Raw genomic sequence first — 51,376 nt, 5'->3', positions numbered from 1 at the left:
ATAAATAACCAAAATATAATTTAACCTCTTAATAATCAACGAGGCCAATTACACATGTATTTGACTACTTTTTAAAGTTTTTAACTTGTTATCACTTTATTCTGTTAAAACAAAATTTAATCACTTTATTTTAGCTATTTTTATCCCCTTTTTCATATCCACACTCTTTAAAATTCTGTCATAGTTGATAGTGCCACCGCTTAATTATCACATTTATTATGAAGGGATGTATATTCTAAATAATTAATAAGCATTAATTCAAGGGATCGATATAAAGTGATGCGGTCACCAAAAAATTGAAAATAGCTGAAAATGACAATTCTTCAAGTAATGGATACGGTTGTCCGTCATGGTAAACGAAAAAACATACCTCCCCAAAAAACACGCTTATACATACACACAGATGCATATCACAAAATCAATGAAGACGAGGGGGAAAAAGATAAGATACAAATTTGGATATAAAAGTAACTTTTTTATTTTAATGTCTCTGCTAAGAAAAAGGTAGAGTTCGTGTACATGTATGTAAATTAAGGTCACATCATTCAGCTGGTTCAAATACAGCCAATGGGAACTCGTTGTCTGCACTATGGATAGCAGATGAAAAAGGACAATACGCAGGTGAAAATGACTTGTAAAAAGAAACCGCCTCACAGAAAAGATAACAAAAGTAAAGATACCACTCCAATTCACATCACAAACTTGGACCACAATCTCAAACTCTCAAGTTCATCCAATGAAGATTAAATCATAATAACAAATTGATGCTACAGTGTTCAAAATTCCTTTATAATAGCCCCCACCATGGAACCTATTCTTTATCCCAATCTCATCAGTTCCATTCTCTTTGCCTATAGTTCGCTAGTTTCTGTACGTCCCATTCCCTAAACCAAACCACCCACAGGCAATGGCCACTACTCCCAATAATAGACTCTCTCTTGCCATGGAGAGAACTGGCCAATGGTACACAACACACTCAACTAATTCCATTTTCAAATCCATGCACCATGCATGCATGCACATGCTTACTATACTCTCCAATCAATCTCTATAATAACCAATTTCTTGCATTTTTTTGCAGGGTTTTCTCTCAAGACATACCAAGTGATGTTATAGTTGAAGTTGGAGAAGCCACTTTTTCCCTCCACAAGGTGAGTATTATGAATCAAGTGGCATGTTGTAATTATTTGTTACTCCTACCTAATATGTGGTTACTAGCTCATGCATGTGACTGAAAAAGGGTTTTGTTTTGAATATGGTGGGTGCAGTTCATGCTCGTGGCGAAGAGCAACTACATAAGAAAACTGATACTGGAATCAGAAGAGAGCGATCTCACCAGAATCGACCTCTCCAACATACCAGGAGGCCCCACAATCTTCGAGAAAACCGCGAAATTCTGTTATGGCGTCAACTTCGAGATAACGGTCCACAACGTCGCCGTTTTGCGTTGCGCCGCGGAGTTCCTCCAGATGACCGACCAGTACTGCGAAAACAACCTCGCCGGCAGGACGGAGGAGTTTCTCACGCAGGTCGCGTTCTTCACGCTCACCGGCGCCGTCACCGTCCTCAAGTCGTGCCGCCACCACCTCCCCTACTCCGACGACATCAACCTCTTGAAACGCTGCGTCGAGGCCGTCAGCGCCAAGGCCTGCAGCGAGGCGAATTTCCCCAGCCGCTCGCCGCCGAACTGGTGGACGGAGGAGCTCGCCGTCCTCGACATCGATTTCTTTTCGAGAGTCATCGCCGCCATGATGCAGCGCGGCGCGAAGGCTCTCACCGTCGCAGCCGCGCTCATCGCCTACACGGAGCGAGCGCTCCGTGACCTAGTCCGCGACCACACCGGAAACGGAATCCGGTCGTCAGATCCCGGCGACTCCGATTCCAGATCCAAACAAAAAAAGCTTCTGGAGTCGATCGTAGACCTCTTCCCGGCGGAGAAAGCCGCGTTCCCGATCCACTTCCTCTGCTGCCTCCTCCGCTGCGCGATCTACCTCCGCGCCTCCGCCGCCTGCAAGAGCGAACTCGAGAAGCGAATCTCCGCCATCCTCGAGCACGTGACCGTGGACAACCTCCTCGTGCTCTCGTTCACCTACGACGGCGAGAGACTCTTCGATCTGGAAAGCGTCCGAAGAATCATCTCAGGATTCGTGGAGAAAGAGAAAAGCAACGCGGTCTTCGTCCCCGGCGAAACCTCACCGAGCTCGACCGCGATGCAGCGCGTGGCGAAAACCGTCGACGCTTACCTCGCCGAGATCGCCGCGTACGGCGATCTCGGCATCTCGAAGTTCAACGGCATCGCCATCTTGATTCCTAAAAACGCGCGTAAGGTCGACGACGATATATATCGTGCCGTGGATATCTATCTGAAGGTAATGGTTACTCCTGGACTTGAAATTGAAATGGATAAAACGACAGCGTTTAATCAGCGTTTACCGTGTTTGTTTTTTGCAGGCGCATCCGAATCTTGACGAGATAGAGAGAGAGAAGGTGTGCAGCGTGATGGAGCCGTTGAAGCTGTCGTACGAGGCGCGTGTGCACGCGTCGCAGAACAAGCGATTGCCGGTGCAGATTGTGCTGCACGCGCTTTACTACGACCAGCTGCGGCTGAGGAGCGGGGCGGAGGAGCGTGAGGCGGCGCCGGAGAAGAATGAGCTTCAGATGGACGTGTCGTTGGTGAGGGAGAACGAGGAGCTGAGGACCGAGTTGATGAAGATGAAGTTGTTCATTTCGGATTTGCAGAAGAATAACGGTACAAGTGCGAATGCGAATCCTCAGGGGAATGGAACGACGTCGTCTGGTGCAGCCGCTAAGAAGACCACGTTCTTCTCTTCCGTGTCCAAGACGCTGGGGAAGTTGAACCCATTTAGAAACGGCTCCAAGGATACGACCCATTTGGAAGATGGGCACGTGGATTTGACCAAGCCCAGAAGGAGAAGGTTCTCTGTGTCTTAGATTTTACTCAAACTTGCTATGCACTGTTCTTTGTGATTTTTCTTTTCTTGTTCTTTTAGTGTTTGCGATTTATGTTTTCTACGATTAGAATTCATATGGTTTCCGAGGGTACGTTTCTTCAGGAATCATGCATCATGGTCCATGGATCATGGATCATGGATCATGGATCATGGATCATGCCAATATTCATGACAAGTCCTACCTTGTTTCTCTTCTCTATTCTAAATCTCGCCAACTTCTCATCATATTGTCTTAATTAATTAATTGTTTAATATACTATGTATATAATATTAAGGAAAATTACAATTTGCAGTCGTTTTATACCGTTTTTTTTCTTTCTATATTACTTGTATTCTGGTACTTTGGAGGAAATATGAAAGAAAGAGATTTAACGAGTATAGAAGAAATTAATGTTTTGTTCGAGGGTACGTGATACTAATATTCAAAGTATATACTATATATAGTGCAAAAAAATTTGTACATCCTACCTTTTAGGACACCTAATTAAGAGCTATCTCACCTAAATTTTTCCTTCTTCTAACACTCATATTCGTTGTTAAATATAAGCTTTTAGTGTTCAAATCATTTTAATATTATATTTATTTTGATCTAGAAAACATATAAGAGATATCTTAGCAATTGTCTAAATGTAAAACATTCCAAAGATGTATTTTATGTGTTTTTTTTCTTGTCATAGAGTGAAAGCTTTATACTCAATTATTACGCATTCATGTGTCGCGAGATTTCTGAAATTTTGTGGGAAGTTGCTTTAATGGTAGATACCATATTTTAGTGCTCAATCAGAGTCATAAATGTCTAGAATTTGCATTAGATATAGGTTTATAGTTGGGTTGACACTAAGCGTATGTTTGCATTCGTGTTTGAAACGTGAAAAATCAAGTTTAACTGAAAGTAATGAATAATAACTTTCACGTTAAACGTGATTTTTCACGTTTTAGATGCGAATGCAAGCATACGCTAAGACCCCTGTAGGTGAGGGTGTGATGTCGAGTGACTTGATGAAACGTTAGGTCGTTGGCGAGATATCCCCTACAAGTGGAGCGTGATATAATGTGACTCGATGAAATCATAAAAGGTGTAGATACTAAACTTAATAAACTCATGTGACTCGATGAATCATAAAAGGTGTAGATACTAAGCTTAATAAACTCTTAAAAAAATGTTGGGAAGATATATATACTTTTCCACCAACCCCAAACATAAAAAGTCATAAGGGTTGAGTTTAAACATACTCTTGACAAAATGCTAGGAGGTACTTAAGAGAAATAAGTCATACAAATTAACTTTGTAAGAGCCACCTACCAATTTTTATTATATGAATATTTATCATTTTTTTTCTCTAAATCTATTTTCAATGTGGATGTATTTATCTGTTAAGGATGTTGAATAACTCTTGAAGGTAACATTGATATATAGACACTTCAAAATTGTAAACACTTATTTGAAATTTATCACTTTTTCTTATCTCTCTTTCTCACCACATCATATCACAAACACAAAGGTTTCCAAACTAAAATTAATTATTATGTTTCACAAAACTTATCCTAACATAATCAAATAATTTAACTCCAAATCTGTCTTTTAAGATGGAGAAAAGATATTTTTATGTTTATGTCTCCTAACAAGAGGACCATGTGTTTTTAACTTCAAATATATTATATACATATAATAATTTGTACAATATCAATTAATATATATATTATATATATATATATATATATATATATATATATATATATTATTGCTCTCTCTTAGTTGTGCAAATTGTTCATTAATTGTTGGATAAGTATTATTTCTTTTATTTTTTCGTTTAGACTACAAGTATCTTTCATTAAAGACAATCTTGTTTGAGTTAGATAAGACCATTATAGACATTAAAGTTCTCCTTCTAAATATTTAACTTAATTGCATATCCAAAACTCAAATTCGAGACTATTAATTAAGTTACTCCTTTACCATATGATTACATACTTGTCGATCTCTTTTTATTTATTACTAAAAAAAAAGTGACATTGAATTTTCATAAATCAAACATGTGTAGTTTTAATTTTAATGTATGTTGTTACTTTTGGGTGGATTTTAGAGAAAATACATTTATATTTTTCTCTTATTTTCTTCGTATTGCATATGATACTCTTACCTTAACAAAAAGAACTTTTACTCATATTCATTATACATGGGCATGAAGAAGATTATAAGTTAGAAAAACCTATACTATGAAACTCTGAATATACTGCGTGGTGCTTACACAGACTCCATGTAAGCTATTTATAGAAAAAGTTATCAATCCCTTGAAAAAAACTACGAGTATCATTTAAATATTACAAAAACGTCATTAAATCATGCTAATTACTCCCTAAAATTTCAGATGCATCTTAGCCTATCGCACAAAAGTGCCTTTTATCCACGTTAAGCATTCTCAAAATTTGCTCTATAAACTACGTAGGTTAAGCGTGCACCCTAAATCAACAACTCCTTGATTAATCTTCTAAACTAGTGTTCATCCTTTAAACTCATAAAAGCCAAATAGGACTCTAGATGCAAAAAAGAAAGACAATTTGCCTTATTAAATTCATAAAATTAAGTAAAAATTGGCCATCTCATTACTTTTACACAGAAATCTTTCTTGAAAACCTAACCGAATTGTAGTTCACCTTCTTAATTTAATCAACTATTAGGGATATCCACCGTAGGTTATCATAGGAAAACCAACCCTATAAGCCTAAGTGAAACTGATCATTGATAACCTAACTAGTAATTAAAAACCTTTTCCTAAACCCACCAAAGGAGAGTCAACCTTGGATTTCCAATAAAAACGATTAACCATTCTCAATGGTGGAGGTAGCAAAAATTGAAACACACTAATGACTCCTCACTAGATACTAGCTCAACAAAATGACCTCAACCTAATTTTTTTGTCTCGTTCCACAATATAATCAAGTATCAAACCTTAAAATATATGATTAAAAAAATAATTAAATGTTTAATTAAGTTAAGCAAAGTTATTTTAAAAATGTAAAATTCAGTGATTAGACAAAATAAACAAAACTTTCAATATTTTCAAATATTACGTTTTAAGGGATAAACATTTCCTTCTTTGTAAAAAATAATTCTTTTGTAATGGAGTTAGTTGTTTGAGATAAAATTATGTCTAAAAATTAATTATTTCATTTCAAACTCAATTCTTCTTCGCAGGAATTGGTTCCAAGCTATTGGAATTAATTACCTCACCTTAGTATAAAGATACAATTTAAACTTTTTTATTTGAAAAATATATCATTTTTTTAATCTAACTTCCCTTCATTTGTCTTCTACAAAATAATTTTTATTTTCATTTATATCTTATCTACTTCTTTTCTTTTTTCTTTATTTCTTTCCTCTATGTTAAACACTCCTTAAACCAAGGGCAAACCTTCTTTGGAGTGAGTAGGGCCATGACTCTCCCAAAAGTTTGCAAAACTTTTACTTATTATATATATATATATATATATATTATACATATCCTATTGGTCCTACAAACTACAACTAATTGACAAAACATGAAATTATGCTTTTATAGAATACAGTGGGTCGTGGCCCATGCCTATCATTTCAATTTTAAAAGTTAAAAGATTTTTTTTTTATATATATAAAGCAAATGACACATAAGTGAGAAGAAGAAACTTATTCAAGAAGAAATTCTCAACTTCTCCTTTCACAGTTTTATGAGGAAAAAGAGATAGTTAAAACTTTTAACTAACTCTGATTCAATTATTCATTACTTCAAATCTTTAAAGGAACAAAGAGAAACATTTTAAATACAAGTACACTTAATTTGTTTATATTTATTGCTACTTCATATGAATATATTATTTTGAGACTTTATACAAGAAATATAAATTTTAATTAAATCACCTGATTAATATTCATGATTTCCCTTGAATTTTTAGTCAACATCCACCACTGCCTTAAAACAAAAAAGCAGTAAAAATATAGAGAAGGAAGAGATGAGGAAAAAAGAAAATGTTACAAGACTTGCGAGTTTGTTTATCTTTCTTTACATTTTTGTGAGTCGAAAACAAGCAATGCAGATCGTACTGTGAAGGCCCAACTGACATAAAGTCCATGAATCCAAGAATTTCTTCGCGAACACGCAAAAAGGTCATTTTCGTCATTCCACTCTTTCTCACAAACTAACATCAAAATCCAAAAAAAGAAAAAACTCTGAATTCGATTCCCACTCCACAACCCAAGCAAACCCTATTCCCCCAAATTCCCCACACTCATGGGATCCTCAGCGATGGTGTTGGATCCAAAACCCTCATCGGAACCACCGCCGTTCCTCCCCTCCACGAAATCCGACTACCTCCAAGGAGGCTTCGGCGGCGGCGACGCGGCCTCCGACGAGGACGACCTCTACAGCCGCCTGAAGTCGCTCCAGCGGCAGCTCGAGTTCATCGACATCCAGGAGGAGTACGTGAAGGACGAGCAGAAGAACCTGAAGCGCGAGCTCCTCCGCGCGCAGGAGGAGGTCAAGCGGATCCAGTCGGTGCCGCTCGTCATTGGCCAGTTCATGGAGATGGTCGACCAGAACAACGGCATCGTCGGATCCACCACCGGATCCAACTACTACGTCAGAATCCTCAGCACCATCAACCGCGAGCTTCTCAAGCCTTCCGCCTCCGTCGCGCTCCACCGCCACTCCAACGCCCTCGTCGACGTTCTGCCGCCGGAGGCCGACTCCAGCATCTCGCTCCTCAGCCAGTCTGAGAAGCCTGACGTCACTTATAATGTTAGTTTCGTTGTGTTTTGTTGTTTTCCCTATCGACATTAGGTTATGGTGGCGAAATGCGATAGCTAGGGTTTTCGGTGTAGTGCTTGTTTTATTTCTTTTAGTTTTGATTTTGGATTACGGTTTGGTTAGGGTTTGTTGTGGCTCTATTGCTGAGTAGCTTGATTTCAATTATGTTGTCAGTTTTGTAGCCTTATACCTATTGACCTTAGGTTATGATGGTGAAAAACGACTCCTAGGGTTTTCGGTCTAGTGTTGGTTTGTTTATTTTATTTTTTAGTAATTGTTGATTGCGGTTTGGTTAGGGTGTTTTTGTGGCTAGAATGAGAGTTTGCCTTGATTGGAATTTCTTTGAGTCGGTTTAGTATTAGTTTGGTAGGGCTTTGTTGCGGTAAAATGAAAATTTAGGTTTCGTGTTTGTGGTTAGAACTGTTTCGATGAAATTAGGGTGGAGAGAGAAGTGATTTTACTTTGAGGGTAATGTTGTGTTGCGAGGTGGATGATTTGGTGATGAGAATAGGAGTTAGATTCGTGCTTTTTTTTTTTGTCGTTTGGGGAGGTTGATTATTGTCTTTTGGTGCTGTTTTGGATTGAATGTGATTTAAAATGGTATAGCTGGAGCGTGAGGTTTAACTTTCAACTGTTACTACTCAGTGTCCTAGACATATTGGTCACAAGGTGATGGAGTATCCTTGGTGTCTGGGTGTGCGTTGCTCTATTGTTAAACCTCTTGAAAACATACTTGGTCTCTTGTAGCATGTCGAAGGATGTTTAAATGGATATTTGTGAAGTTGATATTGCCCCAGGTCTTTAGCCTTAACGCATGGCAGTGAAAAGTGTTGATTTTGCTTAGAAGAATTGAAGTGTATTGGTTTAGTAGTTGCAATTTTAAATTTAAATTATGTCCTTACATCAAGAGAGTGAGACCCATGGATAATCTTGGAGGAGTTTCTTTTAGTTCATTATATGCAGCTTGGAAATCCAGGATTTGGTGCTAGATGTTGCAAATAAAGATGATTTGATGTTAATCAAATTATGTACTAAACTGTATTGAGTTTATGAGGTTGCAAGGTGATAACAATGACACTGAAATTTTAGGTCCATCTTTCTGTACGGGCAAGACTATGGACCTTCCCAGGATTGAGACGTTTTCTGATGAGGAAGATGAGTGTTGATGATATATGAAACATTATAGGCACATTATTTCAGTAGTATAATTTATTTTGGTTAAGCCAATGGCATTGATACTAACAAGCAGTAGCAATTGATTTTTTGTGGTATATTTGTTTGGGCTATGTTTAGTATGTATCGTTTTCAAACTCCTCATCTTGAGGGTTTTTTAATTGTGGCATATCCTTATCTCTTGTCCTATATTTAATCTTTTCTTTAGGACATTGGAGGATGTGATATTCAGAAACAGGAAATTCGTGAGGCTGTGGAGCTACCCCTTACGCATCATGAACTATACAAGCAAATTGGTATCGATCCTCCTCGCGGAGTTTTACTATATGGACCCCCTGGCACCGGCAAAACTATGCTTGCCAAAGCTGTTGCTAATCATACCACTGCCGCCTTTATCAGGGTTGTTGGATCTGAGTTTGTGCAGAAGTATCTTGGTGAGGTATGATTTCTAGTCATCTGCATTTGGAGTGATTTTGGCAATGCTGTAACTTACTCTGCTATCTAAGTTTCCTTTTGAAGATTATGGGTTTCCAATTCGTAATTAATGAATCTGTTGTGCTGTATTTGTATTTATTAATTTTGTTTCTATTTTGGGATTGTATATTTTATTGGGATTTCACTGGTGTTTTGTTTCAAGTCATTGATTATAACTATGTTGTTCCTATAGTTTTCTGGGAGTTTCAAATTTTTGGATTCTATATGTTTTTATCAATGGTTTACTGCAATATCTTCAAATCTTCCCTGCTATATATTTTTCAGGGTCCAAGAATGGTTCGTGATGTGTTTCGTCTTGCAAAAGAGAATGCCCCTGCAATTATTTTTATTGATGAGGTTGATGCCATTGCCACTGCTAGATTTGATGCCCAAACTGGAGCTGATAGAGAAGTACAGCGTATCCTTATGGAACTTTTGAATCAGGTATCATCTATCAAAATGATATTTCTTTTAGGTGCTGTCAGTATGTTGTGAACTGCTATTCGTAGTTACTAAGATCTGCTGAGCTGCAGTGAATTTATTTTCATTTATCTCTTGTCCTCTGGCCTTTTGGTTTGACTACATTTACCTTTTATTTTAGCCTGAAGTTTTGGTTTAATTACCTGTTATTTTCTTCAGATGGATGGTTTTGACCAAACAGTGAATGTTAAGGTCATAATGGCAACTAACAGAGCTGACACGTTGGATCCTGCTCTGTTGCGTCCTGGAAGGCTTGATCGTAAAATTGAGTTCCCTTTGCCTGATAGACGCCAAAAGAGGCTTGTATTTCAGGCAAGTTTTTGGCTATTTATATGCTTTAATTTTATACCATATCAGTATTCCATGTTTGTTGGGCATTTTATATTTTTAGTGACCAATTTCAGTTTGTTTTGCAGACTTTCAATGGTTTTTATAATAGCTTTTTTCTCAGTTGCTTGCTAACCTATTATTCAATGGTTTGATCAGGTTTGCACAGCCAAGATGAACTTGAGTGATGAAGTAGACCTGGAGGATTACGTATCTCGTCCTGACAAAATTAGTGCTGCTGAGGTTTGTTTATATCTTGTCCTGTGCTCTTTGTGCTAATAATTTCATTATGTGGTAATGCTTCTTATTAGTTTATGATAGTTTATCTAACTAATGGAATTTTTTAAAGTTTATTGTTTTTACATCTATCATTTTGGTTAGAAGGCTTGAAGCAATGTTGAAAAACACGTAGTGGTTGGCAGCTTCTTTGAAAATCTTTTCTGTTAAAACATTTATGGGGAAAATGAGTTGCTTCTTTTTAGTCTTTACTGCTTCAATTGAACTGAAAACTGAAGTTTAAAAGAAAATGTCATGTTTATTTTATGTTATTTACATTAATTGATTAGCATGATGACGTTACTCCAAGGGGATAGCGTGGGATAGAGTTGAAGCTTTTAACTTGGCAATGTGTTTAAAATAAAATGCATGTAAATAAGTGGAACTATCAACTATTAGAGGAAGAATTGTTATTATTGTGAGAAAGGTTGTCCTGTGGACGACCTCTTCTTCTAAAGCTTAAAAGGTCAGATAGCTAATGAAATTTTTTGAGATTGCTTCATAGAAAGGAAATGTTGGAATTTAGAATTTTAGATTATATCGATATATTTTTGTTGGCTGCACTCGATAAAAAAGTGGGTGGTATCCAAGGAGCATTGTTGCATGGTTGAGGTATACACTGAAGATTCTAGAATAAACATAGTAGATGTGGGTAAATAAAATGAAAGGTATAACTTTTTATTGTAGAAAAAGCCTGTTATATATAATGTTGGTATACTGCGTCTCACTTCCATAAATGAGGTTTTATATGATAACAAAAAGGGTCAACCTTCCTCCTTTTTCAATTTTGTGCTTTCGTATACACAAATCTAAGTTCCGGGTTTTTTACTTGGATAGCTGCTGTAAGAAATACAGTTTAGAAAGTAGGATAGAACATTTTACTAATTTCACAGGTATTTGTAATATATAAACAGTTGTGTTTTTTTTAAAATTTGATGATTGTTGGTGCCTGCAGATAGCAGCCATTTGTCAAGAAGCAGGAATGCATGCTGTTCGTAAGAATAGATATGTCATATTGCCGAAGGACTTCGAGAAGGGTTATAGGACAAATGTGAAGAAGCCTGATACTGACTTTGAATTTTACAAGTGATGATGAGGGTTTTTGAATAGCTTTTAGATTTGTGTGGTTCGAGTTCATAATACAGTGAAGGGTACATTTCTAGAGGAATCATGAATCATATCAATATTCTTGAGAAATGATGCAATGTTTCTGTTTCTTGTTGACCTTTCATCTTATTATGTAATTTAGATTATTTAATTTACTAAATATATTAATTGTGGCAACTTGTGAGTTAGTACTGCATGTCTGATTATTAAGCACCCATATGATGGTTAAAAACAAAGTCAGCACGATTTTCTAAATATATATGGGTGACGTGTTTCTGCCTTCAATTTGCCTTGATGTCCTCTGATTGCTTGAAGCGCAAATGATTCTGACAAGAACAGGAAAAAATATTCACTCGGGTAGTATGTCTGAGTTATACAACTACTTGGTTTATTTCAAATGTTTCTCGGTAATTCAATCTTGAATGTGTTTATTTTGGTGATGCAGTCATGTATGGAAGATAATGGGTTTATTTGTTTAATTTTTCTTCTTCTATAAAATGGTTTCTTTTTAATAAAATAAACTATTATTTGACATGTTTGTTTAATTTTTTATTTATTAAATGAGTAGTTTTATTTTTTATTTTTTTAGTAAGTAATTCTTTTATGTTTCTTAAAGAATTGCTTCTTTTAGAAGTACTTCTGTAAAACATTTGTTTTTTAAGTCTAAAATGACTATTTTACTTAAATGTTGAGATTAGTTTCCGTGATGCTCACCTCTCCCTTGCCCTTGCAATGTTTATATTCATCGAATAGGATGGGATGATGATGGGGATTGAAAGAGGACGGAGAAAGGAACGTGGTTACCCGATAGCCTATGTTGCTGTTTTATACAACTCTTCCTCATGAAAAGAAATATCCCCGTGATCTTTTCACTATGTATGTGTTATTTTAAGGGCACCAATTGTGTTACGAATTACAGGATGTTTGGAAGGATATGCAAGAGTCCGAAACTCCCAATGTGCTGGCCTCACGTGAACTTTCTTGGACCAAATTATGTTGACACTGCTGTTCATTTTCAATGTTTGGTCCCAAACCCCAACAGGGGAAGAATCAAACAGAGTCTACTATGTCTATAGTCCTTCCTCTCCAAACAAACTTATAGCATTAAGCAGTGATGAATGTACGGTAATCGTTTAATGGACTTGGATGACCATGTCCTTCCCTATCGGTAAACAATGAGCTGAACTCGTGAATTTAACTTTTTATCACGAGAGACTCCTTAAAATTTCCATCAGGCCTTAGAAAACAAATGCATGCGAATTATCATTCTTTTCTTTGTTGGTAGCAGTGCTTGGAATTGAAATGGACACCACTATGCAGCTACGTTTGGACGATTAAATTTTGGAAGCAGAGCAGATTCAATTCAAGTAGGAAAGAATTGGTCGTTGAGTGGTCATTCGCTACTAGGGATCATTTTGCCAGCTGGCTAGGTCCTCTATTAAATCATTGTGAAGTGTGAACCTCTGGATTGGAGGTTTAGAATACTGGAAGTTGATGATTCATCATTGACACCATCATTATTAGTCCAAAGCAGTTTTTTACTAGGTGGTTGATTACAGCTAGAGACATTGAATTAATATATCATTTTACGAAACATTTGCTTGCAGATTAAGGGAGTATAATCTGACAAACATATAGTACAATTTGAGTAACCCAAGATAGAGTGTGCCCGATAAAATAAAATGGACTCTTCCTCTAATTTGGTGGAGGTCGAACTTGGAAGTTCAGTTTCCTACCACCCACAGGACAACATGAATAAATTTATCAACATTAAGATAAGAAAATATAAAGAAAAAATTAAATATCTTTTTTTTTTCTTAAAAAAATTTAAATAAATTAATTTGTAGAAATTCTTTTTATATTAATTTCTTTAAATATATTTTTAACACATTTTAATTTTAACTTTCGAGAAACTTATTTTCACTTTTTTCTAGAAGTGCTTGAACAGATTTCAAGTTTAATTCTCTTTTTTTATTTACTTGATTATGCATTATTTGAAAAATTTACTATTCTTTATCTTTAAATGAAGAAAATTTTGTTCTTTCTATTGTTTCTTTAATTTAAAGCTCTCCAATTATATTTTTTTTAGTCAAAATACTAGATATAAAATCAATTATAATATTTCAAACTTTTCTCTACTTAAAATCTACTAAAATACAAATTTTCACTCAAAATAATCAACTCTTATATATTTAACACGAACCAGTATTTATCATGAGAATATTTTCAGGAATTTTTCTATGACGTGAGAGTTTGTAAGAATTTTTTTATCTAATTCAGTTTTTATTTATCACAATTATTTATGAATTGAGTATTAATATTTAAAATAATTTATTAATAAATAAAAATAAGTTACATTATAAATTATTCATTATAAATCTAAAATATAATTTATATATTTAAAAATGTCTATTTATAAAAATTTTAAATATAATTTATATATTCAAATATAGTTATTAATATATATAATTTATTATAAATTTTAATTATATAATAAATAAACTTGTACATTGTACACTAAAATACTAGTCATAAAAAAACTTGAATTTACTCTCATCAAATCCTAATATCACATATTAAAATCATCTATTTTATCAGGTTTTTGTTGAATTTTTAACTTCTAACTTGAAAAATTATTCCATATTTCAAATCTGTCATAAACTGTCAAATATTCAATTAGAAAACGAAAATTTGAGAAATTATAAACTATCAAACAAAATCTTCAATTATAATGAAGGTTCATTATACTTACAATTCATTCCAAATTAAAAAACAAAAATTTATAACTTGAGAAACACCTATCTTCTTATTATTAATTATGATTTTATAATAAAAAGGAAAGTTACTTAGAGAAAATAAGCAATACTATCAATTCTTCGTTTAACTGTGTTTTATAATGATTTTGTTTTTGGTACAATAGGAAGAAACAATAAGATTTAAAGTTTTAAACAAAGTTTATACATCTGTTAGAAGAATTGCTCATTTTTAATATTCAATTGTGTATCAATTAGGATTATCTTCAAAAGAGGATATATGAAACTAAAAAAAAAAAAAAAATGACCAAATCTAAATAGATTGAAGTCTTATAATATCTGCCTCGAGTATGGAAAGAATATCAGCAAAATCAGAGTTATGTGACGCTTCCTCCTTGACAAGAAAATCAGCATAAAAGTTCTCCTCAATTAATAAAAATATATGAGCAAAATGAACAACTCAATCACCAATAAATATGGCATGGTTAATAGATATTTCCCCCCTTAAATATGGGATCAAAAGTTCAATCCTTAGTCACAATGTTTTACCGATTAAATTGCAGTTGACATAATATTTGAATCATAGTTGTCCTCAACTAGAAGTCTAGCACATGCATATATGCTTTTTAGTGTACTTGCTATCACATAAATATTTTATTTTCAATGGACATTTTAAATAAGTTGAAAGCATTTAGGCATGGCAACGGGGCGGGGCGAGTTTTACGTTCCCCGCTCCGGCAAATTTAAACCGCCCCCGCCCCCGCCCTCGATACCTGTCGGGATAAAATTTGGGTCCCATCCCGCGCCCTCGGCGGGGTTCGGGTTTCTCTGCCCCGCCCCCGCCCCCGCTCCTATTTTTTTTCTTCTTTTTTTTTTTAAATAAATATTAACAATTTAAAAAAAAATAAAAGAAAAGTATAATAATATAAATTTTTACATATAAATATTTATAATTTTGGTTTATATATATATAAAAATAAATTTTTAATTATATAATTAAGCGGGGCGGGGGCGTGGGCGGGTATGGGGACGGGGGCGGGGTGAGTATTAACGTCCCCGCCCCCACCCCCGCCCCTGATTTTATCAATCGGGGAAAACCCGAACCAAAACTCGAACCCGATAAACACGGGTTTCCCCATCCAAATCGGGGCGGGTTCGGGCGAGTACCCACGAGAACGGGTTAGATTGTCATGCCTAAAAGCATTATACGATTAACTGTAATATCCGAACAACATATATATTATCAATTTATCAAAATCAGAATGTTCAATTCTTCAGTAGGACTTCAAAATATTTTTATCAACTCCTTGAATTTTCTTCTATAAATTTAATTAATCCAACTTAGTTGCATTGCATCTCATGAGTATGGATAATCTCTGAGCTAATTAAACAGCCTAAACTCGTGGATTTATTGAGATCCTGTCCATGTAGCCAACAAAGGATAATATCATCTCATAACAATTATTTAATAACATATTTTGTTTGTAGTGTAGCAAATATTTAAATTATCCTTTCAAGTAGGTTGAGTCCCTGTTGTTATGTATGGACAAAAAATAAGGGAATGAAAATTGAATTGTTAATTAGGAGTTGCAAAGTGTAATATTCTTTGTGGTTTAAGGACAACAAAAACTTGCTGCCATAAGAATATGATTTATAATCTGTTCACTGTCTTCCATACACGTTGTTTCTTGTAATCAGCACCTGTCTATTCTTTTTCTCTCCATGCGAGGACCTCCTACACGATAGTTTGTGTAACAGTATAAGATTCCTTTAATAATTCTTTCAAGGAGAGAACTTAAAAGATAGTTTCTTACGTTTCAATTAGTGTTGGAATTTTATATGTGTTCTACATTTGTATTTAATATAAACTTTCTTAATATATATTTTTTGTTCTATTATAATAAAACTTGGAAAACAATAGACGTATTTAAGAATTTGTACTTAAGTTATATTATGTGCTTTTAAACTACAATATTATTTAAAGAATTTATACTTTTAAAAATTATGTTAAATACATTAAAAATAAAATAACAAAATAATTTTTTATAATTAATATAGTGTGCCACAGTTGAAAGATAATGTGTCGTAGTTGATTATTTCAATATCTAAGCTTATCCCTATAGAAGGAAAAAAAATGTTTACACTTTACAGAAGTTAATTCCTTAAAAAAAAATCTTAATATTTAAAGAAATTATTATTTAGCTTTAGATAAGGAGATCATTGAGTTCTTAAAAAGAGATAGTACTTTTATATATATATATATATATATATATATATATATATATATATATATATATATATACTACTCTAAGAATTGATATCTTAAAAATATATATTAATACTTTTTAATAAATTAAATTTTATTTATTTATTAATTAAAAAAACAATTACAATGTAAATTGAAATACTTTTTAAAATTTTTTTTAACAATAGAATGAGTAAGATAAGGTTTTCTCCATAAACAAATAAAATATGTAACACTATAAATTGTAGAATGATGTAATTATTTTAAGTTTGTATTGTTAAGTTGAGTTGTTGTTTGATGATTAAGGAACTCCAGGATCTAAAAATTTCTTATGAGTTTCAGTAGTGTTAGAGGTTTCTCTAGATAAAGATATAATTTGATCTCAAGAAAAGAAATATATAAGATTTCTATTTTGAATAGAGTCTCACAAAATCTATTCATCAAAAACTTAGAAAGTGGAAATTCTAATGAGATAGACTTTGGTCTATGGACTCTTTTTCCCTTGAATATACTTTTCTCCTAGATTTTTCTCTTGCTTGACTGATTTCAGATTTTTTGTTGTGATTCAAATTATCGAAATCTTGAATCAAATCTGTGAAGTAGAACCTCGTCTTCCCCTCCTCTACGTCGGTTCCGTGCTACTCTGAGGTAAGGGAAGTTATATTCTTGCTCTTAGTTGGGTTGCTAAGTTGTTGAATGATATGTGGGTTCTATTTTGTATGAATTCTTTTGAAATATGTGGCTATATTGATCAAATCGGAGTGGGTGGTAATGAGAATTGGGGTTTTTGGGTTCATGAGGAAGAATATGATAATTTGCTATGAATTGTTGTTGCATGTTGGATTTTGAGTTGGATTTAAGTGGCTTTTGTTCAATAGATCATTATTTTGTGTTGCATGTGTGGTTTTGGCTAAGTTTCAAGTGGAATAAGTGATTTTCACGATTTGCATATAAGTGTAGAACTTGCGTCATGCCAGGTGTGTCTTCAAGGCACTAGGCGTTGTTCTAACATGAGGTTTTTTGTCTTGTCATGTCGAGCATATGAGTGGTGGCATTAAGCGTGAAGGGAGAGACTTGTCTCGGATTGGATTGGTGTTGGACATGGTTTGAATAGCGTCGAACGTGAGGACATTAAGAGGTCTTTGATTTGGTGATGTTGGGCCTAAGGTTGAGCGGTGCCAAGCGTGGCCAAACTAGGGCTCTTTATCTAGAAGATGTTGGGCGCTAGTACGATAATGTCATTTGTAAGTCAAGCAGAGACTCCCTACCTAAAATGAAGTTGGGTGTGGGGCTTTTCCACGCCAGGCATGAGGTCTTAGGGGCATCTATCTTTTCCATGTTGGGCGCAAGTTGAGTAGTGCTAGGCATGGGCAAAGCAAAGAGTTCCCTACTTGGGTGGCTTTAAGCATTGAGTATATGGTGTTGAGAGTTGATTTTTGAATGAAAATATTTTATTTGATTGATGAATTATTGAATATGAGTATAGTAGATTATCCTATAATATATTTTAAGTTGCTTAATGTTGACATATCATAGTAATTAAGGATGATGAATGGTTGAGAGTTGAAAATAAATTGAGTTGCATGTTGTGAGTTGTATGTTGTATGTTGGTGGTGTAGAGTTGGAAATGCTATATGCGAGATGTTGTAGTGTTGTTGAGATAATGAATGCTGATAATGCTTTAGGCATTTAGGTATGGTGTTGTTGAGTTGTGTTGATCAATCTAGGATTAGAGAAAAAGTTGTTCTAAAATTTGCATATCTCATCGTGTGGATATTGTGTAGTGTTTTAAGAGTTCAATTTGTTGAAAAACTCCTCTTGAGAAGTTAACCCTTGAAGTAGACAATTGAGTCTCCTCTAAGATCTTAGTTGGTACTGTATCTGAATAAGGTCGATGCACACATGTATAAAGAGACCACAATATATTGAACTATACTGATTATAAGTGACCAACCGAGTAAATTACGAAGTCAAAAACTTAGTTCCTAACCAAGTATTAGAAAGATGTAATATTTGGAGGATAATCGGTGAATTAATTCTATAGAAGGTTCAATTAAGTTAGCTAATGTCGTGGTATGCTCATACCCTATTCTGATAGTGGTACTAAACTTCTTAATTTATTTATGTGGCGATATTCGAGAAACCAAGTTATTATGTTGTGAATTGATATCTAATTTTTTGTTGATATAGCAAACCAAAAAAATTACCATGTGTTATTAGTTTGATAGGGTCAATCCTATTTATATGTCCATCTATGCAAAAGTTAGGGAAATAACGACCCTCCATTACGTAATACATGAATTCATTTCTTCACCTGAAAATATTGTATTAATCTACTTTTGATTTTTCAAATGTTGCATTACTTTGTTCTTTAATTTGGTGGCCACTTTAATAAAGAATAAAATATCCAGTAGCAGACACTTATCTGCACAATTTTGCTATATCGTGACAACGATAATAATTTTATTAATTTATGAAAAGCAAGTATATAGTAGTTCAGTATTTTACATATCGTTATTGTTGCTGCAAGTAAGAGATTAGAATGAGATAACAGGCACTAAATGAAAAATGATATTGTTGTTAACATTTAGCATATAATTATGTAATGCAACTTATTAACCAAAAGGTCATTCATAGACGCATGCGAATGGTTCATATGGCATTCAAATTTATCATGATGATATCTGATGCCATTCTGCACCATATTCAAATTCATCATCATGATGTGTGACACAAGATGTGGATATGAACAAATAAATTCTCCCACCATATTCCAAGTTTGTCCTTGCTTTATTTAGGCTTTGAAACACTTCAATATATAGGATCGATTATGTTTGTTGTTTTGGCACAACTCAATGCATATCGTACTTAAGGGTATTGATCATAAACAAACAAAAAAAATAGTTAATAATATCTTGGAAATTAATAATAACCTTATTATTTGTTGCACATAATAATATTATTTTCTGTCAATAAAGCAATCATTTTAATTTTAGTGTTATATAATTTTTGAGTATTAAATTAACAATTCTATTGCAGAATGTTGACTATAGAAATCTAATTGCATTATTTAGGGGATTTATTTTAGTAAAGTAAAAAATATTACATCAATAATAATATTTTGTTTCACTTACTAAAGTATCCATAGGAAAAAAATAAAGAATAAAATAACAGTTTCATAAAAGAATAAATTATCTAATACAGAAGGATTCAGTTATAATTAAAATGTATAGTATTAAAAAATACAAGTTAGCATTTATTTGGTTTTATAATATTTTAATATTTATGTAACAGTAATAAATATATAGAAAACAAATTGGGTCCATAGCTCAGTGGTAGAGCATTTGACTGCAGATCAAGAGGTCACCGGTTCGAACCCGGTTGGGCCCTTTTAAAATGCGACTTAAAGTTTATTTTTTTTCCCCATATATGGGTTCAATATATAAATTTCACGTTTTATAACTTATTGAGAACAATAAATATATATTTTTAAAAACTGCGTCATGGTGCACTTGTTCAACAACTTTAGAGACTAGAGAGTTTTCTTCTTTATTTGATTAAAATTAAAAATTATTTTCTTCATAATAAACACTTAAAATCTCCATAATAATATTTTTAAGGACTTGTAATAATTTGTTAAGATATTCTAATTAAAAAAATAAATGTATACGATAGGAAACTCAACAAACATTTACTAATTAATTATATTTTGTTTTTTAGTGGGAGAATATTAAAAAATTAAACCACAAATATATTTTAGGATAATCCTATAATTTTCGTGAAAGCTAATCCTAATTATAACTTACTTACCACAAATTAAAAAAAAAAACTAGCAATTGTACATTAACAAATCTATATTTAAATTATTTTAGTTAAGACATAACTATTTTATTGTTAAATTATTAACACCTTATTATATACTTTGAGAAAAAGACATTTCGTGTCTTTGTTGAAATAAATAACAAATCTCTCCTAATAGTTTATAGAGTTAATAAAAATTGTTATAATTATTAAGAGTAAAACAAGAAAGGTAAAAGTGGATACTAAGTAAAATAATCTCTTCTATTATCATTATAGATAGAGTTAATTGTATGTAAAAATGAAATACAAATATTAATTAAAAATAAAGAAAACATAAATGTTGCTTAGTTAATTATAATTATTTTTATATGCATGATAACTTCGAAAGATGTTTACCCGAGAGGAAAGAAAATAGAGAAAAACAAAAGTAAAACAATATGTATTTTCTTTTTATTTGGGAGAAAAGTGAAAGAAGATAATAAAAAAACCAAAGTTTGATTTATTTTCAATTAATTTTTATTAAAAAAATATATGTAAAAATTAAATTTTAATTTTAAATACATTGACTCTAAATCGATCTACTATCATCTAACTATTGTATATTTACTTTTTGATTTTTATAACAATTATTATAAAAAAAAGGTTTAAAATTATTTTAATTAATCAAATTTTTAACTAAATAGTTGTAAGATCTATTTTAAAATATCGAGAAATTAAACTGATGTTCACGTAGTTAATGTCTACTAATGTTATAATAATATTTGATTAATATAAATTAAATTTCATAAACATAAATTAATTTTAATTATGAATTTTATGGTATTGTATATATATTTTTTTATAGATATATAAAAAGAATTATTATGCAATGAAGAATGATTGGGTGGTGGTTCCCCTCCCTCGAGGCACTATGAACTATGAAGGGGTGAATTGACCTGCATGTGCCCAACCTACTTCAACCCTTTCTCCACGTGATTTCAGGTTAACTCTTTCAAACTTTGACTTAATATTTCTATTTTTTTAACTATGAGATCTCTGAAAATTTGGATTCTTCACATAGATCGCCAACTAGCATGTAATTAATAATCATAATCATAAACATAATCATGTTCTACCTTGTTTATAACGCTAACTGTCATGAATAATACTTACTATATACTATATAATATTATTTCATATCCCTATACATTCTATAAAGTATGCATTAACCAATATGGTTTTATAAAATTTACCCATTTTTAATCTTTTCATATTGCTACAAAAATTCTACTTCTCTGCCAACCTGACAACTGACAGTACCAACATATATATATTTTCTTAATAAAATCAATACAGATCACTTTAAAGAGATACCACGTTGTAATCAATTACACGATGGGTATGATTCATGTTTAAATGAGAATTCTTTTAGTTCTTTTGTTTTATTCAAAACCCTTACTCCTTCTTACCCTATGTAATGGTCATTACTCTTTATTATTTTAATTCACTATCATACTTTAACAACATTTTAGTACTAATGTTTAGTATTTTAGTATTACTGTAAAAAAATAGTCATTTTTTATACTATGAAAACTATTTTTTTTTAATAATGAAGATTCGTTTTGAAATTAGCATACATATGTTTGCAATGAGTACAGTCGCTACAACAAATGAAGAATGCTTGGAAAGGACAGATTTTAAGTCGTGCAACAAATGAGGTGCTCAAAGGAAAAATAAATACTGCTGCATGGTTTAACGTTTTTTTAATTTCAAATTACTTGTCATTTTTAATATTAAGAAAATATTTGTTCCTTTTTCTAATTTTATCTCTCTCTCTACACTTTTTTTTAAAAGTATTTTATGTTGGTAATTATAAAATTAAGTTATTATTTCTTTTCAACGATGAAATATTAACAAATATATTTTTTTTAAGTATATAAACATGATATATACAGTATTTTAAAATTAAAAAATTAAATATTAATATGTATTTATTAAACATGACTTATTTTATCACAAACAAAAATTTACATGTGTTATGTTACGTCAATCATATTGGTTCATTTATAAATTGTTTGACTTACTTATAAATTTGTGTAATAAAAGATAAAAATGATAACCTAATAATTACTTTTACCAAACATGTTTTATATTCACTTAATAATTTTAAAGTTCCAGATTAAAAATGGGTTTTCAGTTTTTAATTACCTAACTTATTAACTTTTTCTATCAAATAGACCTATAATTTCAAGAAAATGGTAGTTTATTCCCAAGGTAGATTTTGACAAAATTAACTAGTATTTTCATCGTATATCCAAAATTTAGGTTTTAGTTTGATCTTTAATTTAACTTATTATCTTTTGTTAAATTTATGATATTTATCTTTTCTAGCAAATTTACTCGTAACGGTGTTATAATTTTGCCAGAATTAACGTTACCTTACCAAAATTTTCCATGAACAATTGTTTCAAGTTTTGAAAACTTGATTTCTCAAGTAGTTCAACATCTAAAATCAAAATTTTCATGCGAGTTTTTAATAGAAAACAAAGACACGTACAAAACCTTGGATGTTGTTTTGGTTTCAATGAATAATAACTTGTATATATTTTTTTCAATAACTTGTATACGTAATTCGCTCAAAAACATCTAAGAAGCATGATGATGTTAATTCATGAATATATCAAAACTAATAAACAAATTCGATTTGATATATATCATGGTTTTGGAAAACCCTATAATATATATAGTAAAAATGTAAAGCTAAAATTTTCTTCCATTGTGACATGATTCAATGCAATCTCAATGTTACAATATTTATTTTGTAACATTGCCATTTTAAGTTGTTTATTTCAATTGTATGATTAAGTGATAAGTTTTAATAGAGTTAAGTTGGGACAACTTAGAAAGATTATATAAGGTTCTCTTAAAATTAAGACTACATAAATTCAAGTTTCAGACAAACGTTAGAGAGAAGCTAGCAAAAAGTTCTCTGAGAACCTAAACCTCTTTCTTCTCTTGTTTCTTTTGAAAATCATTTCTTTTCTTCCTTTTTGTAGCTGATACACTTAGCTTATAATTAAAGAATCCAAGCTTCGAGGGTTGGAACTTCAAGTCGACATTGTGCAAAGTATATGGTTCTTCTCTTGTCCTCTTGTTGATTCGATTCTTCAAGAAGTAAGATAAGCTTGTGTTGTCAATGTTGGATCACATGTAGATAATTTTGTTGTTTGATTACACTATTGTTGGCTAATATGATTAATTTAGATGAAGAAGAGTAGTGGATTTTGTGTTTTGGTGTTATTTGAAGTGGTGCATGAGTTGAGTACAAGATTCTTAATTGTGATGTGTGCATGTTGTTTTTTATGATAAAATTGTGTTGTACATGTTGTTTATAAGTTGTGTAATGCAATGCATGTTGTTGGGTTTCTGAATTTCGGGTGGATTGGCCTGAAATCGGGTTTTGCATAAGTACAAAACAGATGTCGTGTCAGGCACGCCTTAACGGTGTTAGGCGTGGTTTCAATCAATGGTTTTATATCACCCATGACGTTAGACACAAAATTTGTGGCGTCGAGTATAAGGAGAGAGAATCGTCTTGGATTTAAATCACATTGGGTGTAATCTGAATGACGTCGAGCGTGAGAAGAGAAAATCATTTATAATGTGTTTGGATGAATTTTACAAATTTAAGAAATTTTAAATTCTTGGTATTTGAATTACTTTGATTTCAATTTCTATCATTCTTAAATATTTTGTTTGGATAAGTCAATTCAAATTTATCAAATTTTAAATTATTAAGTTGGATATGATAATTTGATTCTACCATGATAAAATTGATTTAAAAAATATATTTATATGTTGATATTTTTAAATTAAATTTTATAAAAATAAATATTAGCTAATTTTTAAATATTTAAAAAAATTAAAAATTAATATTAGTTAATATTTTATAATTTTAAATATATTTTTGAATATTCAATAATTAAAAACATGAAGAAATAAGAGATAAGATAAAATATATAAGTGAAATAAGAAGAAAAAAAATATGAGAAATTTCAAATTCTAACTCTTTTGGGAGAATTTGAAATTCTACTATTTCAAAAAATTTCACAAATGCTTAAATTTCAAATTCCTTGTAAATTCTTCATCCAAACAAGGTATTTCACCTCAAAGAATTTGAAATTCTTCAAATAAATGAATTACTCCATTTAAATTACCCATCCAAACACACTATTAGGGTTAAAATCAAGTCAGGAGCCAATGGAGTGATGTTGGGTGTGAGTTGTGTGGAGACCCCTGCACGATAAGGTCAGGCATGGGATTTCACGATGCCAAATGCGGGAGAGTAAGTGACTCTCTACCTCAATCATGTCAGGCCCGGGTAGTTTGGTGTTGAGCGTGGGTGAGACAGAGAGCCATCTACCTCAATGACACTAGTGCCCTCTGAGTGGATTATTTGGCCTGAGTTGTAGGATAAAAACTTATTGTTTTAAGTTATTTTATAATTGAATGGTGATGAGTAAGTTGTGTGGATGATGATGTATGATGACGAATCTATATGTTGTATGCTGCTGATGATGACGATGATGATTATGCAGTAAAGTTGTAAGTTGATAGATGAGAAAGTAGTATAAGTTGTATGCTGTGAAGTTGTTCATGTTGTTAAAGATATAGGCATGTAAGTTAAATATATGTCTTAGCTATGATACATGAAAACACTAGAGGAGAGTAAAAGTTGTTTCCCATTGTATGAATATATTTTGTGGTGCTCCAAGAGTCTAGTTAAGACTCTTAAGTAAGTACGTTAGCTTCTAAATGAGTAAGTTATTTTTCATTTTTCTCCTTTAGATTTTATATAGTATTTGTATGTGAGTAAGGTTGAGTCATATGTGTATAAAGTGACCAATCGAGTAAAATACCAGGTTAAGGACTTAGCCTCTAATCTAGTATCAGAGAGACATAGTACTTGGAGGGTATTTTGTGGGCTAATCCCATATATGGCTTAGTGTTGTAGAGACTAACTTCATAGTAGGCCCATACCTAAATTATTTTACTTTGAGAATAATACTAGACTTCTTAGTTTTAAATGGCAAAACCTAAGAAATCAAATTAAGTTGTTAAACAGGTTCTCTCAAAGGCCTAAAGTTGTTTATACTTGACCTAGCAGCAGTAGGTCAAATGTTGTGATTTGGTAAGGTTTAACCACTTAAACTGCTTACTTTGTTGTAGCAGGTATTCTTATATAATATGTGTAACAACACATTAATTATATATTGTTGCATGATAAGTAAGTTGTTAAGATGAAGTTGTTAAGTTGCCTTGTATTGAAAGTTGCATGTAAATGTTGATGTTGTTTCCGTTGATTAAGACTAGCTAGATTGCTTGGTTGGCTAGGTGGTGAGTTATGTTGGTGGTGACTCTTTTGTGTTGTTGCTCCTCTAATGTAGTATAGTCTTGTATAGTTTCTTGAGCGACGAATAAGGTTCATTTTGCATATTATTATGTATTTGAAGTAGTTGTGTGCATATATATATATATATATATATATGTGTGTGTGTGTGTGTGTGTGTGTCTGTGTGTGTGTGTGTGTGTACGTATAGGATAGGTATTCGTGAGGGTCTTATTTTCATTTGTTTATTTTCTATCCTATACTGATATAACTTACGTGATTGCTTACACAATTGTTGCAGAATAATCCTAAGTTAGTTGTTGTTTACTCCCTTTTGTTACATAGTAATTGAATTATAGAAGTGTAGAGACCTGTTTGTGACACATTCTGATTAAGTAGTTATGATTTCAACAAACTAACTTTGGGATTAAATACACCACTTTATGTTCAATTCTTATTTGTGTGTTAAAATAATATTTGGCCAACGAAAGTTATGTTTCACGAGCACAAATTAGTCTTTAGTTATTAGTTTTGGGATATTACGTAAATCTATGTCCATAAAAAAAAACAAAATGAAAAATCAAATGATCAAATTAAAAAAAAATAAAAATTGGAGGGTAGCACTAAGATACTAATTTTGTCTCAATTATTTTTTGAGATTTTCGTACAATTATTAATTTATTTATTTTTTATGTAACACTTTAAAATAATACTTATTTTATAGAGTAATGTAATCAAATCAAAATTAACATTTAACACTTAGCTTAGAATTTTTTTATATATACATTTTGTTAATAACGTGTGTGTGAGACATAAAATTATCCCACAACTTAATAAATAATTTTTTTATATTTTAATTTATTATGTACTTCATTCTATTTTCATAGAATTCTCACAAACATTCTTAAAATCAAACGACATAGAATACAAAATAATTGTTACTATTCAATTCTTCATATATTTTTTAGCAAATCAAAGCAAATCTTAAACATTTCAACGTCATGCAGAGAGGAAAGTTACAAAGATTCCACAATATGCTATTTATGCCTCGTTTTTATTCAGAAGAATCAAGAATGTGTTTCTATTATTTGATAATAATGTCAAGTATAATTAAATACGTGGTCCCTCCTTTATTGTTTTGTATAAAAATCCATGGTCAGCTATGCCATATATAGTATTCATTAAATTAAGCACACATCCATATTTATGCAAATTACCAAGTTTGTAAAACTTCTCCATCTCCCATCACTAACATTATTATAAATAAATGTTAAACATAGAATTAGAAAACTATTATAAAAATTAATCCTTTTTACTTTTTATTTTTTCATAGCTCTTTTAAATTCTTCTCTCTCTCTCTCTCACTCATCATGGTGATGAAATGTTGAAAATTTGGATCACAACCTCTACAAAGTTGGTGACCCCTATAACCGGAGCTGAGTGCTACACTTGTAATAATGTACTTTTTTGGCTAAAGTTGAGACATCATGATACTTAAGTTGAAGCTTCTCATTCAATAGATTCGTTGTTTAGTGACTAGGTAGTTCCATAGTTCACTTTCATTGAGAATTTGAACAAAATTACCACTAATTTACGGTTGTTTCCATATTTCATCATCATTTGATGCTTGCCATTCCAATACTTAATTAGCTAGAATTTCTGTCTGCCCCTCCCTTCTCCTTTTTACCATTCAATTTTTTTCTATAAGCTTTTTTTTTTCTTTGAAAAAACCACAAGAGAAAATAAGTTATATATTACATTGTCATCTATGAATAAACATAAAAGGACAAATTTTTTTATATAATAAATAACTAAAATTATATTAATAATAAATTGTAATTAGTTGATGATGATTATACCAACCATCAAACTCAAATCATGATACCAACAAGTATGTAAATTAACTAGTATTATAAGTTATTTCATTAATTTTAACTAATGATATCAAATTTGAATTTTAATATATGTAATTGTGTTAAATATTAAAAATAAAAAAGATTTTTATCGTTCATAATAATAATCTCACTTAACTTAAATAAAATTGATTGTAATAAAAAATAAAATTGATGGTAATAAAAAAAAACATGATTTTTACTAAAACTCCAAATCATAGTAGGTTTATTTGGTTAGCATATCATATTCCATTGCAATATTTGTAAGCTGGTCCGTGTATATTCCTTGTCTTTTATCTTGGTTTTAATAGTCTATAGAATAATTGGGTTTTTTTTTTTTCACACCCCATTTGTGCATTCTTTAATCTATCTCTTAGTTGGAATTTGTTTGAGAAGTTTCTATTTTATGTTAAGGAGATGCAGATCCAGCAAAAGTTAAAAGTGGTTGGAAATAGAAATGAAGAGTAGTTGGAAGTGGATTTGCTTGTCATGCTCTCTCTCCTAACATGTCATCTATAGCATCATGAATGTTCTGATTATTTTTCACTTACTCGATAGACCAATAACCCTTCAAAGGAAAATAATGCATTTGCCTTTGATAAAAATTTAAATCACCTGCCTATTGGACTGTGAGTTTTCATCCACTAGTTTTTACCATAAGTTACTTTTTTTTCTTCTCTCTTTAATTCATCTCAGAGTGTATTTGGATTAGTTCATAATGAGAAAAAAAAATTATTTAATAATAAAATTTAAAAAAAAAATAGTTGTTTCTATTTGTTCCTAATATCAACCATTATTGGTATTATCTACATACATTACTTTTTTACAACTCAACATACACTATTAAAAATCAACAAATCCATTATATATATATATATATATATATATATATATATATATATATATATATATATTATCTTAATTAATGACAATCGTATTGACAAAATTTTCATCATTTAAAAAAGTCACTAATTTTTATTAAAAATCATGAACACATATAAAATATATATTTTTCTTTCAATATGATCAATTTTATATTCAGTTAAAATTTAATATTTTTAAACTGACTATATATATGATAAATAATAAAAGATATTTTAATATATATATATATATATATTATGGATTTGGTAGAATGTGTTAATTGATCTGGTTAAAAAAATCTTTTGACTTTATTCATGGAATCCAGGATTGAATCAATGATTATTTGTGATAGTGTTGAATAATAGAGTTTCTAATTTTTTGTGTTTTTTTTTTCTATTATAAAAGTTGAGAAACTCGCTGTATATATTATATATATAATCCACAAGCCTATTGTTGACGTAAAGTTTTTGTTAGGAAACAAAATTTGTTTGCCCTAATTTATGATGGGACCCACGATAATAGGATACATCATATATACATATACAAGAACAACTAGTAAAATACTCTCTTTTTTCCCCTTATATATAAAAGACTTGCTAGTATACGACTCAATAATATATTATTTCCTATAATATTTTATTATTTGTCTATAATATTCCGTACACTACAACTAAGGACAAATTATGGACAGTAGTAATTTCAAAGTTTTGAAAGGTTTTTCTTTCTTTTTCCATAATTATTCTTTAAATACGTAAAGCGACATGGGGGAGCCAAACAAACTATTTCTAATATGTGATTTCAGTTTCAACGAAGATTCAATTGACTTATTTCAGTTCTGACAAAGTAAGGAATAGAACCAATTGTATAATTTCGAATTAAGAGTATGAATAAGATGCTGACTTGTTTTGATTTGATGTTCTAATGTCCAATGCTGTGGACTGAATCGTGACATTTTTAGTTACTTTAGATATGTGTCATCTTAGTAAAAAAGAAGAGAAAATTTGTAAGTAATTTTGGCATGTTTCCAACATTAGTTTAACAAAATCATCCATTTAATTAATGTACAATTGTATGGCATACATATTATGTTAAAAATAAATAATTCGTTTACTAATAGTGTAAATATGATCTTTCAATGGTAAATAAATATAATAAGTTTAATGATTTTTATAACAATTATATTAAAAGTTATAATAAAATAAATTTTAATTGCTTGACATTGTAATATATATTTTTTAAGTTAGTGTAGAGTATTGAATTAATACAAAATAAATGATATAGAGAAAGAAGCATTGTAGAGATGTATGTATGCAAAAGCTATAACAAGTGTAACTCAATAATTGCATAGTGTATTTTCTTTGTCATAAGTAGCTAGATTCCCTACTTGGATTCTTCTATCTCTAATTCCTTAGAAGTATTTAAAGTGACCATTGATCTATTATCTTCGATTTCAAATTGGTTTCAACTTTCAAGTAATTTTTTGGGTTGTTAAATCAAAACTAAATTTGGCTAAAAAATGAGGATGATGTCTTTCGAAGAAAAAGGGGAAGCACTCATCGTTAATAAAGTTGCTTATTTTATTTTATATATAAAATTACTACGTTAATTATTGCTTTTTAAAAAAAAAATTTATAAAGTAATATAGTATAACACTATTCCGAACAATTCACTCAAGCACAACTTTCCTTAAACATACACAACTAAGTAAAGTAGAGAAATAAATGAATGGGAATGGTTTGTCATAAAACATGGTAAGGGTAGAAAATAAATAAATAAATAAATAACATAATAAATGCAAGTCCAATATGTTGGTGACTTGATGCATGTGATTTGGTGATAAATTGTTACTATCTAGGATTCTAATAAAGGCTTTCACAGCCTCTAGTTACCAGCCAAAAGCCATTAATTGATAGTAGTTAAGATGAAAAGGAAGAGACAAGAACATGAAAATGAAAGCTAAGTCGAAGACTTTTTCATGTTTCCCAAACTGGCTATTCCCAATTTGACTTTTTTATCAATAAAATGTTGGATTTATAATTTGTGTTAGGTACTCCCTTTTTTTTTATTTGACATTTAAAGTATATGTAAAAGAATTAAAAAAATAATTAATATTTAGTTTTTTAAAATATTTATTATTTATTTTCTTTTTATATTTTTTAAGTGATTGGAGAAGAAATAAGTATATTGAAAATGAATAAATATATTATTTAGTAAACATATATTACTTATCAATAGTAAAAATGAAAAAGAAAATTAATAAATCATTAATTTTAAAATAATAATAATAATAAAAAATTAAAAAAAAGTAAAGCCAAAAAAACTATAAATAAAAAACAGAAAAAGTAATAAAAATCAAGTTAATAATTAATTTAAAGTATAACTATCACAATTAAAAAAATATGACTGCCACAATAATTTAAATCGACTAATAGTCAAAATTAAGATAATACATATGTAATTCTAAATATAAACTTTGTTATCATTATTATACTTTTATGAATAAAATAAAATAAATCGTTAAAATAAATGTAATTTATTATAGATGCTCAAAAAATTTGATAAGTTAGATTAAAAATATTTAATTAACTTTTTAAAATTAGATTAATAAATTTTAAGTAGCTTTTTTACTCAGCTAATTAATGTAATTATATTTAATCTACAACAGAAGTAAAAAAAAAATTTTCTAACACATTTTATTATTAGTCAAAATTTATAAAATAAAAAATCTTTAAATTAGAGATGAGTTAGAAAATTAGTTAGTATTTCTAGTAAATCTTGAATAATAATAAAAAAAAGTGTACTAAAAAAAAAAGTTTAGTTAGTAGTAATCATTCTTGTTGGAGAAAACGAGCAGAAAGTCAGAAAATTGCTTTTTTGATGCTGCAGTTTCTATTTTAATTATTTATTTGAAAATTTGGCGAAAACGTAGAAAAGTGATAGAAGTAACAGAAGACTTTATCATCTTAGCCGTTTAAGGAGTAGTCATGACAGATAATCATAGTACATTAGTACGTGTGCATTGTCTTCTCTCTCTTCTCTTCTCCATCAAACACACTTTCATACTTTCACACTTTCACTTATAATAATAATAATAAATGAAAAATAAAGAAAGTCTCAACCTTTCTCTTTCTCTCTCTCTGGGTCTGGGGCAGATCAAGAAAGAGAAGGTTGAGTTGTGAGGTTAGTGTTATTGTTAGTGTCCATTCTTCATTGCCTTGCTGTGCTGTCAATTTTATTGTTTACTCCTTTTTTGTTTCTTCTTTCCATATTTATTATGTTTATTTATTAATTTGCAAAAACAAAAAATCAAGTCACTTTCTTCATTCCTTTTTCTTGTGAAGCTTCTGTCTTCTGTACCTTGTTGCTGCTGCTGCTGCTAGTGCTATCATACTCTCTTGACTCTACCTTAAAATGCTCCTTAATTTCAACCAAATTCCATGCCTTTATGGGCTTTTAGTGCTATGCAAGCTCTTCCCAGTGAAACCCACTTCCAGATTGTGATATGAATGCTCTAAAGTCTAACTAGTTGTTATTAACAAAAACTAGAGAATTTGAAGCTGTAGCACCCCACCAACTTGTATTTCTGTTTCAGAAAATGCTACTTCATATGCTGTTTCATTTCTGAATTCTGAGACTAAACCATGCTTCTCAACTCTCTCAGGTGACTTTGTTTACTTGAAAGTCTGTCCTCTCTCTCTCTCTCTGCATATTCAGTGGTACTTCTAATTTAGCATGCAGATCTGGGGTCTTTGAGTGTTTTTTCTTTTCTCAACATTGGGGACTGGAATGTGCTTTAGAGCAGGTTTTGGTTTCTTCTAGATGATAATTCTAATGTTTAGAACACTTGGTTTTGGTTTTTGTTTAGGATCTGAAGTTACTAGAGCATTTATTTATTTATTTATTTATTTTACTTTTCACTTTTTTGTAAATTTAGTAGTTGAACTGCTTCGACTGTTTGTTTCTGATCTTGTAATTCACTTCACAATCTATGAAATGGGGTATGCTTTTGAAGAGAATTTGAGTTCTTTGTCTAGTCATTTCTCTCAATGTAGAATTCAAGTCGGTCTCTTTCTTCTTGGGAAGCCAAAAAGGGGGAAAACAGGAGAGAAGATTGTGTTCGGATAATATAAAGTACTACAGAAATGTTAGTTCCAGTTATCAAACAGTTCATGATGTTACCACAGAGCTAAAATTACCTACTCCTAAGAGTTAATTTTACAGTGAATGTTGTCCTTTCCTTGGTTTCTCCTTCACTCTCCTCTCTCTTCTGCAAAAGTCTTGGAAATTCTTTTCGTTGCTCATGAATCAATCACATATCTTTCTTTTGACAGTAGAAAATCTTCATTCTCTTTCTAACTTGGTCTTGCTTTGTGTTGTCTAGTATAACATCATGTCTGCAAAATTACGAGGAATTGGTTATTTTCATAAAGCAAACATTGTTTCAACACTTTTGCTTATTCTTTGTAATTGCTTTATGGTTTAGATATAGACATGCTTAAAGTAACTGTTTTGACTGTATCGAATACTTTTTGGAATAGTTGTCATTTGATATATTTTCCACTCCGGTGATTGAAGAAGATCCAAATTTGTTCAACTTCATCTAACTTGTTTATTCCCCTTTTTCATTCTGTTGCTTTTCTCCTTACATACTATACACAGGGATTATTATTTGAGTCATGTAAATAACAACTTCCGAGTTACTCAGCTCAAGTTGCTTTTGTTCTGTTGTAACTTTATAAAGATGAAGCTAAAAGGAAGTATGCTTAAACCTTTTCAGTATGCTTCTGCTATTTTAGGGGATTTAAGTGTTTACAGAAGACACTTAAAAGTTTCAATGTGATAAACTCTTGGAAATGAACTTTCTGTTAATTTTGTATTTAATGGTCTTTTGGTGTAGTAAATCCCTTCATAGCTGTAAAACTAGAGCTTCATTAAATATTTCATGTTCTTTTATCCATGGAGAAAGTGTATTCCCCCACTTTCTTTCTCTTGATGGTGAAAATCTTACAAGTAAGCAAAAAAGAGCCGGCAACAGTTTAAATGTGGCTTGCAATTGACTATTTATTCCTCAATTAGCATGCTTGCATTTTATTAATAAGAATGGTTCTGTTTCAACTGTTATTTTCTGAAATGCTGTCATCACAGTTCTACAACCTAGGTTTGTTTATTTCTAAATGCTGCTGGATTCTTACTTTGATTTATGGTACTGATCCAGGAAAATATGAAGGCTGGTGAAGTTTACTCCAAATTCAATTGCCAATATCTCATTCCTTACAGAAAACAACTCTCCATGAAGTTTCAATCTACTTCAGTGACTTCTTTACTTTTTGTCATAGTAATCTTTTTTCCTTTGGCTATTGCTGATCTAAGTTCAGACAAGCAAGCCCTTCTTGATTTTGCTAATGCTGTCCCTCACCGGCGAAACCTCATGTGGAATCCATCCACCTCAGTATGCACCTCTTGGATAGGTATCACTTGCAATCAGAATGGAACTCGTGTTGTCACTGTTCGGCTCCCTGGAGTAGGACTAGTAGGTTCCATTCCATCCAATACACTTGGAAAGCTTGATGCTGTGAAGATCATTAGCCTTCGCTCCAATTTACTCACTGGAAATCTCCCTGCTGACATTGCTTCTCTTCCTTCTCTTCAGTATCTTTACCTCCAGCATAACAACCTTTCTGGTAACATACCTACCTCGTTGTCATCCCTACTCGTTGTACTCGATTTGTCGTATAATTCCTTCACTGGTGTTCTTCCGAAGACATTTCAGAATTTGTCACAGTTAACTAGTTTGAGTCTCCAGAACAACTCACTGTCTGGACAGATACCTGATCTCAATGTCACTCAGCTCAGGCTTTTGAACTTAAGCTACAATCACTTGAATGGCTCTATTCCTAAGGCTCTTCAGATTTTTCCTAACTCTTCCTTTGAAGGAAACTCTCTTTTATGTGGACCACCTCTAAGGCCATGCTCTGTGATACCTCCAGCTGTGACTCCACCTGCATCGCCATCTCCTGGAAGGCGAAGCTCGAGAAACAAGTTGAGTAAGATAGCTATCATTGCCATTGCTGTTGGAGGAGGAGTGGTGGTGTTCTTTGTTGCTCTTGTTATTGTTATTTGCTGTTTGAAGAAGGGGGATGATGAGAGAAGCTCCGATGTAAGTAAAGGGAAGGGTACGAGTGGTGGTAGGGGCGAGAAGCCGAGAGAAGAGTTTGGAAGTGGGGTTCAAGAGCCTGAGAAGAACAAGCTGGTTTTCTTTGAGGGGAGTTCTTATAATTTTGACCTTGAGGATTTGCTGAGAGCTTCAGCTGAAGTTCTGGGAAAGGGTAGTTATGGTACTGCATACAAGGCCATACTGGAGGAGTCAATGACTGTTGTGGTGAAAAGATTGAAGGAAGTTGTGGTAGGCAAGAAGGACTTTGAGCAGCAGATGGAGATCATGGGAAGAGTTGGACAACACTCAAATGTTGTGCCACTTCGTGCTTATTATTATTCAAAAGATGAAAAGCTTTTGGTATATGACTATCTCCCAAGTGGCAACCTACACACACTCTTGCATGGTATGCATTTCTCTTCCTTAGTTTCTGTTAAATCCTCTAAAATCAAACCTGTTTTCTTTCTTGGTACAAAACCTGTTTTCTTTTATAGGTCATTTGGATGTTTGAAATCCTTGTTGTAATTGTCCTTGTTAATGGTAATGCATGTCAATGTAAAATGTTTTACACAGTCTATCAATCATAAATCACGGTTTGTATGAATTTTAAGATAATTATTGTAAAAGTCAACAAACTTATTATTTATTATTTATGATTAACCGTGTAAAACTGATTTACATTGTCAATATTAGACTGTGAGTACATTACTATTAAACCCTTTTTCCATAGGCAATGTCTTTGTTATAATATCTACCGAAGTCAACTAAAAATGCTTAAACTGAATCTCAATTTGATCCCAGGTGGTAGAACAGGTGGGAGAACTCCATTAGACTGGGACTCCAGAATCAAAATATCCCTTGGAACAGCCAAAGGACTAGCTCACATTCATTCTGTTGGTGGTCCAAAATTCACACATGGAAACATCAAGTCCTCAAATGTGCTCCTCAACCAAGATCATGATGGCTGCATTTCTGATTTTGGCCTTGCTCCCCTTATGAATGTTCCTGCTACCCCTTCTAGAGCTGCAGGTTATCGTGCTCCGGAAGTGATTGAAACCCGAAAACACTCTCATAAATCTGATGTTTATAGCTTTGGTGTCCTCCTCCTTGAAATGCTTACAGGGAAGGCTCCTCTCCAATCTCCAGGACGTGATGACATGGTTGATCTCCCTAGATGGGTGCAGTCTGTTGTTAGGGAAGAGTGGACAGCTGAAGTTTTTGATGTGGAGCTCATGAGGTACCAAAACATTGAGGAAGAAATGGTGCAAATGTTGCAAATTGCCATGGCCTGTGTGGCAAAGATGCCAGATATGAGACCTAGCATGGATGATGTAGTGAGGATGATTGAAGAGATTCGGCTATCTGACTCAGAGAACCGGCCTTCTTCTGAAGAAAACAAGTCTAAGGACTCAAATGTTCAGACTCCATAGACTAACACTACCTTTTGGTTAACCAGGAAGTGACAATAAAATGGTATATAGGAGTGCATGCTTGGTCAAGGCTTCTCAAGCTGTGTTCAAACCTTTTTCTGTCCAATTGTTCAATATTTCTCACAGGATGTTGTTCCTTTAGTTATTTTCTCCTCTAGCTAGGATGCTTTCCATGAATTCTTATGTATTAACATCATGATTCAATTAATGATCTTCATTCAAGCACATTTTGTCCCCTGTAGTTGTTGTCCTGCTTTAACACCATCACCTTATCATGCCATGGCTAGGTAATGTTGATGAAAAAAAGGAAATAATACTTTTACAATTTTTGTGTTTGTCTTCCTTTATCACATTATTTATTACATTTATTAATGATAAATAAAGATTGATACATAAAAATTATGTATAAATTATTACACTTGGATCATTATTAATCATAAAAAATAACTCTATTTAGTGTCTTGTTCTTTAGGTGGTCATGGCAGTACATCAATAAATGCCTTAAAAATCAATATATTCCGTTTAGCTCTTATTTGTTGCACTTCCTTCCCTTCTAAACAGTGATGTTTATAATTAGTGCATAATGTAGAGCTTACTTTGCATCGTTAGTGAAATTCCTAATCAAGTTTTGATCCGCACAAAAGGCATAATGATCTAAGTACTATTTCAAAAAAAAAATTCAGTGAAATAAACATGCCTGATCCATTGTAAAGATTGATATTGTGAAGGTAGATTATAAGTAAATGTTTAATTTTATGTAAAATAAATAATCATTTATTGTCTATTAATTTAAGATTGAAAAAAAAACCTTTGTACACAACCTTAGATTTGACATATAATTAGTTTAATGTAACATCAAGTAACATTGCTTGTCTATTTAAAGGTTGTTCATGTGGCATCTTGCTTTGTAACATACTGTCGGTTACTCAACTGTAATTGTCTAATAATCTCTCTTTCTCTCTCCTAATCAGTTAAATTATTTGCATTACATTGATACATTAATATTCTATGAATATATTAACTAAGTATTTGACTACATTTCAACTAGAGCTAGATAGGCGAAACTGCATGCCCCTCTTGGAACCTATCTTGTCTCTATATTCGTTTATCCACCAACCTAGATTTACCATATATAGATTTGGCATTTGTGGTGACAAAATCTCCAAAGCCTAAAGTTAAAAAAAGCCACCATACAAATAACCAATCTTCTAGGTCAACCATGTTAAACTAGTTAACGTTAAATTTTGACATACACAAGTGTGTGCGTTCCCTTAGCTTGAGAGGGTGGTCAAATCTATGGAGAAGGCACCGGGGACGGCTGCGTTGGTGGTGACGAAGAATCCGAGCCCGCACGTGCCCTTTGACGTGCCTTCCAACCACCACACGCGGTCGAGCTCCGGCGACTTTGAATCCTCCATTGACCACCTTGACAAGGGACGTTACCACCCACGTTGGTTTGCATGTTGTGCATGGTCATGCCTTGTTGTGTTCTTCTTCATCATAGTACTTCTCTTTCTTTGTGTAACCTACTTGGCCTTTCTCAAGTCAGGGATGCCAAAAGTTAACGTGAAAAAGTTCTACATAACCAAGTTTCAAGTTGATGATGGCTCACAAAAGATGAATGCAGTTATAGGGTTAGAATTGATGTTCTCCAACACGAATGGCAGGCTCAAGCTTTTGTATGGTCCTCTTGATGTTGATGTGAGAAGTGAGGATATGATCTTGGGGAAGAACAAACTAAGTGGCTTCTTTCAAAGACCAATGAATGACACCAACTTGGACATCACAATGAAAATGGAAAATGCTGACGTTAACAAGTATGCCGCTGAGGACTTCAAATCAGACATGAATGCCAATGAGGTTGTGTTTGATGTGTATGTGGGTGGACACATTGGTTTTGAGGTTGGGAATTTGGATATGAGTAACATTCCCTTTCTAGCATCTTGTCATCAAATCAACATGATGGATGTGGATAATGGAAGGAGGCCTGAATGCAGTGTTAAGATGTTTGCTATCAGGTAAAGTTAATTAATCCTGAGATGAGTAATGATATATGTACAATAAAAATTGTACAACAACTTATAAAACATCACTTTCTGTGTTTATCTCTCTGTCACTTTATTTATTATGAAGAAAAATATTTATTAATTTTAAAAAGAGAGAAACATATAAGTAATGCTGTACAATTTTGTTATAAATGTATTATTACTCATGAAAATATGTTTGTATGCACAATTTTTTTGTGGTTATATTGGAAACAATGAATGAATGTTTGGTTTGTGAGTTTCTTCTCTATAGCATGTGTCTCATTTAATTAGAGGGAAAGGAAGGGGTAGGGTGTGAAATAGGACAAGTGATTTTAATCCTTGATGTATTGATTGACTCTCAATATAACCAAGAGAAAACAGATATATCTTGAACAATTAGTATGGAATTTTGTATTTATATATCTGGGTATGTTGGTGATGATTCCCATGAATTTTTCTACGTAGTCTGTGTGGTGAATGATTATTGGTTTGCACTAATGCAAAATATAATGAAATTACATAAAGGCAAAAGTTCTCCTTTGAAAACAATATAGAAATAAATTAACCATGCATTTTTCAAATGATGTTAGTTTGAGGAATCAACTCTGTTTTGATGTCATGTGAAACATATGATGTATATAATATCTTATGCATATGTAATCTTTTATGTAGAATTTCTAGACATGTCCAAAAAATTACTAGCAACTTATGGTCTATTTGTATAAGTTTCTTTGCAAACACTTGATAAAAAGAATATGATAGAAAATAAATAAATAAACTTCTCATTAATTTATACATAAGTTAAAACCATGTTTTTAAGAAGATAAAATCATTTAATTTCTAAAAAAAAAACTTATTATAACTTATACCTAAGTTAATGATCATAAAAGATTTTATTTTCTCTTATTTTATTTTTCCTCCTATTAGTGTTTATGATTGGTGATATGTAAAATTTTGGTGCAGGCCTTCAACAAACTGAGAAAAGCAATTACAAAAAGTTTAGTTATGGGAGGACGAGTAATTTATTGATAGGGATCAGAATTTCTGCAAATAGTAAACTGTACTCACAAGCCATTAGAGACATGAACATTTTGAAGTTTTATAATCTAGATAAAATTGTGTATTCTTCATTGTGGACATGTATATACGGTCTAATTAAACATTTGTTTATCATTGTTACAGCCACTTATTTCGACCGTAAGACTAAATTAACAAAGGAAATTTTGGGTAGCCAATTTTTGAACTCGGGACCCCCAAAATTTTGGTGCAATTGATGTTGATCGTTTAAATTTCTATTTGTGCATGGTCTAAATCTAAATAATTGAACTTGTCTCAAAGTTATAAGCAAAGGTTGGTTCGTGTCAAATTAAGTTAAAAATCTCTAAAATGGAATTCTTATTTTTGGTAGCAAGACATATTCACTTTGCGTGCAACAAGAATTTAATTTTTAAAGTTGACTTAGAAATTCTTAAGCTTTTACGTTCCAAATTTTATCAAATTTGAGCGTGGAAAAGTAGAAAATAAATAGAATATATTTGGCATTATCCCATCACAAGTTTTTCAACAGTATGCTATTTTTAACCCAAATTATAAAACATAAAGCAAGCTTACAAAATCCTTTTAATTTATATAAGCTAAAGCGCAGTTGCTTTAAAATTATAATTTTCTGCCTATAGATTATTTTTTTCAATTTATTATTTTATCAAGGTATTTATCAAGTATAAGCATTAGTTTCAGTATGAATAAATCAAACAACCAATGTTTACTTTTAAATTAGAAATTTAATACTACCTACCTAGATAAAGAACAAACAAATCAACAGATTCACAACACAACGGACAGTAACTTCAGCAGTGTAATCTTGTAATGGTTCTGTTTGAATAAAAGATCAATTTCAAAGTTTCTTTTGTAACGAGAGGTTTTCCTAACCCACAGGCCACAAACAATAGCCAAATTCCGTGACAAAAGATAACCAAAATTTGTATTAATTTAGCAAAATGAATATTTAGTATAATAAACAATATAGTTTTTGGCCAAAAATATAAATAACATGTCTGAACTGTGAGTGAAGATCCAATATATAAGCATGTAAAAAAAATTGATAAATTTATTTCATGCTTTGAAGCTAGAGATTCAGACCAGCCGTTTCCTCGAGCAATAATCTTTCCTTCAGGGAATCTAGCTTCTCCTCGTTCTTTGCTCGAATATTTGGCAAAACCTTCTCTTCATAACCCGGAGCATTCATAATCTTCTCTAATCTTTCAATTTGCCTGCATAATAGAAAGAAACTCAATTATTTTAATTCAGGAAAGAGTTTTATGCTAAAAACACTATAAAGCCTTTAATAAAATGAAATCAGGTGTATTCAAATATTTTGCAACCAAGTTGATATTTTAGCCAAAATGCTAATGACATAGGTTACTTGTAACCTTATGATACTTTAAAGACTTAAAACAATAACAATGATCTTATTGCACCTGTTTGGATAAGCTTTCTCCAAAAGTACTTCTAGGAGAGAAAAATGAAAAGGAAAATCAAAATAAGTTTCTATATAAACTAAAACTAACTCATACATGGGTTAAAAATAAGATTTTAAAGAAACTAATAGAAACGCTTCTACAAATTAGCTTATGCATAAAAGCTAATTTTAGCTTATGAAGAAGCTAATTTCATTTTTCCTTCCTATTTCTCTCCTAAAGTGCTTCTGGAAAAGTTTACTAACAGACATATTATCCCACTAGGTGAAGCTGGTTAAATAGATCTTGCAACAGTTGAAAATCAAATTCTCAAGAATATTACTCATCATAGGATCCCATTTAATAATATTCTCCATTGTCTTTCTTGGTCTTCGTTACCCTTTTCAATGATACTTAAGACTTGTCATGTTAAAATATATTCTAAAAAATAATAGGGGGAGAAACATACTTCTTCAGCTCATCTATCTTCTTGATCCTCCCCATTTCTAGTTCCGCAGAATTAGTTCCTTGAAGCTCTAGATAAACAGAAAGGCTTTCATTTACAACAGTATCAGCATATCCTGATGGAACAGCATCACTTTCGGTGATTACCTGTGAATCATATAACCATCATTAAAAGTGAAAAATATGGCAATAAAGTGAATTGAAAATGGGTTATACGATTTATGAGAAAAATAGCCAAACAAAATACACAGGAAACATGAGAAGAGACCACAATAAAGCAGGCGTGAATCTTACTGTCAAAGAGGATAGATTAGCTAGTGTTACAATCTCTAGTTGGTGGCTGTTAATAATCTCTCTAACCACCTCTGTTCGGCAGAGACCAAAAGCCGGTCGCCTAGCAACATAAGCATCATATTTAGAATCAGCAAATATGTTAGTTTAAATAACAATCTAATTAGTTGAGAAGTTAACATTTGGCAGAAACAAATAAACAAGGTACTGTGCAGAGGTCATAGTCTCCCAAAAATGTTTCATGTTTCATTTGCTTCACTTTGATGCTTTGGTTTAGGATTTCTTTTGCTCATTTATGCAACTCTTATTTTACTTGAAAAATTTATCATTTATCCCCCAAAGAATAGAGGTTCCTGACATTAAACAAAAACAGCAAAAAACCTGCAACTTGTAAAAAAAAAAATGCTGCTTCCACATACCTGTCTCGTCTTTCTTTTGCCAGTGACCTGAGAGACTTAACAGTAGACTCAATAATGTCCATCTCATTCTCCACCCTATCATTATTCCAGCCCTTGTGGAAAAAAAAAATCATATTATTGAATAGCCAAAACATGTTAAATACAGCACATCATAAAAATTAGAAACATAAGAGGTAACAGTCATGGTGAACACTTTCAACAGACAACAGGCCTGAGTATCACAATATTATGAAGAGCAAAACTAACCTCTATAGCTGATGGATAATCACATATCATGATAGATTCTACTCTCTTACATTCCCTAGGTGAAGGAAGGCGCTGCCATAATTCTTCCGTAACAAAAGGCATAAAAGGATGAAGCAATCGCAGGCCATTGTCCAGACAAAACCACAAAGTATCTTGTGCAAAGCGTCTTTCGGAAGCAAACTTAGGATCATTACCAGTAAAGTAAGGCTTAATTACTTCGATAAATACATCACACAATTGATACTGCCACCAAGAATATACAGCAGTGGTAGCTTGTGAGAATTCAAATGATTCTAGAGCCTTTACTGTTTTGGATATGGTTTTATTTAACACCGACAGAATCCACTGGCAGCTAAAAGGGAGAACATCTGGAGTCAAATTTGCAGGAGGAATATAATCATCCCCAAGCTTGCTCATAGCAAATCGAACTGCATTCCACAGTTTGTTACACCATTGACGATACCCAACCACCCTTTGAATATCTAGGTTAATTTTGTCAGACTGAAATGAATGGAAACAGCACAATAAAATTACAAAAGTTGACTAAATTGATGAAAGAACATATAAACATTGATAGGAGATTGTCACCTGAGCTGTGTATGAGACCAGTGCAAAACGGAGAGCATCAGCACCACATTCATCAATACCATTCGGAAAGTCTTTCTTCTGACCCTCTATAGCAGTGGCTAGTTCTTTGGGGTCCAGGTTACCAGCCTCTAACCTCTTATGTAGACCTTCCAGTGATACTCCATTTATCACTTCAATAGGATCAATAACATTCCCTAAGGACTTGGACATCTTACGCCCGTGTGCATCACGAATCATTGGATGCAAATAAATCTGCATAGGATTGTTAGTACATTCATGAGAAGGTCATTGATCAAAATTTTTAAGGTATACATCAGGGCTTTGTTAGCTTTCCTTCAATTATGTTTTAATTGTTTTCTGTTTTTTTCCATAGGATCTCTTGTATCTTTTTGCATCTACCTCTGTCTTAATGAATTTCTTTTATCAAAAAACAAGAATAAAAAAAATCTTGGGCATGCACGACCAAATTCATACTTCACATGTGAGAGCAAGTACTACATGCATAATTCATTACGCCCAAACGGATAAAGTTCTCATAAAATGATCTGCACGAGATAGTAACCTCACCTTTCCAAAAGGCACATCACCACCCAACTTCAATCCCAACATGACCATACGGGCAACCCAGAAAAAGAGGATATCATGGCCAGTTTCCAGAACAGAAGTTGGATAGAATGTCTTCAGGTCCTGTGTGTCATCAGGCCATCCCAGCACAGATAATGGGAACAGACCAGAAGAAAACCATGTATCAAGAACATCAGGATCCTGGCTTAAATGAAACTTCTTTCCGTTATACCTCTGGCTAGCCTCTTTTTGGGCTTCCTCTTCAGTTCTTGCCACTACCCAATGATCATTATAAGCACCAAATTCCCGCCGCACGTCATCCTCTAAAGTGACATACCATGCAGGTATCTGGTGACCCCACCATAGCTGTCGTGAAATGCACCAATCACGTATGTTTTCTAGCCATCTGTAAAGCTTTTTACCTTGAGTAAGACATGATTATATCATAGGCTTATAAGAACAATAAAGTCACATGACAAGAGAATTATATAGAGATCAAGCCAACTATCCAAGTTCCAATCACAACATTGTGCCATAAATGTAATGTAAATCTAACCGTTGATTCCATTTACAATAACAACATCCAAAAATTTGCCTTGTTTTTCCAATACTTGCTTGTGTAAAAATTGGAAGGAGTTGAAATTATAGAATTCAGGTAGAGAAGTAGGAAAAGAGAGAACTTCAAATAATGGAATATAATCTTGAGATTTGAGATATGGGTATGTGTTACAAAATACTATCTATGAAGCATGTACTCTAACCCGAACACTCGACAAGACAAACACACTAACACTGCTAACATCTAAAATGTACATCGGGACACCGTAAAAGAGAGAATCTCTAATGAAATGAAATTTGAGAAATATAACAAAATATCTAAATTAATGGTATATTCACCTTTTTAAACCAAGTTTTGAAGTCTTTTATTATAATAATATGCCTCGCAAAATAAAAGGTAAGGACTAAGGCATATTTTTTAATATTTTAGATTGTGTTTTTTGCTAACTTCTCTAAAAAGTTAAAAGATGAATATATTCTTTTAATAATATTAGTGTGTCCATTTATATGGAAGTGTTGGCTGAAGTCCCCAAGCCAACAAAAAATAATTTTTCAATTGAACACCTATCAAGAAGTGTCTGACATATGTTAAACAAGTGTCGGGGAGGTGTCGGTGTCGGTGTCGAAAACATGTCCAACACCACAACTTCAATCAAAAGAGGTGCCTATGCTAAAACTAGACCCTTAAGCTTATTAAAAGAGAAAACAAATCATGAAACATGGAAACCACTTCTAAGAGATCATCTCAGATACTCAAGACAATTCTTAGGTACAATAATGATTTTGAGATATTTTCTACATATTCCAGCAGGAAAAAAGTGACAATGAATTAAGTGGATTGTATTTTGCAACACTTCATCTGCCTCAGTTTAGCCTTAAGCTAGAGCTCTGGCAAGCACAGCCAAACTCAATCTCAAAACATTTCTTGCTATTCATTACAAAGAAAATGGTGTACTAATTTACACAAAATTTAGAGATGCTAAAGGGTCTCGGTGAAGTCCTTTCATATACTTTAAATACTCACCATTTCAGAGGAATGCTCTGCAGGATGAATTTTACAATTGCTTATTACAAGAATTTGCTAAAAGCAAACGAAGATATAAGTACCTCTTCCAATCAGCCAAATATTGTTTTGGAACAATCTCTAGCCTTTTGTTTTCCTCATCCACAGCAGCTTGAAGAGCTTGATTTGCCAAATCATTGCAATTGACATACCATTGGGGCTTTATCATGGGCTCCACAACATCATTGCTTCTTGAACAAACACCAAGGCGCATCTCATTGTTCTCAGATCCTCTATAAAGGCCCTATACAAAAGAAGAAAACAAATGAAACAGTAAATAGCCAAAATTATGTGTTTCATCACAGAGACAAATTATTACTAAGATAGAGATGAATACTAGTATAAGATACTAACCCTTGCAGGACTTTATAAGGCAATGATAGCTAAAAGAAGATCATACGCAGCATATTAAAAATAACGATATAAATTATAATCCCTTTCGTCACCAGAGAAGCAATCATTAGTCAGGTTCCACAAAAATACAAGTGTACTTTCCAACAAAAGTATTGTCATCCAACATTTGTTATTTCTCATGAAACATAATATTATAACAATACCTTCTTCTGTAATGCTTCTGTTACTGCCTCTCGAGCTTTAAACCGCGGCATGCCCACAAAATCAGAGCCACCATCGGAATTTATTTTCCCATCATCTGTGAAAACATTAATGAACTCAAGGCTGTGACGTTTTCCCACCTCAAAATCATTTGGATCGTGGGCAGGTGTAATCTGCGTGGAACAAAGAAAGTACCATAATATGTATAATATCACTTAAAAAAGAACTTCAACAGAACTTTGAGTCATACATGTAGAGAATACCTTAACAGCACCTGTCCCAAACTTTGGATCAACAAGAATGGCATCACAAATTATAGGAAGTTTTCTGCCATTAAATGGATGAATAGCATGTTTTCCATGAAAATGGCTATATCTGTTATCATTAGGATGTACGGCAATAGCAGTGTCACCAAGCATAGTTTCAATCCTAGTTGTGGCAACAACAATTTCACCTAGGTTCCCTTCCAAGGGGTATGCAAACTTTGTTAAAACTCCAAATTCCACTGGTTTGTCATATCCTGGAACCTTTAGTAGACTCCTTTCTTTTATATCAATATAATCCACCTGCACACAGAAAGCAGTGACATTACACAAACAATATTGATACAACAGTTGAAACAGCCAAGAACAAGCCTTGCATACCTCAATATCAGATATTGCAGTTCGCAACACACAATCCCAGTTTACTAAACGAAGGTCCCTGAAACAATGACAAAAAAAATAATATCTCCACAAATAACCACTTAGATCCATATAATGGACCTATACAATAACAAATTGTAATATAAATCATGTTGTCAGTAGAAAACTTGAGGAGCAACCCAGAGCTTAGTATACAGAATCCCATCAGCACATTTAAACCTATTCACCATGTGGCAGGTAGTTACCGTAGGATTGTGTGCCATTAACACATGTTTGTGCGTGACTGAGTAACATCATGCAGTAAACTAGATATAAGACATAGTCTTAACTCTTACGACTAAATTTGCTTTGTGTAACTATTAATTAGTTAGTTAGTTAATAATTATCAATATCTTATATTTTTTCTAAATTCCAGTAACACATTAACTAAAGTTTGTCTTCATATAACCAATAATCAATGATCTCTATCAATGTTTTTAGCAGAAACTTTGAAATCAGCATCTTGAAAAACCTACAATTTAGTAGTTATAAATAAAAGCATTACATAAAGACAACATATGGCAAAAGTACAACCCACCTATAGATAAGGCCTTGCTTGTAAAGCCTTACAAAAGCCTCTGTCACAGCCTTGGATCTTCTTTCATCCATTGTGAAGCACTGGAAACAGAAAGTCAGACATGGATAAATACAAAAGCCGTGGTAGAAAAAGGCATGTGAAATAACTATCTGACTCGGACAAGCTTTGTTTCAGTTGTCTTAACTTTGTTGTGAGCTTTTGCTCAAGGGTTTTATTATAAGGTGCTTCTAGGTTGGACATGCAAAGAAACAGATTGTTCTTTTGAGCTCACCACCCCCCCCCCCCCTCCACCCCAAAAAAAATAAACAAAAATAGATATTAAGCAATGGACTAAACAGTGAACAGGTTATATATTTACCTCACGAGACCAATCCAGAGAGGCTCCCAATCGGCGTAATTGTTGCAATATTGTGCCCCCATACTTGTCTTTCCACTCCCAAACCTATTTTGCCAATTTTCACCGAAGTAGGTCAGAATAAACAAATAAAAATGTAGCAAAATATCAAGAACCTTGACTTCAAAGATTGTTCTATTTATATACCTCTGAGACAAATTTCTCACGGCCCAGATCATGCCTCGTTAGTTTTCTTTCACGCATTATCTTTTTCTCCACAACTACCTGTGTCATAGTAATCACAATTAACATAATTTAATTTTATCTCAAAGGATATGTTGAAAGACAGAAAATGAAGATACACAGATTCTATAGTACATTAGCACCATAAGTAATAATTGAAATAGGTTTACAGTACCATTTAAAGCCAATGATGATATGAGGGGTAAAAATGTGTAAATTGCTAAATGCTGCCTATCCAGCCCTTAACTGTGTAGACTGTAATTTGTTTCTAGCCACAAATTTGGGACAGAAAGATATTTGGCAAAATCAAAAGATAAAAAGACTCATTGTTTCTCAGAAGCTAAATTTTGACGCTATCACACAGTTTGCAACAGCTATTTAAATTATAGATCATAGCATGAAATTAAATGTGCATAGGCAATTGAACAAATGATTTTTAATAGAAATAATTCTTAAAAATTGAATCCAAATGCAAAAAGCAAAATAACTATCCTTTTTTCTAAAATAAGTTCCTTTCATCATTATGTAAGCCTAGGCCAAATAACTGGCCCTCCCTCCAACACCCAACCACAACATCCCCATCAAATGATAAATTACAAAACAGTTACGAACTACATGAAATCGTCTCAATTTTGGAATACAACCTGTGTAGCAATCCCAGCATGATCCATTCCAGGCACCCACAAGGCATTGTATCCAGACATTCTACGCCATCGAATCATTGTGTCCTGCAGGCAATAAATCACATTGAGATTAACTGTTTTGAACAACTAAACTAAACAGTGAAAATGGGGTATATAAGATACCTCTATTGCAGCTGTTAGAGCATGACCTATATGGAGAGCACCAGTCACATTTGGAGGGGGCAAAACCTAAAACACAGCATAAACAGATTCTTGATATACAAAAAATAAGAGCAAAATTGCAAATTTTATATATCTTAGAATTTCTTGTTTGTGCAGCCACTTTACTCAAGCAGTGTAACTGCCAAAAAATAACAGCATAGCATAAATCTTTTCAAGATTAAAGCAGGATCAAAAGACTATATTTTATTTCAAATCCGGAAAAGACTAACATTAATCAATAGCAAAATATTTGAGAACCTACTTTTAGAATTTCATCTGATACCTTCAAAGAGCAATGTGAATACTATTGAATTTTGGGAAACTTCTTAGACTAGTAAGATAAAAACACTTTTAAGATGTGGACCAATGATTTAAATTTTAAACTTTCAGAAGAACCTCAAACTGAGAGGGATCACTTCCACTACATAGGAAAAGGTTACTTCACACTCCATTTGTAAATGTCCGATCAATTACATCCTCTAAGCGTGTGTTTGGATTCACGTTTACTGGACTCGACTCATGTAAAAAACGTGAAAACAAGAAGCTATCATATCTTGCTTCTGCATCAAATTCGTCAAAACGTGGATTATTGACGCGAATTCAAACATGCACTAAGTGAACATACAAAATTGTCTTTAATTCATTCCATGGCAGAAAAATTGAAGCAAAAACCAACTTCACATAGTATCCAAAACTAACTTTTAAAAGTTAAACAAGACACTTACGATAACAAAAGGTGGTTTGGAGCTGTTAGCATCTGCAACAAAAAAACTTGATTTCTCCCACCACTCATACCACCTAAAATATAACAACGATAAAAGTTAATCTTTTGATAAATTTAAAGTACAACGAGCATAAAGATGGAATTAACACCCACGATTTCTCCACGGCAGTTGGACTATACTGTTTTGCCATCTGCCGAGCCATACGCTTCTTGTCACCCAATGGAGTCTCAGGATCAACATAATCCTCAGGATTCTCATCCTCTCCACCCCGCTTCACAACTTTCTTTTCACTCTTTTTAGAAGCATTGGATGATTGCTGTGCTTGCTGCTGCCGGAACCAAAAGGAATAAAACAAAAAATAAAAGTGGAAATTCTGAACATTAGGAAGAAAAAAAAAACATAGAAAAATCAAACCAAATGTTGCAAACTTGCAATTGCACAGCAGGGAAATGAAGAACTCCAATCACCTGAGCTTGTTTAAGCAGAAACTTCTCTTTCTTCAATTGCTTCTCTCTTGCCTGACATGAGAAAACAAAAATTAGCAACCATTGCATGGTATTATTCCACCCAAATTATTAAAAAGAGAACTTAGCATCAGATTAATAAACCAATGGGAACTAAAAAAAGGGGTTAAAAATATGTTTTTTTCTTAAACCCATTAATGCAAAAAGAAAAAAAATCCCAATTGTTAATTAAGCCAAAAAAGGACAAGATGGTGATTATGATAATGATTGAAAAACCTTCTCTTCCTTTTTCTTTTTCTTCTCAGGGTCTTCAGGTGTGGGTTGCACTTGCTCCTTTTTGTTGGCAGGTGATTCCATTGATGAACAGTGACGATAGTTCTGCTCATGTAGAGAATAAGCAAAGTAAGAAACCACAACACAACAAACAAAATCAGTAGTAGAAGTGAACTTAGTGCAACCACACAAATTAGAAAGAAGGGAAAAAAATGAAAAATTTACGAGAAATGAAAAAACTTGGAACGACCTTCTTCACTGTTTGTGAGAAGAGGGATCGAGAAAGTGAACGGATGAGAGAGGAACGCAGTGCTGAGGCCGTGAGGAAAGGGTTTAGGGGAAACGGTGAGCTTGCTAGTGCACTACCCTAGGTTTAATTCATTTATATTTTTCACTTTTCTTCTCTCTTTTAATTCACTTTTATTCTCCAAAAAAAATATTGCAGTATTGAATATTTGAATTTGTAGAAAATTTAACACTATAAATAAAATAAATATTCTGGTTAATTATCTTTTTTATTTTCACACGATAAATTAGTGTAAAAAATATCATTTTTAATTTAACACAATAAATAAAATAAATTTACAAGTTTGTTAAGGATAGATATTGACTAATTTTATCAGTGGTACCTAGTTCACAAAATGAAGTTAGAAAATGCTAAGAACACTTTCATCTTAATATATCTTTACTATAGTTTGAAATTCATTAGAAATTATAAATATGTTGGGACTCACTTTTAAATCAGGAGTAAAACAATTTAATTAGAAATAAATCACACTAAAATTTATAATTTTCAATAAAAATTATTTAATAGTAAAGAGAATATAGAGAGTGTTTAAGAGAATATATTACTATCATTTCTCGATAAAGTTAAGAATTTTCTTTAAGTAATTAAATATTCGAAATGCTCTTTTAGTAATTAACTGGTTGTTTCTTTCCTTCGTAGGACTCCTTGTTGAGCTTAAGTAAAGTAATTATAATTCAACATATCACATTGTAAACATATTATATTCAACATAAAAAATAAGTTTAGTTTTGGGCCTTTTGGCATGAGTTTTTTTTAGGATAGGGGTGGACTAATTTTGTTGACGATAAAAAGTTTCACTTATATTAGTCTTTTATTGTATATTTTTTCACAATAAATTTTCTTATTAAATAGATATTATATTCTCATAACATGTTAATGTAAGATGTCTAATTTTTATGTTAATTATGAGATTAAATATTTTTTTCAAATACCATCAAATTTTGACACATTCTTAAAATAAAAATCTTGCTAGTCTTCATTAAATCTTGTCAAATTTGTTTTTATATCATAACTTTTTTATATTTTAAAGTCTTTTAAAATTTCATCTATTGTGTCCCTTTAAAAAAAATCTTCCCTATTTTTTTTTAATTTTTTTTTTCACTTCCTAAACCTTTAGGAATATAAATAAAATAAAATTGGTACACACCATAAAGTAACATTTTTTTCGTCATTCCAAACAGGACATACACTTTTTCTTTCATTTCTTCTTCAGTCAGTTTCTGCTTTTCGCACCTCCTCTTCTTCTTTGTGTATTTCTGTTTGGAAGTTTAAGTTATGGCATCGAAATGCATCATATGAAGGGGCTCAAACAGAAGGATCCTCTTACATTATTTTATTTTATTACACACCAAAATTTGACAGCTTCCGTTTCAATTATTCAACCCTTTATGTTATTTCCTGTGGCATGACCTTGTTCTAAATCTTAAATAATCATATTCGCAAATAATAATTCGTATTTTGGTTCTGTTATTTTGCCCCTTCACCTTTTATATTCATGTTATTGGACTCATTCAACAAGACAAAGCTTGTAGTCTTGTACTGTTTTGATGTATAATTGTAACATCCTAAAATTTAAATATAATATTATTATATTATTATTAAAATAGTAATTAATTTTTTTAAGCATGATATTTT

The 51,376-nt window shown here is 32.2% G+C and overlaps 5 protein-coding genes and 1 non-coding gene across 11 annotated transcripts; 5 read left to right on the top strand and 1 right to left on the bottom strand.

Moving 5' to 3' along the window:
* Nucleotides 1-566: 566 nt before the first annotated feature.
* RPT2 (Phototropic-responsive NPH3 family protein) lies at nucleotides 567-3,171 on the top strand. The gene is made up of 4 exons (XM_020365451.3): nucleotides 567-963; nucleotides 1,082-1,151; nucleotides 1,269-2,369; nucleotides 2,452-3,171. The coding sequence occupies exons 1-4, from the start codon at nucleotides 908-910 to the stop codon at nucleotides 2,950-2,952; spliced, it is 1,728 nt and encodes a 575-aa protein (XP_020221040.1). The 5' UTR covers nucleotides 567-907; the 3' UTR covers nucleotides 2,953-3,171.
* Nucleotides 3,172-7,146: 3,975 nt separating this feature from the next.
* RPT3 (regulatory particle triple-A ATPase 3) lies at nucleotides 7,147-11,778 on the top strand. The gene is made up of 6 exons (XM_020356450.3): nucleotides 7,147-7,744; nucleotides 9,135-9,365; nucleotides 9,686-9,844; nucleotides 10,040-10,192; nucleotides 10,367-10,450; nucleotides 11,439-11,778. The coding sequence occupies exons 1-6, from the start codon at nucleotides 7,238-7,240 to the stop codon at nucleotides 11,571-11,573; spliced, it is 1,269 nt and encodes a 422-aa protein (XP_020212039.2). The 5' UTR covers nucleotides 7,147-7,237; the 3' UTR covers nucleotides 11,574-11,778.
* An 8,128-nt stretch (nucleotides 11,779-19,906) lies between these two features.
* On the top strand, nucleotides 19,907-19,978 carry TRNAC-GCA (transfer RNA cysteine (anticodon GCA)). The gene has a single exon. It is a non-coding gene; the product is annotated as a tRNA-Cys (tRNA).
* Nucleotides 19,979-31,536: 11,558 nt separating this feature from the next.
* Nucleotides 31,537-36,322, top strand: LOC109796764 (putative inactive receptor kinase At5g58300). 4 transcript variants are annotated; one of them, XM_020356557.3, is made up of 3 exons: nucleotides 31,537-31,693; nucleotides 33,729-35,073; nucleotides 35,469-36,322. In XM_020356557.3, exons 2-3 carry the CDS (start codon nucleotides 33,735-33,737, stop codon nucleotides 36,095-36,097), a joined length of 1,968 nt encoding a protein of 655 aa, XP_020212146.1. In that variant the 5' UTR covers nucleotides 31,537-31,693; nucleotides 33,729-33,734; the 3' UTR covers nucleotides 36,098-36,322. The 4 variants fall into 4 exon arrangements, with proteins under 4 accessions (XP_020212146.1, XP_020212138.1, XP_020212154.1 ...); XM_020356549.3 differs by lacking the exon at nucleotides 31,537-31,693 and adding an exon at nucleotides 31,731-32,174; XM_020356565.3 differs by lacking the exon at nucleotides 31,537-31,693 and adding an exon at nucleotides 31,731-32,194.
* Nucleotides 36,323-37,307: 985 nt separating this feature from the next.
* On the top strand, nucleotides 37,308-39,305 carry LOC109796782 (Late embryogenesis abundant (LEA) hydroxyproline-rich glycoprotein family). The gene is made up of 2 exons (XM_020356577.3): nucleotides 37,308-38,115; nucleotides 39,088-39,305. The coding sequence occupies exons 1-2, from the start codon at nucleotides 37,394-37,396 to the stop codon at nucleotides 39,101-39,103; spliced, it is 738 nt and encodes a 245-aa protein (XP_020212166.1). The 5' UTR covers nucleotides 37,308-37,393; the 3' UTR covers nucleotides 39,104-39,305.
* A 778-nt stretch (nucleotides 39,306-40,083) lies between these two features.
* Nucleotides 40,084-49,843, bottom strand: LOC109807070 (valine--tRNA ligase, mitochondrial 1). Of its 3 annotated transcripts, none has more exons than XM_020369618.3 (21): nucleotides 49,685-49,843; nucleotides 49,438-49,539; nucleotides 49,165-49,215; nucleotides 48,850-49,025; nucleotides 48,698-48,770; nucleotides 47,934-47,999; nucleotides 47,772-47,855; nucleotides 47,092-47,169; nucleotides 46,909-46,992; nucleotides 46,551-46,630; nucleotides 45,974-46,031; nucleotides 45,593-45,895; nucleotides 45,332-45,502; nucleotides 44,819-45,018; nucleotides 43,157-43,559; nucleotides 42,590-42,841; nucleotides 42,002-42,502; nucleotides 41,756-41,847; nucleotides 41,340-41,439; nucleotides 41,050-41,192; nucleotides 40,084-40,394 (listed from the first exon to the last, which is right to left on the bottom strand). In XM_020369618.3, exons 2-21 carry the CDS (start codon nucleotides 49,516-49,518, stop codon nucleotides 40,250-40,252), a joined length of 3,141 nt encoding a protein of 1,046 aa, XP_020225207.1. In that variant the 5' UTR covers nucleotides 49,519-49,539; nucleotides 49,685-49,843; the 3' UTR covers nucleotides 40,084-40,249. The 3 variants fall into 3 exon arrangements, with proteins under 3 accessions (XP_020225207.1, XP_020225293.1, XP_020225253.1); XM_020369704.3 differs by having other exon boundaries at nucleotides 48,850-49,022; XM_020369664.3 differs by having other exon boundaries at nucleotides 49,694-49,803.
* Between the last annotated feature and the right edge of the window lie 1,533 nt (nucleotides 49,844-51,376).

This window comes from Cajanus cajan, chromosome 3 (genome assembly GCF_000230855.2).
Source record: "Cajanus cajan strain Asha chromosome 3, NIPB_CcT2T_4, whole genome shotgun sequence".
Lineage (NCBI taxonomy): Eukaryota > Viridiplantae > Streptophyta > Magnoliopsida > Fabales > Fabaceae > Cajanus > Cajanus cajan.
Note: the sequence above shows the minus strand (reverse complement) of the source record. Positions and strands in the feature narration are given on the sequence as shown.

Coding starts and splice junctions, on each gene's coding strand:
- LOC109807070 (XM_020369618.3), bottom strand. CDS start 49,518: ATGGAATCACCTGCCAACAAAAAGGAGCAAGTGCAACCCACACCTGAA. Junction 47,170..47,771: donor ATGCTGGGATTGCTACACAG/GTTGTATTCCAA, acceptor ACTATGACACAG/GTAGTTGTGGAGAAAAAGAT. Junction 45,019..45,331: donor CAGAAGCATTACAGAAGAAG/GTATTGTTATAA, acceptor TCTTTTGTATAG/GGCCTTTATAGAGGATCTGA.
- RPT3 (XM_020356450.3), top strand. CDS start 7,238: ATGGGATCCTCAGCGATGGTGTTGGATCCAAAACCCTCATCGGAACCA. Junction 9,366..9,685: donor TGCAGAAGTATCTTGGTGAG/GTATGATTTCTA, acceptor TATATTTTTCAG/GGTCCAAGAATGGTTCGTGA. Junction 10,451..11,438: donor ACAAAATTAGTGCTGCTGAG/GTTTGTTTATAT, acceptor TGGTGCCTGCAG/ATAGCAGCCATTTGTCAAGA.
- LOC109796764 (XM_020356557.3), top strand. CDS start 33,735: ATGAAGGCTGGTGAAGTTTACTCCAAATTCAATTGCCAATATCTCATT. Junction 35,074..35,468: donor CCTACACACACTCTTGCATG/GTATGCATTTCT, acceptor ATTTGATCCCAG/GTGGTAGAACAGGTGGGAGA.
- RPT2 (XM_020365451.3), top strand. CDS start 908: ATGGCCACTACTCCCAATAATAGACTCTCTCTTGCCATGGAGAGAACT. Junction 1,152..1,268: donor CCACTTTTTCCCTCCACAAG/GTGAGTATTATG, acceptor TGGTGGGTGCAG/TTCATGCTCGTGGCGAAGAG. Junction 2,370..2,451: donor CCGTGGATATCTATCTGAAG/GTAATGGTTACT, acceptor TGTTTTTTGCAG/GCGCATCCGAATCTTGACGA.
- LOC109796782 (XM_020356577.3), top strand. CDS start 37,394: ATGGAGAAGGCACCGGGGACGGCTGCGTTGGTGGTGACGAAGAATCCG.